At 32.5% G+C, this 72,089-nt stretch overlaps 2 protein-coding genes across 5 annotated transcripts; one reads left to right on the top strand and one right to left on the bottom strand.

Moving 5' to 3' along the window:
- Positions 1-26,339: 26,339 nt before the first annotated feature.
- On the top strand, positions 26,340-32,928 carry LOC148600966 (uncharacterized). 4 transcript variants are annotated; one of them, XM_088555252.1, is made up of 3 exons: positions 26,340-26,467; positions 27,736-28,262; positions 30,317-32,928. In XM_088555252.1, exons 2-3 carry the CDS (start codon positions 27,764-27,766, stop codon positions 30,394-30,396), a joined length of 579 nt encoding a protein of 192 aa, XP_088411378.1. In that variant the 5' UTR covers positions 26,340-26,467; positions 27,736-27,763; the 3' UTR covers positions 30,397-32,928. The 4 variants fall into 4 exon arrangements, with proteins under 4 accessions (XP_088411378.1, XP_088411377.1, XP_088411376.1 ...); XM_088555251.1 differs by having other exon boundaries at positions 26,358-26,499; XM_088555250.1 differs by having other exon boundaries at positions 26,374-26,545.
- Positions 32,929-35,874: 2,946 nt separating this feature from the next.
- Positions 35,875-71,613, bottom strand: LOC148600965 (peroxisomal acyl-coenzyme A oxidase 1-like). Its single transcript, XM_088556634.1, has 14 exons — positions 71,475-71,613; positions 60,023-60,185; positions 59,026-59,186; positions 58,051-58,158; positions 55,319-55,438; positions 52,830-52,945; positions 51,564-51,733; positions 49,181-49,343; positions 45,830-46,020; positions 44,171-44,323; positions 42,565-42,670; positions 39,371-39,517; positions 38,519-38,725; positions 35,875-36,362 (listed from the first exon to the last, which is right to left on the bottom strand). Exons 1-14 carry the CDS (start codon positions 71,590-71,592, stop codon positions 36,282-36,284), a joined length of 2,004 nt encoding a protein of 667 aa, XP_088412760.1. The 5' UTR covers positions 71,593-71,613; the 3' UTR covers positions 35,875-36,281.
- Positions 71,614-72,089: the final 476 nt, after the last annotated feature.

The following is a 72,089-nucleotide window of genomic DNA, read 5'->3' as shown; positions in this document are numbered from 1 at the left end:
ACGATAGCACTTCGGCAGGTGTTTTACTGTGATTCTGATATATTGGAAATATACAGCATAGTATCATGCACCATACATGTACTAAGATGCAATATGCTTTTTTTTATAAAACATTACAATATCAACTTTAACCATTTAAATGTATATTGTACATACAAACTATTGTTGTTAATTAATTTCAATATCATTTTTATACAATTAAAACCCCCTACCCCTATTCAAATTACCCCTATGTACTAATATAGCGTGCGAAGTTCACAAGTGCACATACTTTAGTGTGTCCAAAAGCCACGCTTCCGGTCTATTCCGAACTAATTATTTTTTCCTGGAAAACCGCTATGGTCTATGTTGAAGTTATTCATTTTTTTTCTGCCATAACTCTGTCATGGACGACTATGGAGACATATTCAGGTTACTATAGCCAAACATTGATTCTTCAATCGAGGAAACTCAAGTTGCTTTCACTAGACATGACAACTGTTCTACCGGAAGCGTAGTTGTAACTCACATATTCTTTTAGATTTAAGAAAAGATCTTGTCTTTTTCCTGAAATCATTCTTTTAAGTTTTACACTTGTATTAATGTGCTATAGTTTAAAAAAAACTCAAATCTTATTTGTTTTTACATTTGAAAATTTGCCAGCTTTGCCAGCTTTAAAAATATTTCAGATTTATTTTCGAGATACCGTGATTATAATACATTAAGTATGTGTGTAAATAAAAAAAAATTGAGCCGATAAATGAGCAATAAAATATCTTATTAAAAGTACTCGTTGGCAAAAAGAAAACAAACAAACAAACAAACAAACAAAAACAAAAAACAAAAAACAAAAAAACTGAGAAATATGTGTTAAAGCAGTCTCAGTGATGAAAATTATTTCATAAGAACAATGTCACATTAATCTGATAAACTACTCATTTAAGACTTGGCAGTCACTTTTTTAACAATAATCTGGTAAATGGGATATAGAACGTCGTCCATTTTGCTCAATACCAGAATAATGTGTATTAAAATGACATATTAGAAAACCTCTGCTTATGTGAGCAAAGACATAACGACTCGGCTCAGCGTATGCACCAATACAAAACAGATTTATAAAACGTTCTTTATTGAACTGCATGGAAGATCTGTCATAGGGCGAAAAACCAAAATCAATCGCAATTTTCGCAGAACTGAAACCTCGTTTTACATCTATTCCACAAACTCAGACAAAGTTCCGAATCAAAACCATGATGCATCGTTTTTTACTCAAAAGAAGACAGTACACCTAGATATAAATATGTAGTTCTTGGTAAAAATACTTCATACTTTGTTAAAAAAAACCATTCCAAATCATCTTTCAAATATACAGAAAAAATGTTTTCAAAAGGCTGGAATTTTGTTATCGACAACATATTTGTCCAGTGTGATGAACGCATTTGTCAACCAACGGTCGGCATTCCAATGGGAAAACTGTGCTTTTCTCTTAGCTGACCTATTCCTTCACTCTTATGGGGCTGACTTTAAAGCTGATCTGATCCAAAAGATTGAACATCGTTTAGCTAGATCCTTTGATCTCAGTTTCCGTTTCAGAAGATGACATATTATCGTTAAACAATCTTAGTTTTAGGGATATTGAACATCGCATCAACCCCAAAGTCAGCCTCATATCTTGAAGTACACTTAGAGATCGATGGTAAAGAACAACTGTACGACAATCGCGATTACGTTATTCCATATGGTCAACTTTCCTTTCGTCTGTAGCAACATTCCTTCAACATTTCTTTATGGAATTTGTAAATCAACAAAACTACCGTATACATAATCAAGTCACTTTCAAAATGAAGCTAACACAATAGATATTAGATCACCGGAGTAGCTGATATCGCAGTGGTCATTAAGATAGGAATTTCAAGTATAATGGTGGGTTAAATCTGGTTTTTACAGCGCGCCAAACCTCGCTCTTCTACTCATACATTATGCCAGAGCTTGTCCAGGTTACTAATTGTCTCCATTTTTGTTTTTGTTTTTTTTTGTAAGTGTTGTTTTTGGTTATTTCATGTTGTGTGTGTATATATTCCTTGTTTAGTATTTATCCTTGGAAAACATTCTTTCGATAAAAGATCGAATCTTTATTCCCTTGATTATTCTTATAACCTGTGTTATTAATTTAGTTTTGTCCGATTTTTGGGTATAGTGTTTGTTTATCGAATTATGGAAATCATGCTTCTCTTTTCAAGTTTGGTTTTCTTTGTAAAGGTTCAAAGTAACTAATCATAAATTTGTGATGACTATTACCACAACTGACTCCACAAGTGGAGGAAGAAGACTACAAAGATACAAGAATATGCATAGCTTAGCCTAATTATACAATAAGTTGTACCTAAAATAGTTTAAATTACAAAAAAAAGCTACACATAAGATAACACACTAATTAGATATACAATCACGGATACTAAGTTTGTGACGTCAGTATATAGTTGTTTAAAATGTACCTAATATATATGTTTTTACCTATCTTACATATCCTTACTTAAAAATACCCACATATGACGAATATATTAACAATAATAACAAATGTACAAGAAATATGAAACTTAAATTTTGAAAAAAAGAGTGATTTTGGACTTTTTAAGTTAAGTTTTATAATTAATGTCAGGGGTGTCTATAGAAATCGCAACATTAGTCTCATTCTACATATATCATTTTATTCAAAATGATATATAATGTATACATGGTACACAGTTACCCAAAAAGTCAAAACTGCAAGATAACATTTATCAAAATAGAGCAATTTTGGAAATACAAGCAACTACACCGTATCATTTTGTTTTCCGAGGTTGTGTGGACCGGTAAAACAATGTTAAAATGTGTAATAACGTCATATCTCGCTTATATAAACTAATATGTGTACATTCAGTACTTATTTAGGCTTTAAGTCAAAAATAAAAGGTTTGTGTTTAAATGTCATGCAAAGAAAATAAATGTACCCGTTCAATATTTGTTGACAACGTCATGTCAAGTTATTTTTTTTCCAAAGGAAATACGCATTTGTTGGTCAAAATAGCAAAGCGACCAACTAATGTACATATTACATACCAAAAACAAAGAAGGCAAAATAAACTAATTCTGTGTGGACCATCACTTTCCCTGACCTATTTTGGCTGACGTTATGCGTGTCTTTTCAAAATCCAAACAAATGTGATTCTGAAAAGTGAAGAACAAAACGAACGATGTGACAGTAAATACGTCAATCATATCTATAGGTAATCCTTTTTGATAAAGATTCCTCGACATGTATTAATATATTTTGAATTTTAAAATACCTCAATTGCCTGATGTTTATAGAAATGTCTACTTGATACTTAGTATTTAAGATAGCCTGTACATTGTTTTTATTTTATACCATTTGGAATAAATCACGGTCATTGGGTTGATTAACGTTATTTAATACCCTGGGAAAATAAAATGAATTCCTTAAAGGCAGAATGGATACAAATACAGTTATTATGACAAGCTACAACCTTTGATCTTCTCATTATTTTATCTGAATATATATTTACGAATATCTGTTTTAAATGTACTGTACCTTTGAAGACAATATATTTATGGTGTTAATTATTTTGATTTTATAATTATTAATCCATTGTAATTTCTATACAAAGGATTAAAACATCAAAAACGTTATATTTTTTGTGATAATAAAAACAATCAATGATATGGAAAAGGTGGAAAATGCATTATACCGGTTCATTAAGGGTTAATTAAAAAGAATGCTGTAATTAAAGTCGTAAATATAATATAAACATTAATCATATCATCGTTTATATTCAATCAATGTATCAGATACTAGTCACGATTTGATTACAGATAGTCACTTAACCAAACATTTTGTTTAAATATAAAATATGATGTTGTAGGTCTCTAGTCAGTTACATTAATGTGGTCTTTGTCTTGTTAACTAATGCAGAATAATGTATTCTGTTATGTATGATATTTAAAACATTCAGATGGAATTGATTCCTAGTACGTTGTGAATGAAGGATATACATAATATATTTGTTCCGAATCGATTTTCTGCTAGAACAATGTAAACAGTAGTTATATATTGATAAATTAAATTTCATGTTTAGATTGAATATATTAGCAGTCTTCGATTTTATACAACAAAAATATGCACCTACAGCTGAATAAAAGTCGATGATAAAGTATTTATACTCCAGTTTCAGCTACTATAGCTAGCTTTAGACAAAAATACACGATTATACAAATTTGATTATTTTGATATTATAATCAAACATTGGAATTTGTGAAGTGAAAAATAAAATCCATGGATATAAGAAAGGTTCACAGCACTGGTAAACCGTCCGACAATGGAATGAAAAGTCAACGGGAGACAATGTCGCTTTTTGAAATTAATGAATCATGTGACCGCCTATCTAAACCAGAGACTGAGACGGGGTATACCATAAAGGATCATTCAACTTACGATTGTAAAGAAGCAAAACCCAAACCACACCATGAGAGATTTGAAGGAAAGAAGAGGATGAAAACGAAGGAAGTTAAATCGCTTGTTGATCGCCTTTACGTCACCGATTCGTCAAGATCAATGTTAACGGAACCACTTTCAAAATGTATCAAGACACGTTACACTAAGAATTCATATTCTGACTTAAAAGATAATGTATATAAGGCTATGAGTGGACACTCCTAAATTTAGTGTGATAGAAACATCTTATTTTGATACATGCCATTGTATTTCATTATTTTCCACGTTGTCTTATTGCTTATATATCACAAGCCACAAGATAAGGGTCAAAACCATAACTAGGACATAACTTTTTGTGACATATAGAAATTGAAGATTTCTTATCATGTTATTTTTCTGAGAAACATATGTGATGAATAAAATTTAATGTGAAGTGTAGTTTTATAATGACGGTGGTGAGGATATTAAAGCGGTTAATTCTGTTATTTCATACTACTACTGAATATTTTGATTTTCAATCTACAATTGCAATACAGGAAGTACACATTATGGAATGTTTAGGTCTCGAATAGTTGTCAAATGAAACCGCGTTGTATGCATGCAATGATGCAGATAATGCATGTACTAAATACTATTGATATTAATATGGTTATTTTTGTCATCATTGTGCACATTGTGACTAATTTTGTTACTTTAGAAGTTCAACGGCAAACAATCAATAATCACACCATACCATTAAAAAAGCAGAGGACGCTTACCCTACCGGTGCACCTGGTCCATGCTCCCAGTTTTTAGTGGAGTCCGACTTGATCATTTACTGTTGTTACTTTGTATGTATGATTTTAGTTACTTTATGTTCTTTGTTGTGAATGTCTGTTTTCCATGTTTGGTCTTTGTCCCTGGATTACATTCTCTTGATTATCGCTATAACCTTGGTTCCTTTGATTGCTCTCTCATTAACAAATTGAACAAAAATCTATTTAAAACTGCGAAAAAGTTGAAAGAGGAATGTACAAATGAAATTTAAACAGTCATTAGGGTAGCAGAAACAGGTTTGGAACAGTCCATGGAAGCCTATTCCTAATACCCCGGATCCACACTTGCTACAGAGTTCCATTTTTTGCATCACATTCCAGCACTTTTAAACTTAAACGTGTAGACACTCAATAACATGTAAACAATATTTTTTTCATTCACTTGTTTTCACTTGAAATATTGCTGTTAAGGAAAACTCAAGGAAACCAAGATTCTACCAATTATTCAACTACCAATGGCATCTTTACTGACGTCAAACGGTCGATGAAGAAAATATGGTCCTATTGTCCTCATCAATCCTTTAGATGGTATACTGACAGCTGACTATATAAACGTTCATTTAAGAATAAGGTATATCTTGAACCATCATGAACTCGTGGATCGTTATGGTGTATCCATATGCACCATGAAAACTGATTTATTCAACGGGTCATAGTTTTCCTTTCCTCGTTAGTCTACCCCGGATTTGACTTTTTATGAGCAACTCGGCGGGTGTTTCTAGAAAAGCATAGGACGCTTACCCTACCGGTGCACCTCGTCCATGCTTCCAGTTTTTAGTGGAGTCTTTTGTTACTTTGTATGATTTTAGTTACTTTTATGTTCTTTGTTGTGTATGTCTGTTCTGGTCTTTGTCCCTGGATTACATTCTTTTGATTACCGCTATAACCTTAGTTCCCTTGGTTACTATTACATGTTTTTTTATGTTGCTGAGTTTCGGTATCAGCTTTGTGGATTTAGAAAATCTCCACTTTGCAAATCCAATATGCGCTTTGATAACGTTTAGGAATGGAACTGTTTATGTTATAACTACTACATGTTGTATTGACAAATTATTTTATACAATCCAATAATTGTTTAAAATAATTTTTAATAATTAATTCATAATAAATGAATGATAAATGAATAATGATAAAGCCAAATTCAAATTTTACGGCTAGTTTCGCATCAATTTACACATTCACATTTACACCGTTTTTATAATGACATTACAATCATTTAACGTGGTTTTATTTTGTAGAATCAAATCAATAAATGTATCGGTGTGTTATTGAAATCGTTAAAAAATGTAACCTGCAAGTTTTATTAATAGTAAGTTGATAGTGTCGGATTATTGTAAGTTTCAATTTCCTCGTTTGTCTACCCCGGACTTGACTTTTTATGAGCAACTCGGCGGGTGTTTCTAGAAAAACAGAGGAAGCTTACCCTACCGGTGCACCTGGTCCGTGCTTCCAGTTTTTAGTGGAGTCCGAGTTGCTCATTTACTTTTGTTACTTTGTATGTATGATTTTAGTTACTTTATGTTCTTTGTTGTGAATGTCTGTTTTTCATATCCGGTCTTTGTCCCTGGATTACATTCTTTTGATTACCGCTATAACCTTGGTTCCCTTGATTACTCTTTCAAACAAACAATAGTTGGAAATACGTGTATCAACATCAGCATATAGTCTATACATGTATAAGACAGAACGGTTACAGTTAACATTTTTGAATTGAAAGAATTAATATTGCCTTTTGTGCTGTTTGAAAGCTTAAAAAAACCATAATGTTCGAATAGATGATATTAGAATATTTAAATATTCATTAAACGCTAAAGTAGCTTACAAACGGATAGTTTTCATTAATTCAGAATCGATTGTATTTTGGACATATTTTGTGTTTCTATATAAAGATCAACAAAACGAAAACCGCGAACAAACAAACAAAAATATAAAAACATTAAATATAATAAAAACATTAAACATAACAAAAACAACAAACAAGTAAACAAAACAGAAAAATACCCCAGGAAAAACAGCAAAGGCATATCATTGTCATATTTTATACAAAAAGTTGTGTAATCACTTATTATATTTAAATATAGCCCTCACGTGTCAAATTTTGAAACAATTAATACACGATTACACATATGAATATAATGCCTACGTTATATTTATCTGTATTGAAGCTGCGTAAATCTATACATTGCATTTGTTATACTGGAGTTGTATTTTTCTTTTACAATTCATAGTACAAGTAGTGGCGGATCCAGGGTTTTAGCGAAAAACATTTCTTGACAGGATCACCGGTGAGGATCACGAAGTGATCCTAATTTGCTAGGGGATTGGGTAAAATTTTGAAATATTAAACCTCAAATCCTGCATTCTGTTGGTATCAATTGTTCACCGATTTTTAAAAATTACAATTTTCTAAGGGGGGGGGTGCGCTACCATGATACGCCACTGACAAGTTAACAAATATTAGCAAATATTTAGTCAACAAAAAACTTTCAAAGATTTTCACCGTCACAAATCAAAATATGACAAGGTACTTTTTTCTTGCAAGTATTAACATAGATAAATAGAGATGGAAGTATCATTCACCAATAAATCACAAGACAGTAACGCAATATTCTTTTGGCATTTTTTAATGTGTGTAAACATTTTTACTAACAACAAATACAACAAGTGAGAGTTTCGTTGCTAACGGCCATTATTGAGAAACTAACAAGTTGATTTCCTGTCCAGTTAATAACCTCTACAAACAAATCTAGTCATAGCATAACACTTACTTTCATTATAAAGGTTGGATAATGATAGTTGTACTAATTGTTCATAAACACTCTGTAAAAACAGTTAGCTCCATCCTCAACTTCATTTACTGAACACAGCTTGTATAATTTCTGTGAGGTGTCTATGTACATTCTGTTTTGTATGTCTGTGTCATTTTAGTGATGTACACTGACTTTGAACTTGATTTTAATAAAAGACACAAAATAAATAATTTAAAAGGTATTGACAAGCTATTTTTCTTTTTTGAAATACTTTATAATAAAACAATAAGCATCTATTGATCCCGACATGTTATCTTTTGCACAGAACGTAATTATTATGATAATTGCTTTAATCTATAAAAAAAGGTATTTTAAATTATAACTTGACAACAGAGATGCGTAAAGTGTATGGCTGTTACAGCTTAATTTTGGTAAGTAGAAAATAATGTAAATCGAGATTATTGTTTAGAATAAAAAAACAAAACAAATAAACAAACAAACAAAAAATAAGCACACCCAAAGAAAAAATTGACAACAGTTGTAGTGAAAAATGGTAAAGTTACGTTTTAAACAATTTTGAATGTTAAGTAAGATCAAAACTGTAAATGCAAAATGTAATTACTACAAGTACACATAGAGTACAATAAGTTGTTTCATTGTTGAGGTACGTAATATCGATTTAGGCATTGGTATCCGAGTCCTTATTTAAGAACACATATATTGGGATCAAATGGTTCCCTCGCTAGAATTACTGAATAAGAATAGGAATCTGCAGGAATACATTCCTGTTTAGAGTTCTCCAAAATGATGAGCTGGGACGTTGTGACGTTGTGACGACTACGGAATATAGCCCTATACTAATTGACTGAACACACCTTACATACCAATTTAATCAGCATCTCAAAAACTATTTCTAGTTTGGCAATATCTTTTAGTTATTTTTATATCTTTCAGTTTTTTTTTATTATGATCTTCCTCCATATTTGATTTTAATGCTGCTGATGAGAGGTTACTCCTTGAAATACGTGTACAGCATATCGAAATTTACAATCTATAAAACTGGTATTTTTTTTTTTTTTTTTTTTTTGGCTTTTAAATATGATATAATACTACACAAATATGAGAAGTAATCCATTTAATTACATTTCTAATCGATATTCCATTTAAAGATAGATGAAAAAAAATAGAAAGCAATTCCTGCGTTTCCTTTGTTTAAAGCTCATTTGATATAAACAATGTTAAGATAGATACCAAATCGAGAATTTTCAAGAACAAAAAAAAAATCTTTTAATATTCTTTGCAAAGATTTAAGTTCTGAATTAAATTCAAGTTATTGGAAAATGCTAGTCAACAAACTTTGTATCAAGGCTCATGGCTGTTAGACAACATTAAAATGCCTGCAATATTTCGTATAATCTGAGAAGTAATATTCAACCTGCATTCTATTACAAGTTTCAGAAATGGGTTTCCTTTAATGATTCTTGTCATAACGTAGTTGTACTGCAGGAACACTTTACCTTTTTAGATCCCGTTCATCAGTGAACTTCTAGTTCTGGTTCCTTTATGTTTTATACAATAAGATGACCGTTTGACTATCTTATGTGTTCCTGGTGGTCTTTCTTTACTTTTGTACTTGTGGTATGTAAGTTTTACTTGTTTGCTGTTTCTAATTCTTTTGTAGAAAAATCTCAATATTAACTATTAAGTATCAGTTTTTCTAAAAATCAGACAAAAGGTGATTCATACATGTCAAAAGCCCACTAAATTCTGTTTTATTTCTTGTTAAGAACAGTTTTAGCTCACATAACCAGTCTTAATTTTTCACTTGGTTGTTGTGCTTTTGAGAGATAAAAATTACATAGATTGTACATGAAATTTCACTTTGCAAGCTGTCGTTCTTGATTTGGCTTCATTTGGTTGATTTTAGAAGGAGAGAAATGTATGATTTTCCATAAAGTACAGATCTGCATACAGAAAAGGTTGTTTTATGTGAAAGTATAGCATATGTAGGCTAAACAGCGTCGTTAGTTTGGTGAGCTTTTCTTCACGATGAATCACTTTACCATTGGCAGTGTCTGAATTTTATGTGGATTGTTTCGTAATTATCAATACATTTTTTTTTATCATAATTGTCATTATCAGAGCGTAACCATTTACCCACTAGTGTTCATCTTATTCTTTATTAGCTCACTTGGATCTAAAATATGATTGAGCTTATTTGCAAGGACTTGGTGTCCGTCGGTTGTTATTTTTTTAAAACAAAAATATTCGTAAGAAACCATAAAACTGATGAAGATGAATTGTGTCACAATTTTCTCTAGAGTATCTAGTTTTACAATTTTATAATGCATCAAACAGATTGACCGCCATAGCTATAAATAGAACAGAGGATGAATTGCTATACTTTGTCTATATCTTAAAGTCTTGATTATTTCATGTTCTGTTTTGTGTGTCTATATATGTCTAGTGTTTATTTTTGGAATGTATTTTTTCTGAAATAAGTCAAATGAGAATGGGGTCTCCTTATTGTAGGGTTTTGGCCCTTAAAAGGCAAAAATTTAATCTTCTTCCAGTTTTTTGTCGATATCTTGATAAACATAATGGGTCGAACAAAACAAAACATTGCTTATGAAAAAATCTTTACAATCAGGCCAACAAAATCATTCATTGGTTTAAAATTAGTGTTATTGCTTTTGAAAGGTGAAAATAACGTTTGTTATGAGTTATGACTTAGTTTATTAGCGATTAATCAATTTCGATAAAAAAAAAAAAACTTTTCATTTTGTAAATCCTAAATGTGGAATCTTTTCCTGCACATTTTGCCATATTATTTAGATTTTTTGTTCAAAGTCATTAATGGACTCTGTATAAACTGTTTATAGAACGTTATAAATCTGCAGTTTTTATGATGTATGATTCATTTTTCTGCTAATCTCCAAACCCCGAGGTTTTGCCTGAATGTCCTTCGGAACACCAAATAATACCTTATGTAAACTGGCACTTGATTAAATTCTAAAATAATTCTTTTGAGTGTATATCTTATTCTATTCCTGTGTTTATCAAGCATTACAAAGATTTTAAAGTCCTTAATAGACTTCACACGAAGTAATTAATGTAAATGATATTCCTGCACGACATCTAAGTATCGGTTAAAATCTAGAGTCTATGTAGTACTGCTCCTCTTTTGTTTAACTCGGGTCAAAGTTCATTAGAGGTGTTGGATCAATCATTAAATTTAGTTATCTATCCTGCCTAATGAAAGCGTGGGATGTCTTTACTTTTTCACCAATTGGCATCTGTTTCTGAAAATAAATAAGCAAAATAAGGCATATTTGGTGATGTAATTATATTAGTGCTTTCCTTACATGCCTGATGTGATTAATTCTAAACACATGCCCTGTATATTTTTATCTTTTCTTATTTATTTCCATGCTGATGTTACTTATTATTCAAGTTCGTTCTGTAAATTAAATGTAAGATACTTAATCTGCTCATTTTATTCTTAAACTTTTTCATAATAATTGTCCTTCTACTCCGCGTAGTTTTTATTTTTTATATAGCTTCTATTTTTAGACATATTCAGATTTTTTGCATCCAGATATGGTGTGTTTTTACCAAAATTTTAAGAAATTATGTTGGTTTTCTAACTTCCATTTCTGAATAACCGTTTAATGATTGATATTTCAAATAAGTCCAACACCTCTAATGAACTTTGACCCGAGTTAAACAAAAGAGGAGCAGTACTACATAGACTCTAGATTTTAACCGATACTTAGATGTCGTGCAGGAATATCATTTACATTAATTACTTCGTGTGAAGTCTATTAAGGACTTTAAAATCTTTGTAATGCTTGATAAACACAGGAATAGAATAAGATATACACTCAAAAGAATTATTTTAGAATTTAATCAAGTGCCAGTTTACATAAGGTATTATTTGGTGTTCCGAAGGACATTCAGGCAAAACCTCGGGGTTTGGAGATTAGCAGAAAAATGAATCATACATCATAAAAACTGCAGATTTATAACGTTCTATAAACAGTTTATACAGAGTCCATTAATGACTTTGAACAAAAAATCTAAATAATATGGCAAAATGTGCAGGAAAAGATTCCACATTTAGGATTTACAAAATGAAAAGTTTTTTTTTTTTTATCGAAATTGATTAATCGCTAATAAACTAAGTCATAACTCATAACAAACGTTATTTTCACCTTTCAAAAGCAATAACACTAATTTTAAACCAATGAATGATTTTGTTGGCCTGATTGTAAAGATTTTTTCATAAGCAATGTTTTGTTTTGTTCGACCCATTATGTTTATCAAGATATCGACAAAAAACTGGAAGAAGATTAAATTTTTGCCTTTTAAGGGCCAAAACCCTACAATAAGGAGACCCCATTCTCATTTGACTTATTTCAGAAAAAATACATTCCAAAAATAAACACTAGACATATATAGACACACAAAACAGAACATGAAATAATCAAGACTTTAAGATATAGACAAAGTATAGCAATTCATCCTCTGTTCTATTTATAGCTATGGCGGTCAATCTGTTTGATGCATTATAAAATTGTAAAACTAGATACTCTAGAGAAAATTGTGACACAATTCATCTTCATCAGTTTTATGGTTTCTTACGAATATTTTTGTTTTAAAAAATAACAACCGACGGACACCAAGTCCTTGCAAATAAGCTCAATCATATTTTAGATCCAAGTGAGCTAATAAAGAATAAGATGAACACTAGTGGGTAAATGGTTACGCTCTGATAATGACAATTATGATAAAAAAAAAATGTATTGATAATTACGAAACAATCCACATAAAATTCAGACACTGCCAATGGTAAAGTGATTCATCGTGAAGAAAAGCTCACCAAACTAACGACGCTGTTTAGCCTACATATGCTATACTTTCACATAAAACAACCTTTTCTGTATGCAGATCTGTACTTTATGGAAAATCATACATTTCTCTCCTTCTAAAATCAACCAAATGAAGCCAAATCAAGAACGACAGCTTGCAAAGTGAAATTTCATGTACAATCTATGTAATTTTTATCTCAAAAGCACAACAACCAAGTGAAAAATTAAGACTGGTTATGTGAGCTAAAACTGTTCTTAACAAGAAATAAAACAGAATTTAGTGGGCTTTTGACATGTATGAATCACCTTTTGTCTGATTTTTAGAAAAACTGATACTTAATAGTTAATATTGAGATTTTTCTACAAAAGAATTAGCAAACAAGTAAAACTTACATACCACAAGTACAAAAGTAAAGAAAGACCACCAGGAACACATAAGATAGTCAAACGGTCATCTTATTGTATAAAACATAAAGGAACCAGAACTAGAAGTTCACTGATGAACGGGATCTAAAAAGGTAAAGTGTTCCTGCAGTACAACTACGTTATGACAAGAATCATTAAAGGAAACCCATTTCTGAAACTTGTAATAGAATGCAGGTTGAATATTACTTCTCAGATTATACGAAATATTGCAGGCATTTTAATGTTGTCTAACAGCCATGAGCCTTGATACAATGTTTGTTGACTAGCATTTTCCAATAACTTGAATTTAATTCAGAACTTAAATCTTTGCAAAGAATATTAAAAGATTTTTTTTTTTTGTTCTTGAAAATTCTCGATTTGGTATCTATCTTAACATTGTTTATATCAAATGAGCTTTAAACAAAGGAAACGCAGGAATTGCTTTCTATTTTTTTTTCATCTATCTTTAAATGGAATATCGATTAGAAATGTAATTAAATGGATTACTTCTCATATTTGTGTAGTATTATATCATATTTAAAAGCCAAAAAAAAAAAAAAAAAAATACCAGTTTTATAGATTGTAAATTTCGATATGCTGTACACGTATTTCAAGGAGTAACCTCTCATCAGCAGCATTAAAATCAAATATGGAGGAAGATCATAATAAAAAAAAACTGAAAGATATAAAAATAACTAAAAGATATTGCCAAACTAGAAATAGTTTTTGAGATGCTGATTAAATTGGTATGTAAGGTGTGTTCAGTCAATTAGTATAGGGCTATATTCCGTAGTCGTCACAACGTCACAACGTCCCAGCTCATCATTTTGGAGAACTCTAAACAGGAATGTATTCCTGCAGATTCCTATTCTTATTCAGTAATTCTAGCGAGGGAACCATTTGATCCCAATATATGTGTTCTTAAATAAGGACTCGGATACCAATGCCTAAATCGATATTACGTACCTCAACAATGAAACAACTTATTGTACTCTATGTGTACTTGTAGTAATTACATTTTTACAGTATACTAATAAACCCTTCTTCTATAGAAACAGCTAATGTCAGTTACCACAAAACGGTTGTACAGTATACTAATAAACCCTACTTCTATAGAAACAGCTAATGTCAGTTACCACAAAACACTTGTACAGTATACTAATAAACCCTTCTTCTATAGAAACAGCTGATGTCAGTTACCACAAAACACTTGTACAGTATACTAATAAACCCTACTTCTATAGAAACAGCTAATGTCAGTTACCACAAAACACTTGTACAGTATACTAATAAACCCTTCTTCTATAGAAACAGCTGATGTCAGTTACCACAAAACACTTGTACAGTATACTAATAAACCCTACTTCTATAGAAACAGCTAATGTCAGTTACCACAAAACACTTGTACAGTATACTAATAAACCCTTCTTCTATAGAAACAGCTGATGTCAGTTACCACAAAACAGTTGTACAGTATACTAATAAACCCTACTTCTATAGAAACAGCTAATGTCAGTTACCACAAAACAGTTGTACAGTATACTAATAAACCCTACTTCTATAGAAACAGCTAATGTCAGTTACCACAAAACAGTTGTACAGTATACTAATAAATCCTACTTCTATAGAAACAGCTAATGTCAGTTACCACAAAACACTTGTACAGTATACTAATAAATCCTTCTTCTATAGAAAAAGAGCTTATGTTAGTTACTACAAAACAGTTGTACACTAATACTTGTTTAAAATATCAAAAAGTATTTATAAAGGTTTTTAGTAGCTATGGTTTGATATTTCTGTTCTATTAATTTAAATTTTAAAAAAAAGTAAATCAGCACTCTCACAACATACATTGTGCAGGCTTTGCAACTATATTGTAGTCAGGTACGAATTAAAGGACCAGAAACTATTTTCAAACGACTTTACAAACAATTCACTTTAAATTTCAATGTTACTAGCTGAGAGTTATGGCTTTACACCATTCATAGTTCAAATTTCAAAAGATATATAACAATACGGGCTACCATTCTTCGTTGGTGAATAAAACTCACATGACTATATAATCACCTGTTGATGATAAAATTTCTCCAATAGGTTTCCTGCCATTTTGAATTTTACAATTTTATTGATGAAATGCAAGTGAGAAAACAAGCCAAACTGATGCACCACGGTAGTTTTACCTGCCATGTACCGTCTTCCCCACATGTTCTTTTGTTACCATTCTCAATTGGTAAATTTTAATACACTGGCAAGTCACCGTGTTTCCATAGGTCAGATTGGCACCGATCGCTGTACAATTTGTATAATATAAGATATATTTACATATTCAGAAAAAAATCTAGTAAAGCATTAGTAATCTAAGGTAATTTGTGGAACAGGTAACATTTAAATCAATTATTCACCGCCTAATTTCTTGTAAAAAATTCTTTGGAATGTTACCTTACCTACCAAATAATTGTTTAATTTCAATTTTCAATGAAAAATACATTTATTAGTAAATTGTCAAAAATCGGCACTTTTCATCAAAAATGGCAGAATTACAATTGGATTTATCGTAAGTCATTACAAATCGTAAGGACTGATGTTTTTATAAACTGAGAAACGCATAATCAATTGACATTTGCCTCGATAATAGAACGGCTGAGGAAAATTATGATTAAATAAAAATGGACTTGAAATGACGTTGGGTATAGTAATTTTCAATTAGGAAATATAAATTATCGATTATCGGTTCAATCCACCCGGAATGAGACGTGTTACGTTTTTTTTATAATTATTATTTAGGTGTAGTTCGGTTACCGTTGTTTTATAACCTTGGTTCCCTTGATTACTCTTTAATATTACCGAAAGTTAACAGGCACCTATTTTTCACTATAGACACGAGCAAAATGCAGTGTATGTGGGCTGTGAAATATTCCTGTTTCTTTACATGAAAATAGGTTTAGTTTAAATGTAACTTTATGTAAATATTCTAGTAAAAATCTAACTCGTTTTGTAATACTTTAAAATACTTACAAATAATAAGAATTATTTTTCTTTTGCAGTCTGTCCCAATAAACTCTCGAAAATAGAAAAGAAGTATTTCATTTGATCGTTCTATCGCCAGTCATTTATCATAACGTAATTTTACGTTACTTTTTGGAGACACCAAGAAGATATGTGGTTCTGAAGGATAATGGCAAAGAACAAGCAGATATATTTAACTACAAAATGTATGTTACATTTAAGACCGTAATTACATTACATTAATTGTCTATGTTTTTTTGGTCCATTTAAGGAGGTAGACCTAGGGAAAGGGACACAACTCTTAAAAATCATTGGAACGTTTGTATTCAGCATTTTACATCAATCTTATGTAAGCATCTAATTAACTTGGATTCATTTTATTCTGCTTCAAATGTAAGATTGAGAGGTTTTGGTGAAATTGAATATAATACAAAAATATCACTGATTCAAATAAAAGTAGTTGACATCTAACTTCTTATTAGTATGTTTATTTATATGCGTTAAATAGCTGGATTTGACATACAAAGTAATGGGGACATGGTGCTATTACGCCTTGTTTTATTATGCAGTATGTCGGAGAGTTTATCCATCAAGGTGTTCCATGTAAACCGATGATATCGAACCTTGATATTACGCAAACTGGCGCGCTGCTACGATGCATCATGAATTTCGGTGTGTTTTTTTTTAATGTCCTTCATAGTCAGAGTGGTTAATTTAAAAATAAATCAAAGGATTCAATATATTATTAACAATTTAGAACAAATAAGCTGGTATTATGATACGTTTGAATTCGACCCCGGACTTTCCTTTTATACACTAATTTTGTAATTTGACAATGATTTGAGGTCTCAGAATTCAAACAATCCATATCAATTGATTCAGTACATGAATACTTTGATAAGATCCATACCGGGTCAATTATAACGGTGAACCCCCCCCCCCTCCCCCCATTTTTCTGTCATTACACTGTACTTTTCACCGTCACTCAAAACTTCACATTTATATATATATATATTGTTAATAATATATTGAATCCTTTGATTTATTTTTAAATTAACCATTCTGACTATGAAGGACATTAAAAAAAAACACACCGAAATTCATGATGCATCGTAGCAGCGCGCCAGTTTGCGTAATATCAAGGTTCGATATCATCGGTTTACATGGAACACCTTGATGGATAAACTCTCCGACATACTGCATAATAAAACAAGGCGTAATAGCACCATGTCCCCTTTACTTTGTATGTCAAATCCAGCTATTTAACGCATATAAATAAACATACTAATAAGAAGTTAGATGACAACTACTTTTATTTGAATCAGTGATATTTTTGTATTATATTCAATTTCACCAAAACCTCTCAATCTTACATTTGAAGCAGAATAAAATGAATCCAAGTTAATTAGATGCTTACATAAGATTGATGTAAAATGCTGAATACAAACGTTCCAATGATTTTTAAGAGTTGTGTCCCTTTCCCTAGGTCTACCTCCTTAAATGGACCAAAAAAACATAGACAATTAATGTAATGTAATTACGGTCTTAAATGTAACATACATTTTGTAGTTAAATATATCTGCTTGTTCTTTGCCATTATCCTTCAGAACCACATATCTTCTTGGTGTCTCCAAAAAGTAACGTAAAATTACGTTATGATAAATGACTGGCGATAGAACGATCAAATGAAATACTTCTTTTCTATTTTCGAGAGTTTATTGGGACAGACTGCAAAAGAAAAATAATTCTTATTATTTGTAAGTATTTTAAAGTATTACAAAACGAGTTAGATTTTTACTAGAATATTTACAAAAAGTTACATTTAAACTAAACCTATTTTCATGTAAAGAAACAGGAATATTTCGCAGCCCACATACACTGCATTTTGCTCGTGTCTATAGTGAAAAATAGGTGCCTGTTAACTTTCAGTAATATTAAAGAGTAATCAAGGGAACCAAGGTTATAAAACAACGGTAACCGAACTACACCTAAATAATAATTATAAAAAAAACGTAACACGTCTCATTCCGGGTGGATTGAACCGATAATCGATAATTTATATTTCCTAATTGAAAATTACTATACCCAACGTCATTTCAAGTCCATTTTTATTTAATCATAATTTTCCTCAGCCGTTCTATTATCGAGGCAAATGTCAATTGATTATGCGTTTCTCAGTTTATAAAAACATCAGTCCTTACGATTTGTAATGACTTACGATAAATCCAATTGTAATTCTGCCATTTTTGATGAAAAGTGCCGATTTTTGACAATTTACTAATAAATGTATTTTTCATTGAAAATTGAAATTAAACAATTATTTGGTAGGTAAGGTAACATTCCAAAGAATTTTTTACAAGAAATTAGGCGGTGAATAATTGATTTAAATGTTACCTGTTCCACAAATTACCTTAGATTACTAATGCTTTACTAGATTTTTTTCTGAATATGTAAATATATCTTATATTATACAAATTGTACAGCGATCGGTGCCAATCTGACCTATGGAAACACGGTGACTTGCCAGTGTATTAAAATTTACCAATTGAGAATGGTAACAAAAGAACATGTGGGGAAGACGGTACATGGCAGGTAAAACTACCGTGGTGCATCAGTTTGGCTTGTTTTCTCACTTGCATTTCATCAATAAAATTGTAAAATTCAAAATGGCAGGAAACCTATTGGAGAAATTTTATCATCAACAGGTGATTATATAGTCATGTGAGTTTTATTCACCAACGAAGAATGGCAGCCCGTATTGTTATATATCTTTTGAAATTTGAACTATGAATGGTGTAAAGCCATAACTCTCAGCTAGTAACATTGAAATTTAAAGTGAATTGTTTGTAAAGTCGTTTGAAAATAGTTTCTGGTCCTTTAATTCGTACCTGACTACAATATAGTTGCAAAGCCTGCACAATGTATGTTGTGAGAGTGCTGATTTACTTTTTTTTTAAATTTAAATTAATAGAACAGAAATATCAAACCATAGCTACTAAAAACCTTTATAAATACTTTTTGATATTTTAAACAAGTATTAGTGTACAACTGTTTTGTAGTAACTAACATAAGCTCTTTTTCTATAGAAGAAGGATTTATTAGTATACTGTACAAGTGTTTTGTGGTAACTGACATTAGCTGTTTCTATAGAAGTAGGGTTTATTAGTATACTGTACAACTGTTTTGTGGTAACTGACATTAGCTGTTTCTATAGAAGTAGGGTTTATTAGTATACTGTACAACGGTTTTGTGGTAACTGACATTAGCTGTTTCTATAGAAGTAGGGTTTATTAGTATACTGTACAAGTGTTTTGTGGTAACTGACATTAGCTGTTTCTATAGAAGTAGGGTTTATTAGTATACTGTACAAGTGTTTTGTGGTAACTGACATCAGCTGTTTCTATAGAAGTAGGGTTTATTAGTATACTGTACAAGTGTTTTGTGGTAACTGACATCAGCTGTTTCTATAGAAGAAGGGTTAATTAGTATACTGTACAAGTGTTTTGTGGTAACTGACATCAGCTGTTTCTATAGAAGTAGGGTTTATTAGTATACTGTACAAGTGTTTTGTGGTAACTGACATCAGCTGTTTCTATAGAAGAAGGGTTTATTAGTATACTGTACAACTGTTTTGTGGTAACTGACATCAGCTGTTTCTATAGAAGTAGGGTTTATTAGTATACTGTACAAGTGTTTTGTGGTAACTGACATCAGCTGTTTCTATAGAAGTAGGGTTTATTAGTATACTGTACAACGGTTTTGTGGTAACTGACATTAGCTGTTTCTATAGAAGAAGGGTTTATTAGTATACTGTACAAGTGTTTTGTGGTAACTGACATTAGCTGTTTCTATAGAAGTAGGGTTTATTAGTATACTGTACAAGTGTTTTGTGGTAACTGACATCAGCTGTTTCTATAGAAGAAGGGTTTATTAGTATACTGTACAAGTGTTTTGTGGTAACTGACATTAGCTGTTTCTATAGAAGTAGGGTTTTTGTTCATGCAATTATGTCATTACTGAGCTTCAATTCCATTTTTATTTTTTGCAAACAAGCAAAGATGTGTTTCAAATACACTATTCATGAATCCCATTTATACATGTATGTCTTTAAAATCATAGGAATGAGAAAAGCGTTATGTTGTCCCTTAATTTTATTTGTAATTTAATATTAGTAAAGAACACGCATGAAGAGAAAAAGTGAACTCAGATGTCCAGCATCATATAAACATTTCAGTATCAGTCCATATTATATTCAGACACTGCCTATGGCAGAGGTGTTTTATGATAAACAAAAACCCACTGAACAAATGATGCATTATTTGGTCTACAGTATCATATGTTGACGTAACGATAGCCCTAATGTAATCTCTCACTAAAATCAACCAAATTAAGCCAAAAAAAGAGCAACAACTCTTGCAGTCAATTTCATACACAATCTTTACAATGCAAGAACGAATTGACAAGGACCGCTTTTGGCTCTATAACCATTTATGAATGAGAAATAAAATGATATTTGATGGGTTTTTGACATGCATGAATAACTCCGGTATTTAGTCAAATTACTTACAACCAAAAACCGTCTTGGTAACAAAATCACAGCCGATTTGACAATGTAAACATTGTGATCCTGGATTTAAATATTATCGGATTTTTACGAAGAAATCGTTTTAAGATATGAGTGAGCAAATCATGATGAATTTAAAAAAAAGTAGGTGACAAAATATTAATTCAATACGTAACATTTTGTTATGAATGTGACGCGGGTATATGTACATACACAAAAGTTCAACTTCTAAGAGTAATTTAAAATGACGGAGGTCATTCCATAAATATGCCTTTTTCGGAGAAAAATGTGATACAGTTGTACCAATAAATATTCTCAACATTGTCTCGGAAGCATAATTAAAATAAATCACAATAAACTGCATTTTTATCTAAAAATTCATACGGATCAGTGCGTCACTTGCAAATATTATGTAAACAGTAAGATGATTAAACAATCACAAGACAATATTTTTGTTGACGGAAAATTATATTTTGACGTTTCACATTAATTCAATGATTAAATAAAAATAATTGTTAATAGTCCAGAAGAAACTCAATTTTGCAGATACATTTGTTTTGAATATTGTGAAAAACAAAGAACAATATTAATGTATTACAAGATAGAAAACAAAACAAACCGTAACACGACGATAGGGTCCCCTGCAATGTACCATCTTCACCACACGTTGTATTGTTATTCCATTCTCCAGTTTAGGTTTCTACTCTGCTATGTCACTGTTTTGCCATATGTCATATTGGTACCAATCACTATCCATTTGTTGGGTTATGTTCAGGACAGGTCACATATAAAAAGATTATATTTAATAACCTAGATATTTCAAACACGACAAGCTGAAAAATTTTACACATTCAGAAAACATCTAGTAAACACTAGTAATGTAAAGTAATGTGCGGAACAGGTCACAACTTTTATTAAAAAAAAATTGAAGTTCAGAAAACGAATCGTTAAATAAACTTAATGAATTATTCCGAATTATCCTCTTTAGTTATGTTTACAAATTTCATATCGTTGCAACTTGGCAGATGTTAGAGAATTCCATTATGACCACATTGTCTTGAAGACTGAGCATCAAGTTTAAACCCAGTCTCACATAGACAAGTTTAACAACTGGGTTGGTGAATACGCTCGGGTAAATGTTTAAAACCCGACAAATATTTGCCCTTAGCCCATCGAGACCCTTGTTCCTCCATGGGGAAAGCAAACACTCGCGAAATCAATCCAAACCCAACTTTGGTGGCATGAAAGTTTGTGTTACATACGTATATGTTTAAGTAATATAATTAAATGTAATGAAAGTCTTGCTCTTGGCCTGATTATCTACACAGTAAAGTTAATAATCCTAGAAATCAACTAAAACTTCCTTCTGTGGTATGGTACCTTATAATACAATACTACAGCAATACATACACTTTTACTCATACTTCTCTAATTTTGGCGGTCTCATGAACGCAAATTAAATCGCAATAAATGGAATCATCGAAATAACAATACTATGTTTTAAAACCTGATTACAATTCATACGCAATGGCCGTCATCGATTCTTAGCAAAACAATCTTCAATACCTGTCACTAGATTACACACATTTCTAGAGGAATGAAATAACATTTTGCTTTCCTGTTATTCCTAACATTTTTCAATAATTGATCGTCCACAAAATCACAAAAAGTATTTTTGGAATATTAATAATAAAGGTCTTGATTTTTATCACGATTGCCGGTATTTTGAATGAGCATACAGTGAAGAAATATATCCCTGCTTATTTTGAAAATATTGAACTCCCTTCTATTTGCTCTTTTTCACAAAAGACCAGTGTCTTTGATCAAAATGAATTATGCAAAGATGTTAACATTAAGAAAAATTCACCAATATCTTCAAATTACAGTGCCACGTGCAGGTCCGGGCGTCAAAAGAATAGGCCTACAGCAGCGCTAAGCTTGTCGTAAAAAGCGACTAAATAGTGCCGGGGACTAGGCGCTCTGCCCACAGAGCAACTGGGATGTGTGCCTCAGGTAGTGGAATTGGGTACCCCCGTGTTACATGCCGGGGTTGTCAGGCTATAATACGGAAAACCTGACCGCAAACCATAGTGGTGCACCATGTTGTGACATATGTCACGTTCCTCGCACGTTAAAGAACCCTGCTGTGATATTCTATAGGACTAGGAACCTTTGCGCTCCGCCACAGGAGGCTGAATTGCCCGACCTTACCCACCCCTTCCTTTTTTCTAGTGGCAATGGTCGACCCTGTTATCCTTGTGTCCCATCTCATCATCATTTCATGTTCATTTTATCATCCATTTCATGTTCATCGTCTGAATATAGCTGAAATATTGTTGCTCGGACGTTTAACCCCAACAATCAATCAATTAATCAATCAATCAAATTACTTAATTACAGTACCTCAAAATATATCTATGGTCCCAGTTCCCATTTTATAACAGTTAATTTGTATATCGTTAATGACCACAAGGTGAAAAATTTCTTCAAAAAGGACCTAGTATTGTCCTCCAACCGCTGTCAATAAATATAGTAACATCATCCAGGATTCACTCCATTCGTTAAAATGCAGAAAGCGTTAAAAAGTAGATACGAAAGCTTAAGATTTTTTCTTCAAAACAGTTATGAAACCATTTGATTCTTTTGGATCAGATCAGTTATAAAGTCAGCCTCATAAGAGTAAAAGAATAGTTCAGCGAGTAGATGAGCACTAATTTGTTCCCATTTGAATGCCCACTGTTTGTTGAAATCCGCGTCCATCATACAGAACTAATATGTTGTCGCTGCGCCTTGAAGAGAAAATGTACTTATATTTATAAGGTGATTTGTGAAGTTTGGGAAGCCAGTACATAGAAGGAACTTCATGTTACTAGGCTGAAATTGTAAAGAGGGATCGACTTCTTGTGGTTGTTCACAACTTCACTGTCTGAATATTAAGTCAGCTGGAATGGAGGTGAATTCGTTATTTTCAATGCAAAATTTTAAAAATTCAACAGCATTGTTTGCAGCTTAATCAACAAGAATAATACATTTAAAAAATCGTTGCAGAGTTCATTCAATTTGTATTTTATTCGGGAAATACGGTTTTTAAGTTTTCGTTAGGTTCTTTCTTTAAAATGTAATGCACTATACTCGGCGTCACATAAATAACATACTGTTAAAATTTGAATAAAAATATTTTCTACGACTTTATTGACACCTACCTCGTTTAAATTGTCTTAAATGACTTGCTCATTCGTTTAGCCAAACGACTTCTCCCTAAACATTGAATCGTTAAATTCCGGTCAGATTTTAATTCTCGGTGCCAATATTTACATTGTAAAAAGTCGGCCATGTTTACAGTGATCGGTTTGCTAGGAGATGTTGTTTACGTTTAAATGGTTTGTCCAAAACCGAAGAACCCAGAATGCATTTCGGCGTTATTTCGGATATCTCGGATTTATTTTACGCGAACAACGTACAATACCGAGAAGTTGATCAAGCAGACGATTGTCACATAGTTCGACGGGAACTTACGAACTTCGTTTGTAAACAAATCGTCCCGTAGAAACCAACATGGCGGATATTAGTATGGGATTTTCCCGTAAGGATTTGTTACGCATGATTTAAGCTAATAAGCGACTTGTTTAGGGAGAAGCCGTTTGGCTAAACGAATGAGCAATAATTTGTACCACAATGTGCCTTTTCTCCAGATGAAAGTTCAAATTGATTTGAATTTTTGTAGGGCCAAAAGGGAGCATTGCTATTCTGGTGAATTTTCATCTAGGATCAATGCAATCAAAATTCAAAGCTGTATCGACCTTTAAAAGTGTGTTTTTTTTCAAAAATTTCATCCAGCAGTCATATGAAGATTTTTTTTTTATGGAATTCAACATTTTTATACTAACAAAATGCAAAAATGTCATTATATGACATACACTCGTCCTCCATTAAAGACCCATGGGTGGCCTTGAGCTGACATTTTTCGCCCCGGTGGGGTTGTTGTCTCTTTGACATATTCACCATATCCGTTCTCGTCAAACTATGTGGATTTTTTTTATTTTTTTTGTGCAGTAAATAAGTTGTTTTATTACAAGGTCATTCAAGTACTAGCTAATTCTGACATGGAGCACTACAGAGGTAAGGTCCTTATTATACTATAGAGCAGTTCCATATAAGTACATTTTGATCTGAATCTAACTACATATCATGTATTAATTTCATGATCAAAATAATTTTAATTAATTCCATGCATATTTAATACTACTACTCCAATAGGCAGTAAGAGTATAAGGATTTGGATTTACAAAACTGTCTTAATGTCGATATACAAAACTATAACATACTAAAATGATTGTATGAAACCATTAATGGTCTGCAAGTTTACATATTTATCTGCTATAAAATATCGTCTAATATTAATTTTATTACTTATTTTGCAGTTTCTTTGCATTCAATCACTTCACCTTAAGATATAAAAAATGTCAGGAAAATTCACCAACTTTGATGTTTTACCAAGCATGTTAGAAAAGTTCTTATAAATATAACTTAATGTAATCTATTGGAATTGGCTTCCTTTCCCGATAGTTTTGGTTTTGAGTACTTCTTCCAATTGAATTTGATTCTGCTGTATCAAAATTTGCAATATATACATATAACAGTGGTGGCAGCGGAAAACCCCTTGCATATTTGATTCTCGATTCGCGGCCACACAGATTCGACTCTGGAAAAATCATAAGACCAGCTAAAGACTTTGAATTCAGGTATTGTTTACGGCGAGGAGCAAATGTCAGTGATATTGGCGGAAAACTCTCGTAGAAATTTAATCACCGCCCGATGATTAAAAAATCACATGCATTTTTGATGGGTGAAAAACTGTTTCATGCTTCCCACATCCCCGTAGTTATTCTTGTAGTCTTTGAATTAAAGAACCGTCCTCATTAATGACCTTCAAAAGGTGACTGTCTATAAATTTGTTATCAGACAAAACTGTATGAAGTGTAATAACAAAATACGCGAACTGATATAATCTATGCAGTAAGACTGCAAGATATACAGAAATAAAAGAAATCAATCATTATTGGAATTATATGTACTATTAAATATTTCCGGATGTCTCTAATGATCTCAATCATCAACATATTTGATTAAATACAAATATCCCGGCTCCGGTGGAGTAATATTTATTTTTCCAAATTTATTGTGGACTTGGCTTGATAATGAATCGGATTTGTGTTCGGTAATTTTGTTGTTACCTTATTCATACAAAGCGGTGACATATAGACTATGTCTTCATTCTTAAATACAACATAAAATTAACCATTGTGACACTTAACTTTATCTTCATTCTGCATACGTAGTACAACCCGTATAATTTATCTATATAACACACTATTTAATCATTTGCCAACATTCCACACAATAAATTTCCATGCTTTAATGCGTCATGCAATACAAGTATTAAAAATATGTTTACAGTATAGCGAATCCCTAACTGTACCCGGAAGTTTCATTCGCTGACAGTATAGTATTCACCTAATATACAATGCTTTTTAGTTTACACAGCGACGACGGAACTAGACAACTCTACATATACCGGATATACATACGTAATATCTAAAATATGTGTTTAAAGTTTGCCGTATGTAAAAGTTATAGTTATTCGGATTATGAAGTGCATAGTTGGGGTAAAGTTTTAAATCATTTCAACTTTTGGTTTCAGTTGAATAAATGAATTATACACAGATGATGATCTAACTGATACCTATCCCACCAAAGGCAACGGATGGAAAAGAATAAAATGAAATTTAAGGGAGTTATTGATTTCTGGATAAAATGTTATGTTAAAATCGATGGTAAAGGAAAACTATTGACCAAACTTTACGACAAACGTGATGACTTTTCATTCAGAAATGTCAACTTTCCTTTCATTTGTGGCAACATCCCTTCGACTCCTGCGTATGGAGTATTCATATCACAACTCATACGTTATGCCAGAGCTTACCGAAACTACGCAGACTTTTTGTATCGCGCTAGAACTCTAACAAATAGGCTTCTGGAACAGGGTTATTTTACTACAAGATTGAAGTCATCAATACAGACGTTTTATGGTCGTCATCATGAAATCTAGTTCTCAAAGTTACTTTATGTTCTTTGTTGTTTATGTCTGTTTTCCATGTCGGGTCTTTGTCCTTGGATTACATTCTTTTGATTACCGCTATAACCTGGGTTCCCTTGATTACGCTATCATTTTGGGGATAAAGTAGGTTTGAGAAGTAGTCAGAGTCTAGACGTAAATCTCCCAATTTTTAGTGGAGTCCGAGTTGCTCATTCACATTTGTGACCTTGTATATGTTATTTTGATTATTTTATGTTCTTTGTGTTGTGTGTCTGTTTTCCATGCCGGGTCTTTGCTCCTGGACTGAATTCATTTTATTTCCTCTATAATATTGATTCCTTTGATTAATCTTTATCATGTAACATAACTTGATTCGTCTAAAACACTCTTACATTGGAGGATACAGTTCTCGTAATGCCATTTTCGGTTAGCTATATATCACTTGAGTATCTACAATAAAAATCATGGCTCACACATATAAGTATTGATTTGTACTGTTGTAATATTTTGTAAATACTTTTTTTTTAATTAAGGCAACAATAAGGTCGACAAACAAATCGTATATTTGAGATAATTTCCACAATGATAATTTTTTTCTTGATTACAGAATACGGATTTGTTCAAACTGATTTTTTTTTATTTTTCTCTTTTTATGATTTCTTCAGCAAGATTATGAGGGGAGCCAAGTTATCATACTATTATTTTATTCATAAAATGTTCCTTATTTTCTCAGTGACAAATATTTCTTGCATTTTATAGATTTAATAAGATCTGTCAACCATCAAGGATGACATCTTCTTGTGACCTTTGTAATCAACAGCAGAAAAAATCAACACCATCAGTATGGTGTCTTGAGTGTAACCAAGCGTTATGCTCTTCATGTAATACTCACCATTCTCTGTCACCGGAGTTACATGATCACAATACTGTATCGTTCAATGATTATCAGAAATTACCGAACTTTATTCGCAATTTATCTTTCAAATGTAAAGATCATGGCAAAAAGTACCAATACTACTGCCGACATGATGACAAACCTATTTGTAAAACATGTAAAGAAACATTTCACAAGATATGTCCAGATACTCCAGTAATCGATGACGTGATAAGGAACGTGAAATCGTCGTTTGTGTTTGAGGAGACAAATACAAATTTGACGAAAATCCATAAAATTCTTTTAAATGCAGCAGAAGACCGAAAAGAAACCTTGACCAAGCTTCAAACTAATCGTAGTCATTTGCTCGATGAAATTACGGAATTTCTTATTGATATACTGCATGACAAAAGTAAGTATATCAAAATTTCAAATTGTGTTTACGAAATCTAAAACCATTTGTCAGAATATAAAGGACCTTATTTGTTACAGTGGCAGAACCAGGGGATTGTCCCATGGCACACCGGACCACCCCTTGTGCATGCAACTATATTTGTCCTAGGTGGCTTTTCTTAGTGTACAGCTATTAGACCGTTTTGTGTTGATGAACATGCTCGATATACACTTCAGCAAGGTGGGGCTTGGGTAGTTCAAAAGAATTTTCCTTCCAATCCATAAATATATTGGAATTTCCTGTTCCTAAGTTCCTTATTATGGGCCACCAAGAGAAAATTTCATTATTGCTTTGTCAGAAAGACACGTTGGTCTCATATCTTCCTTCTGAAATTGCTTTTGTAGTAACTGTTTCTTATTTTGATCAAACGAGTACGGTTCGGTGTATTAATTGCCACTAAAATGACGAATAACTATATGTACGCGTGGTCCATGCACGCGATAAGCCGACAAAATGGCAAAGAATAAAGAACAGCATTGTTATTAACTTGGTGGAATATCCCTGACAGTATGCACATTTCCATACAGTTTTATCACATGAATTTGGACGAAAATTATAGAAATGACGGCTGTTGAAGGTGTTTTTAAAAAAAACAAAAACAAAAACTTTGTATCATGCCTTGTCCACAACTCCTGCTCAACTGCTTCAAGTATTATGGTGAAACTGATTGGGGTGTTAGATAGCCATATTGGGAAAGCATATTGTCTGAAATTGATGTTTTAGCAATCATTGCAAAAATGACAGCTTTTTGAACTTAGGAAAACTTGTTTCATTTGTTGTCTGTATTTCCTACTCAACAATTTGAAGGATTGTTATGAAACTAAATGGATTATTTGGATAAACGCATTGTCAGCAATTTATGCTTTAAGTCAATTTGCAATCATATTATGGTATTGTGCTGTACACAAAAACAAAAAAAGGAGTACTGATTTTGGTTTGGAGTTGGGTGTTTTAGAAATGGCCAGCAAAATTGTGCGTCAAAAATGTTAAGTTTATCCCCATAAAAATAATGTCCAATATGAATCGTGTGTCCACATTGGTCCCCAGATTTACCGTGTGTAACATGTACGAGGTATTAGTTCCGTTAGTGGCATTGTCTAGTATTTATTTGATAACTGTTCGAACCCTAGTTTCCTAGCCAAAAACCGCAAATCAGTCAACGTAAGGCCTCGATCCGTCCAATAGTTGCGTGAATCGGTTCCAAGAATATATATATAGGAGATAGAAGTTGTTGTATGATTGCTATTGAGGCAATCATTTACCCAATATCGAGTAATAAAAAAATAAACATCTACAGGTCACCATACGGTCTTCAATGATTAGCAAAACACTACGATAAACTTTAAAAGGCGAGAAATCAAATGAAGTAACTTTGTTGATAAAAGACGGAAATCGATAGTAAAAATGCAAAAACAATGAACATATAACAAAACAACCACTGGACAACAAGTTCCTGGCTTCGGACAGGCACATGATATATATGGCGGAGTTAATATTTGTGAGGGCTTAATCCTTCCCTAATCTGGTAGAGTGGGGATACAACAGTAAAACTAACTATAAAAATCTGTCGACTTGGATAAAAAAAACTATTTAACAAGGTAACGTCGAAGTGTGGAGAAATCATAACTGTCCACACTCTCTACGGATTTATCCCAAGTATATATATGTAATTTATCCCATACTTCCAGTGAGTTTTTCACACCCCAAAAATAGCTAACACCATTTTTTTCACTCGGCGGGTGTTTCTAGAAAAGCAGAGGACGCTTACCCTACCGGTGCACCTGGCCCATGCTCCAAGTTTTTAGTGGAGTCCGAGTTGCTCATTTGCTTTTGTTACTTTGTATGTATGATTTTAGTTACTTTACGTTCTTTAATGTGTATGTCTGTTTTCCATGTCGGGTCTTTGTCCCTGGATTACATTCTTTCGATTACCGCTATAACCTTGGTTCCCTTGATTACTCTTTTACAGGCGGCTGTCTTACAATTATTTATAATTAATTCCTTTATTTTAGTGAGAGCATTGGTTACAACGAGAGAATTTTACGTTGCAGTACACTTACTGGATGCTGAGATGAAACGGATTCTGGTGTAATTTAAGTAGCCGAAATATGGTTGGAATTGAAATTGTTCAGCGGGGGCCTCTAGCTTATCTGTCAGATATGTGATTGTTGTTGCTATTTAACTCCCTCCACTACAACATTATTGGCTGCTTTGACTGCCGGTACAAATAATGATTGAAATCAACCGAGTTTCTGAAGTTTATTTTCAATCTTTGAACATGGATTGGGTTTTGTAGTATTTCTAAGCTGTACTTTTTAGTCATAAAAATATTGATCGTCTAATGACTTGGAAACGTGGACTGGAGACTAATTTTTGTTATTGACGCCACAGACCCAAGATAGATTATATATTTAATAAAAAGACTGATCCAAACAGAATTCAGTGATCATATTGAATTTGTTGTTGAAGTTTTACTATTACAGACTAGGTAACTGGTGAAACATCACTAATATTATCATACTAACATACTAAATGCAACAACGCAAATATTCTTTTTTTTTGTTTTTTTTTTTGGGGGGGGGGGTTTCCTTTTTATGGCTGGATAAAAAAAAAACTTATGCAACTTGTCAGTGTACGACTTTGATTCCAGAAATGTGTTTATATCATGTATGCAGATTGATTGTTACATGCCTTACAATGAATAATAAAACAATTTGTTTCAAAAACCGAGCATTACATCTAAAATTTCTATGATTTTGAGTATCATGAATGGAGTTACATTTCTTCTCTTAATGTATATCATATTTATATTTTTATATATCATATACTTATTAATTCAATGAAAAGAGGGAAAGTATAGTTTCAAAAAAAAAGGAACGACTTTAATTAAAAAAAAAGATGGACAAGTTGTTTCTATAAGGTATTTCAATCATATATATCAAAGAGATAAAATATGTGGATTATTATACATCTATTGAAACACTTATAAGAAATAATGTTTATCTGTTGGGATACTTCTTGTCGTAGTTAAACACGTTGAAATAGTCAAATCTACACAAAGTACATCATCTTTGTATACATAAAATGTATTCAAGTCATGATTTGCTAGAATTTTAACTTTTGACGGCGTGAAAATTGAACATTAACCACAATACTGCAAACGAGATCAATATGCACTCCTTACAGAATATTATAAATCTGAATCTTTGATATAAAACGAGCAACAAGGATAAGCTGCTTGTTATTTGTGTCATAATGTATTGCTGTCGGCCTTAACAAACCATCAGCTTTACCCAGCAGCTGCCTAAAAGTTTTCCCATCACGTGACAAGACAATTAGATTATTAGACGTATAACCAAGAACATAAATGTTCATCTGGTCATCAATTGTAATTCCGTATGGTTGTCTCAATAAACTTTCATCATTGAATTTGAATAAAACCTTGCATTGAGAATCTAATACAGTGACAGTATCAAGACAAGTATAACAGATCCTATTGTTTCCCGTGGCGATGTAGGATCCCCAGTCCACGGTTTTATCATTGATTATATCGCGCACCTTTCCATTTTCTAAATTGAGTTCTTTTATTCCTTGTTTGTTCGCGCAAAACACGATTTTCCGGTCAGATAGAGAAATTCCGTACACACTGCATCCAGTTTTAAATGTTCTTATTACTTTTTTCTGTGGTATATTGATAAGGCATAACATTCCATCCGATGCAGTAGATACTACTACATGGTTGTCATCTACTGTTGCAACATCACATGTTGAACTACCTTTTGATATATTAATCGTTGATTGTATATATCCGTTCTTATCAATAACTTTTAACTTGTCATTATAGAAGTCGGTAATGACAATGTCGTTATTAGGCAATATACAACAACAATAATACATTCCACTGTCAAGATTTATTTCCCTTACCAGTTGAAGATTAAGCTGAGTTGTATTCTCAAACTGAGCAGTAATTGTATCATGCATGTCTAATGATACAGTTTGTTCACTTGTAATCGTTTCAATTGTTCCTATATGTTGTGACAGGATTTCGTCAATGCTTTTATATCGGACAAACTTAAACGATATCCCACAGAACTTTCCTTCCGATGATAATTTGGTCAGTTCCTTCTATTCTTGTTCTATAATTTTCTCTACTTCTTGTATTCCAATGAAACATTGCAAATTAGAAGCACATGTTTTCATTGAATTGTAATGATCAACGATTTCCTTTATTATTTGTTCTGTCGATGATATTCTCTGTAAGGTATCTGTCACATCTTTCTCAACTTCCGAGTATATCTTCTCTAATTCTGCTCTGGCGTTACGTTCTAATGTGTTCAAATGTTCGAGAACCTTTTTCTTTGTTGAACAATAATGTAACAACAAATTTAATGCAATTTGTTAGAAGCCTTTTGATTGGTTAATTCTCTTTGGGTCAATGTTCTTATCTGTGACGTTATGAATGACGTTAATCTCCAGCATGTGCTTAATAATCATAGAACAGTATAAAACATAACTTTAAGCAAACACATGTTATCATTACCTTAATATTATTACTGGATAAATTTGCATTTGAAATATTTATAGAATAAAAATAATCATTTACTCCTAATTTTGAATTCAGGCCAGGAAAATCTAGTTTTAGGTTAGTTTTTGATGTTTGAGAAAATCATACAAAAAAGCTGTGAACATGTTTGAAGTTAGCTTTATCAATAATGACGTTAAAAATTACACTTTTTAGTCAGTCATACTTACGTATCAGCCTGTTTAAAACATTCGCTTAAGTGAATGCTTATCTGTTTCTAGGGTACATTTTACTGTCTTGTTAAATTATGAATATATAAAATCCTAGTTGATGTAAAAGTTATTTGCATGATCATTTCGTAAAATATCAACAAATACATCTTCGCCCTCTGACAGGTTACACCCGTCTGCCTCGTTCTAAGTTTCATAATGAGTGGAAGAGTAATCAAGGGAACCAAGATTCTAGCGGAAATCAAAAGATTGTAATCCAAGAACAACGACAGGACACGGAACACAGACAAGCACAACAAAGAACATATAGCAACTACGATAGTACATACAAAGTAACAACAGTAAATGAGCATCTCGGACTCCACTAAAAACTAGGAACATGGGCCTGGTGCACCGGTAGGGTAAGAGTCCTCTGCTTTTCTAGAAACAGAGTTGCTAATAAAAAGTCAAGTCTGGGGTAAACGAAAGAGGAAAGAAAAACTATGACACGTTGAACAAATCAGTTTTCATGGTGCAGATTGATACACCGTAACGGTCCACGAGTTCATGATGACAACCATAAAACTTCAGTAGTGATGACTTGAATCTTGTAGCAACAAAAATCTGTTCGAGAAGCCTAATTGTAAGAAGTCTAGGGCGATGTAGAAAGTCTGTGAAAGTTGAAAGTTGAATATCCCAAAATATCAACTTAAGTTATTGAATTTCAACATCATAACAAATGAGCCTTAACGAATTAATTACGATGTTGAAATTAAATAAAGCTAGTTGATCAATTATGAAATAACACCATATGCAGGGAATGACGGAATATTGCTGCACAGGTAAGGAAAATTTTATAGTTTTAAAACTTAAGTCGTCTTTTTATCATAAATCTTCGTACCGAGATGACAAATTTTGTGAAATTCGAGATGTAGGCAAAAAAAGGCTGAACAGGTTGTTTCTGCAGTATCCTTTATCCCGAGCTCTGGTGGATACATTGAATATAATCATTTACCAAAAGAAGGGTTGTTAATGGACAACACATCATTAATATATATGTATATGATATTAAAGAATTTAGCCTCTTTTATATTATTATTCTTTACGAGATTCTTAAGTAACTCAGTCTTAGAGAGAAGCACAATAATTGCCCATTGGAACTTGTTGCTGAAAAATAGCTCCTTGAAATGTGACAAATATGTTATCAATGAGGGAATCAAGCATGCTGAAAACCTGTCTTTATGTGTGGCACACTTTACCTTTCTGAAATAATTTGGAAAAATATGTGAATTTGTAGCGTAGAACAGGATAAATGATGTTGAAAAGATAACAGATTAAACACCTTAATGTAACATTAATAGGATTGTTAATTAGATAGAGTGAATAACCGAAATATAATTACGATTGCTAAGGAACGCCTAGATTTAACGAGAGTGTGGAACTTGTTCCGTGCACGAGTGAAATCATCAAGCGTTCTTGCCTACAGTAATCATAGTTTGGTCATTCACGATAACCAATTGATTATCATATTAATCATATAGATTTTCTTCATAATTTATCAATATTTTCAACATGAATTTTAAATTCTGTGCTTGGACTGTGACGTTTTGGCGGGAGAAAGTCCAAGAGGGAAATTACCAAATTTATTTCACAGTGTGAATTATCGAAATTTATTACACTGGGAACATTCGATAAAAAACTGCTATCTATATATTGCATATTGAAAGCTTTACTATAAAAATGTTAATACATAGTGTAAGGTTATTTATGTTTCAGACATCTTGTTTTCAAGGATAGTGAATTTGTTATTTTTAAAATATTTGCTTTTATACTTTAAACAATTATCAAGTTATCATCATTGAAGGATAAAATCATAATTTTGTCTTTTATCTTAACAAGATAGTCGTGCATTATATACATTATTTATAAAAGAAATTATATATAAAATAAGATTCTTTATAGTTATAGCGGTTTTTGATTGGTCCATAACAGCTTTGCCAGACAGTTCATACTTGCATAAACTTCGCCAGATCATTCATACATGCATGAATGCTAGTCAACTTGAAACCAATATGGCGGCCATGTAGTTATAAAGAGTGTAGCAACGAACTAAACGGCATAATATACCCGTAAGAATAGTTTGGGAGCTCCGAGATCTTTTCATACATGCATGAACGACCGAAAATAGCTGTTTAATCCCCTTTTTTCAACTAACCCTAGAGGAAATAACTAACATATAATATTTAGTCTTTGATTTTGGTCTAAAAAGTAGATCTTAAGCACTTTATAGTTATGCTGGAACTTATTTCACCTACATTTGAAATACATTTAAAAAGATCTCTATGCAAAAACCAAGCAGTGGGTGGAACATGACAAATTTTGTTTTCAAAATATTTTCACCCACTACATACCACAAATGCATCCTTTCTCAAAGTTGAATGTTGGAAATTACACAGAAAGCATTGAAATTCACATAAGAAAGGGAGATAATTCTTCCATTTGAGTAAAATGTGGTAGCATTGTTAGGGAACTTTAAATGCATTTTTAGAGCGATCCATAGTCGATTTAAAACAAACTTCATCTTATTTGACATACATATAGTATATACATTACACTGCAACAAAATTCAGTGGGATAAAATTTACCCTGTGCCATGCATAGTATAGGATCTGCCTGAATAATAAATGGACAGCCTCTAAAATACTCTGGTGGTAAGTTGTATATCACTTTATAAGTAAGGACATATTTTCTTTACAAAAAAGTATTCACTTAAAGGCACCCAAGTATGTGAAAGGAAACAAAGAAGTGTTCTTATTCCGTTAATATTCAAAATAATACGTTTCTCTATATTGTCTTTTTAATGCTAATATGATAAAAAATTATCAGTTAATCACATTTAAGAACAAGAAATAAAGCATTGTTTCCACATATGTTGAGTAAATCTTTGGTATTTAGAAAATAAACTTAAATAGTCTGAGAATTAACTTTATGTACCTTATCACATGAAATCAGTATGTAGAAAATATTGTATATCAAACAGAGGTACTGAGTTTACATATAAAATAAAGTAATTGAACATTGTTAACATACAAACTATGAAATAACATAATAATGCTAAATACAAACAAGTTGTTCAAACATTTGAAAGTAGATTTATCAATAAATTCGTTTCAAAATAACCATTTTTCAAAACACAAAATATGAAATAAAATCACAGATTGCTGATCATCTTTTGATTGTTGTTGATTAAAGCTTGGCAATAGCACTTATTTTCTTAGCTCGCTTTTCAACCATTGGTTTAATGTATTTGTGGTATGAAGGATGAACCTGAAAAAGACACATAATAAACTGTAACAGTATATCAAATTAAATGCTCACCTGAGTCTAGAAAAATTAGAATTTTGGTGGAAATAATATATTTTAACCAGACCATTATTAGCCGCTGGTGACCACTGTATCTAACTGGACAGAAAGTAGGTTGTTTAAACAATATCTTACATACATCACTTCTGTGGAGTTTTCTCATTAAAAGAGATATATGCAACAAGAAAATATATGAGCGATGGCTAACTAGTGATATCCCCGCTTTCAATCATGATATAAGGCAAATAAACAAAGTCTTTGTAAATGGGAAGTTTTCCGGAAAATGAATCCCACCATATGGCATACCTACAGGAAAAATGTTTTAAAATTTCAAGCTGCTGTGATGAGTAGTTGCTGAGAAAATATTTATGGGAACACAGGTAAAACAGTATATCCCTTTGGGTATAAAAATCTTATTCTTAATAGTTTTTACAGATTTAAAAACTTTACAAAATATTTTTCAAATATAATGCACACAGGAAATGAAGACCACAAATTTGCATGAAATGACATGCAGTGTCGTGCTAGGTATATCATCACTTCTTCCACAGGGAAAAAGCCACATAACAGAAAGTTTATATCTGAAAAATCCCTTAAAACCTCTCATCGATATCAAGCTGCATAAGCACATCTTAATCATTTTGTCAAGAGGCAACTGAGATATTTGTGGTGAACATTTTCTCTACCAATTCTTAAATAGTTAAAATTGGCCAAGTCTCAAAAACAGAAAGTTGAAATTAATCCATCATTTGGGAGTTAAAATAGTTACAAAGTTTGGACTGGTGGAATGAAGGAAAGGCATAATGTTGAATAGATGGACAGACATGCAACTTATTTCAAATATATCATCAGCTCGTAGAGTAAGAATGTAACTGAAAATACTCTGAGCAAGCTCACAATTCAAATTGTATCCCTTTGCAAGCTTTGCACAATATTGAAATTCCTTCATACACATCCACATTTGATGCAAAATCTTCTTACAAGAGTGGTTTAAGGGAATTGCCACTAAGGTGCTTCATCATGTTAAATACTAAAGTTTGTCCACATATGGAGTTGTCCATCAATACTTATTTTTTCATGCTTATCTCATTCAATAAATGATGCACAATTAATACAGATCTCATAAATGGTTCAGGATGAGTTTGCCTTACCAATTTTGTATACAGACAGACATACAAAATGGTTTTTTCATACGTCTCAAATTTGTTTGTAGACAAAATAATAATATTTTTTCCGAATATGACAGAAATTATCATAAGTATCTCAACAAGGGCTAGTAATGTCAAAGTCAGCATAATAATAAGTCATCAAGAAAAATTTCTATTTATGATTATAAAAGTGTGCACTCAACCGATATTGAAATTTAAGGCAGGAATATTTATATAGCAGGTTTTTATGGAGGGTGTAAAATTTGGCGATTTTGAGCCATAAAAGGGCACGAAAAATGTTGGCAATTCTAATTTTTGGCGGATGCTAAGTTGTGCATTAAGTAATTAAGCCCAGAGCAAATATTTCACGGAATTTATTTTGGCTTTTATAATTCAAACGCTAAAATACGCCACAATTAGCATTCTGCGAAAACTATCTGCTACAAGGTCATTATAAAAATTGATAAAATTCCATTCTACCAGTGCACCAATCGACGACAGTATATCTTAAACAAACATAGAATACAAAATAGATTTCTATATACAAAGAAGTTCATAAGTGGACAAAGATGTATTAACAAGATGTCACATGCCATGTGCTACGAATACTCCTTAACAATATCTGTCTGTGAGGAGATATATGTTACAAGTCATCATACAAAAGCAATATACAAAATATCTAAGCATTCTTTCTAACATATTGACAAATTGTAATGGAAGGACGAACAAACAAGGTGTTTGCAATAGAGTGGCAGGCCGGCCAGCCGAGAGACACTTGACACAGATTTAACAGCTTGCTTCCTGGTATGGGTTTTGTCCATCACTGAAGACCATGTGGTGACCTGTAGAAATTTAATTGTTCGTTGCTTCTCATTGGCAAGCATACCACTTCTCCTATTTTTATACAATTGATGTGATAAAATCTGTCTAAATATTAATGAAATACACAATTATTATTAACACACAATTTACCTCTGTGTCATTGAGAGGAGAAGATTTAGAATAATCCAACAATGCTTGATAAACCTGTCCATCATAACGTCCAAGACAACTCTGTAAGTAGTGATCTGGGTAATCAAAGCCATCAACAAGAGCAACAGCATTCGGTCGTATATCTTCCAGGAGAGATAATACCTTAGTGTTCAGTATAGTAACCTGGTATGGGCTAAAATAACCATCCTGAAAATTTAGGACAGACGCTATTTACACTTACGAGAAAGGTTGAAGAAGAATAAAACATACATATCATTTTATTTACAGGGTAACTGTGGAAATTCCATATGTGAATTTATGAAATTTCTTAAATATTTTTTCACTGGTAAGAGGCAGTTTTAAGGTAAGTGTGGGCTCATCCATGACAACCCAATTTCTACCAACTTGGGACAACTTGTCTGTGGGTAGAGTTGTTCAATATGTTCAGATAACAGACTAGCTAACTATACATTCTGTTTGTTTGTCTATCTGTTTTATTTTCATTCAGAACAATCGGTCAAGTTGGTCATTCAAACCAACAGATGTATTTACACTTATGGACACCATTGGCAAAAATAATATATTTTTCTGTTGTTTTTGTACTGAATTCTCCTTCAACTTAAAGATGAATGAAATCAAGAAAGCAAGTAACAATATATAAAAAGTTCGTGATGACAGATACAAATACAGACATATAGACAGACAGACAGACACCTGGCATTTCCATGTCCCCTCGCAACGCGTCATGAAGGATAACAAAGCTGATGACCACAAAAACATCATTACAAAGTTGAGATTGATAAATATGAATTAATTCAATATAACCATTGAAGTGTATACATATATGTGTACCTGTAAGAATTCTCCCATATTCTCAACTATACCATGAACAGCATACAGCTGACATAATTTTGAGAGTGCAGCATGGGTGCCATGATCCAGATTTGCTCTTGATAATTCATCAACAAAATTCTTTACAACAAACAAATGACAATGAGCCTAAAACAAAGAAAGATATTAACATGTTTTTTGAAGGTCAATATAAATCTATCTAAGGTTGATCAAATGAATAACAGAACATGATAGGGACTTTCCATTTGGCATATCACATCATAAACATTAACTTACCTCAACAGAATAATACTAGAAATACTGTGAGCAAAGCTTATTTGGTGATAACCCATGCTCCCCTCCCCAGAAATGATATAGGTAACCTCATAAGTGATTTTAGCAATCAGATGTAAAAACAAAATAGAATCATGTGATAAAGAATTTTAGAAGGTTTCATCAAATTCTATTCAGCAGTTTCACGGGAGTTGCGGATTAGAAGATAGCCCCCCTCCCCCTGGTCCTCCAAAAACCCCAAAAGTTACTCAGATTAAAAAACAAATTAGGAGGGCACAATGGATCAGTGTAATAAATAATTTGTGAAATTTTAATCAGTCCATTCTGTGATTTCTGAGGAGTTGCAGATTAAAAGATGTTCCCTCCTTGGTACATCCATTGATAAAGTCTATGTTCTGCATTAGGTAACCCCAAAAGTCATTCAGATGGAAAAACAAAATAGAGGGTGCACAATGACATTGTGTAATAATGTATGAAAGTTTCATCAAATTCCATTCAGCGGTTTTAGAGGAGTTGCAGATTAGAAGAACAACCAAAAGACAAAGTCCAATGTTGTGGTAGCCCCAAAAGATGGAAAAACAAAATGGAAGGTGCACAAAGGCATTGTGTAATAAAGAATTTGCAAATGTTTAATCAAATTCTATATTCAATTGTTTTAGAAGATGCTGCCTGACCCTACAAACAAAATAAATCGCTGTAACAGATTTTTGTCAGTCTTACCTTAGCAGGAAATAATTTTATAGGCTGACTTTAGCAGGAAAGATTTTTGAATAACAAATTTATAGTAATAGTAATAGATTTTTTAACAACAAATAATAATATCAATAAAGCTTGTTACAGTTTACGTCAGAAGTCCAAGCACCTTCTGACGCTCCCTGTTTATGATCACTAGTTACCCAGGGTAGTAAAAAGTGTCAAAATAAAATATTTCAAACATAAATTTACTAATACATAAATACATTCAACCTAACATACAATATCACTTCTAAAAGTTGTTTGATACATAATTTTTGATGAATATTAATTTTGAATTACTATTAACTGAGTTAATTGTAGTCTTCAATTCTTTAACAAAGATATCAAAAGTATTAACATGCTTGGTTCTATGTTCAGATACATAGTATGCTTTATAAATAGAAAAACCTATTATAGATAATAAGAGATTTAACCAAAAATATGTTTCATCAAATATTTTATATCCCAAAACAAGATGTTTTAAAGTAATCTCAAAATTCATGTTACATACACGAAGAATTTCTTGTATTTTTGTCCAAAAATTATCTAAGCACGAACAGGATATAAAGTAGTGAAGATAATCTTCGTCTTCATTACAGAAATTGCACTGAATATTTTGAGTTATTTTCCACTTACATAATAGTTTTCTGTTAGGAATTATGAATTGTAGAAGTTTCCATCGAAACATCTTCAATTTGTTTTCTTGTAAATAACCAAAAATAAAATTATAAATGTTTGGCATAAAAAACACGTCTTTTATATCAAAAATTCTTAACCATTTGCTTACTCCAATAGAGGATTCAAATTTTTTAACTATAAATGATTCATACAATATCTTGTTCGAAATATTTTTTACATTTATATCTATATTTTTCCAACAAATTTGAAATCTTTTAAAATGAACCACACTCTTTACAGAATTTTCTGATGATAAAGATAGTTTCCATTCGAAAGGTATGGCTTTTTTCAAAGTTTGAATTTCTGCTATCCAGTTAGATTTGTTTTTCAATTTACTTAAAATGATTTCTTGAGATATGCATCCATTTGCATCTATTATGTCATTTATATAAATTATATTACTTTTAATCCAATTATCAAAAATTACAAGTTTATTTTCAAATTTAATATATTTATTATTCCATAATATTTGTTTTCTTATTTCTGTGAATGTAGTAGGTTTTTCTTGATTGCCCCCACCTGATAAATTCCAACATTTTAATACTTCTTTGTAAAAACCAGGAATATCTTTAAAATATTTATGTTTTATACTATTATCATTATTCGTCATAAAAATTAACCAATTTGTACCAATACCATTAAAATATTTATGAGGAATAACCTTCCAATTTACAATTTCTCCGATAGCTAATCTTTGCACCCACGCGGCTTTCAATGAACAAAAATAACTCCTTATGTCTACCATTTGCAATCCCCCTACTTCATATCTACCAATAATTGTGTTTCGTTTTACTTTATCGGGTTTATTATCCCATACAAATTTAAAACATCTACTTTCTATTTCTTTAATGTACACTTCTGGTACGATACAAGTGGACCCTATGTATGTAAAAATTGGCAAGACAAGTGTTTTTGTTATCAAAATTTTTCCTAAAATTGTTAGGTTTCTCTTTCCCCATGTATCAAAAAGTCTATTCATCTAATTTATTCTATTTTCCCAATTTAATTTTTCACATTCTTCCCTACAATAGCCAAAATACACCCCCAGAGCTTTTACTGGATTTATAGTCCAACTAATTCCTGCAACTTTATCTTTACAAGATTTTAACTTTAACTACCCATATTCCCTCCGTCTTGTTTCGATTTATAGTAATAGATTTTAGTAGACTGACCTTATCATGAAAAGATTCTATTTCATCCTGACCTTCGCAGTACACCATTCCCATCAGACTATTTTTGGTACCAAATATTAATGCCAGAGTGCCTTTCACAGCTTAAAATTTCATTCTGCCTGACCTTAACAGTAAATGCTTTCTGTCTGATTATCAAATGTCTGTTAGACTGACCTTAATAGCAAAAGGTTTCACTAATGCTTGGCCTTAACAGTATTAAATTCCTGTATGACTGACCTTAAATAAAATAGAAAAAGACTTCTATTGCATTGACTTTTACATCAAATGATGTTCGTCACACATACCTTAGCAGCAAATAACTTCTGAAGTACTGACCTTAGCAGCAGCTGTGAAAGGTACTGTAGCTTTATTCCAAGCATGGGGTCCTGACATTCCAAGTTGACTGTTCTGTTGTTGCAACTTACAAGCAGTAGCTACCAGGCTGAGCATTATATTAAAAAAAACATATGGCATTTAAAGCAAGGTGCAAATCAGGGACTGAACACAGGATTTGAAGAACAAAAGGGCACACTGACTGACCAAAGGGGAGGTGCACATTGACTGACCAAAGTGGTTGTGTGCACTGACTGACCAAAGGGGAGGCATGCTCTGACTGACCAAATGGTAGGCAAGCACTGACAAATGGGGAGACAAGCACTGTCTGACCAAAGGGGAGGTGAGCACAAACTGACCAAACGGGAGGTGAGCACAGAATGACCAAAGAGAAGTGGGCACTGGCTGACCAAAGGAGAGGTGTGCACTGACTGACCAAAGGGGAGGTGCACACTGACTGACCATAGGAGAGGTGCACACTGACTTACCATAGGGGAGGTGCACACTGACCACTGGGGAGGTGTGCACTGACTGACTGAAGGGGAGGTGAGCACTGACTGACCAATAAGGAAGTGGGCACTGACTGAACAAATGGGAGATGCACACTTACTGACCAAAGGAGAGGTCTGCACGGAATGACCAAAGGAGAGGTGTGCACTGACTGACCAAAGGGGAGGTGCATACTGACTGACCAAAGGAGAGGTGGGTATTGACTGACCAAAGGGGAGGTGAGCACTGTCACCCGTAAGTGATTTTTTTACATTTCAACCAATTTTGTCAGGAAAACAAAAGGCTATGCACCCAGCCAGTCTGACTTGGAACTGCCTTTGTGAATACAAATGTACTGATGTCAAACAAGAGGGAAAATCGGTGAACAAAACATTAAGACAGAAACATTTAAAAGACAACAGGGATAGAACAAATGCTACTAAACAAAAAAAACATACTGAGTAATTTTCACAAGCTTACAAACAATGACAAAGACTACCAACTGTGAGCATTAACTTGAAACATTAAGTACCTCATTTCATAACATCCAAAATGATTTCGATAAAAATCTAAACTTGGAGGTGCACAATGGAAATATGTAATGAGGATTCTGTGAAAGTTTTATCAAATTCCATTCAGTGTTTTAGAAGGAGTACCAGATAGGAAATGGGTACCCCTTTTCATAATGGAAGGAAGGAAGGAAGGAAATATGGACAGAAGGAAGGACAGACACTCAAAATATCAAAATAGGGCATCTAATGGGATATTAAATGATACCCAACAACATTATGTAGTATTTAATATCCACTGACACAAGCTAAGTTATGAAACATCACATAAACAAGACAGATCAACCAAATCTGACTTACCAGACTTACACGAGTCATGTGACAAGACTTACACAAGTCATGTGACAAGACTTACATGAGTCATGTGACAAGACTTACACGAGTCATGTGACAAGACTTACAAGTCCTGTTTGTAAAATTTATATGACAAATTATTCTTTTATTTATATCTGAATTAAATTTTTGACCAAAAGTTCATGCATGCAATAATTCAAATTTACACTATTTTAATCTATAATTATAAGATGAATTTTGCACTTAAATCACTGTACCTGGCAGCCCTATGGGAATAAGCAGCAACAAGACTATCTAATGAGCATGTATCTGTTAGGTCAGATTTCATGTTTAAATCTAAGGCAAGATACTGGACTAGTTCAGGTAACCTTTCACCTTTCTGTGATTTGCCATAACATTTCCTCAAATATCTTGAAAAAAGGAATAAATACAGATATTGGTTAAAACAGTGGTGTCATCAAGACTGATGCTGGATGAATAGTATCAAGGCATTGGGATCTACAGCATGCTTCAACAATTGCCATATGATCATCTGATGCCTAATGAAACTACAAGTACAATATATCATAATAAGGTTAAATATAAATAAAATCAGTTTTTAGACCCTTGCTTGTCTTTTTGTCAAGAACCTAATTTCCTGTTTAAATCAGCTTATCAATAAAACAAAAACAAACATTCACCTTATCTGGCAGGAAAAAAGCATCATCACTTTTTTGGGGCAATAAAACAGTGAAAAATCTGTCATCCTCCCTTTTTTTATGATAACTGAAAATTGTCAAAGAAGGAAATTGAAATCGCCTAAAAGTTATCAATTTTAAATTACAGATAATGGAAAGAAAGACAGAGTGATTTGTGTTTCCATGGAGTATATAGCTGCAGTTTGAATAACATTAGATCAGTAGAGTTTGGGTAGTCTGGAAAGTGTTTGAATGGTGGTAAGTTAATGCAGTATAACAATACTGTTCAGACACTACCTGAAACTTGAGACCAAGATAATCTAAATGTATTAAATGATTTGGTGTCATTGTCCCACTTTATTTGTTGTATGGTCACAACATGGAGAGTTGAATAATGCTATGGTGTTGTTTACTTTATCAATGTCATCCACAGACATTTGATGTCTGAGCAATAACTTTTAAATACTCCAGCTAAGAATCATGCACATTCTGTAATATGTGACGCATCTCAAAAAAAGCTACATACTTTTATTTTTGTTAATAAGTTGCTTTGTAGGTCTATATGATGAAATGTATAATTATTCATTCCAATATGTCTGCTCTTAGGAGATAATCAACAATAAAAATCCAACTGATTCTATTGTATTTTAGTGTTATTTACAGAGTTACCTCCCTTACTTTTGAATTCTACAGTACATTCTATATAATTTTTATCTCCTATGAAAAAGGGTTATATGAAAAGCCACATGTTACTTTCTGTTTACTGTGACATTTTACACAAAATATCAAAAATAAAAATATGTAGGCTTTCCAACCACAAATCAAATTTTGCATGATTCATATATAGAGTGCTACTTTTAAGTATCAAAGTTACTCCAAAAATGAAGAAGCTGGTGAATTACAAAATGTATAGATGACTTGAACAGGATTTGTATAAAGAAGGAAATATATAAATATATTGTTTCTATCCACAAGAAAGTGGTTTAATACTCCTGCAATATATATAGCTGAATGATCAGTATACTCCGAAAATATTTTGATTTACCGTATGTGTGTCATGGCATATCATAAGTTTTTAGTCCATAGAATATTTAATTTGATGATTCACTTACAGCACCTAAAATTTCAATTGAAATCTCACATTTTATTAGGAATTAGTAGCTTGACTAAACAAGGAGGACCACAAACAATGTCACACAACAGAATGATATTTTCACAAAAGTAAATTTTCTTTAATACCTTGCTGTTTGTAACATCATAACTGTGTTCTCTCCTTCATATGTCACACTTCCTACAATGTTAGCATACAGATTTGGAAAACCACTAGCGTGTGAGTATCCATGGCCACCACATGCCATTCTGCATACCTCTATCCCATCACAGCCAATCCATGTACAGAATGCTTTCATACCAGCAGCTAGAGAATGAAGCTGAAAGAAATATCCTTTTTCATAAGCTTTGTAGAATTCATGGAAAGGGAAATAAGTAGAGTCCTGTTTTTTTTCTTTTTTTTTTTCTTTTTGTCTTGTTTATATGTTGGAAGTGTGAATAAAAGAAAGGGCTGGTAGGTTTAAAGAAAAATTTCAATTTTTGATTCAAACCGATAAATGTAATTAGTTACTCCACGAACAGTCAGACATACAGACAGACAGACAGATGGACACTTACTGGTAACTAACATTTTGCAGTCATTAACAAAGGCAGTCAATTCTATAAAATGTTGTAAGTGTAAAGTTTCATATCACAACTCTTATGATATGCCAGAGCTCGTCGTAACTACGCAGACTTTTTGTATCACGCTAGACTTCTTACAATTAGGCTTCTGGAACAGGTTATGTTGCTACAAGATTGAAGTCATTACTACAGACGTTTTATGGTCTTCATCATCAACTCATGGATCATTACAGTATATTATACTTCATTCAAAAATCTTGAATTCTGATTGGGTAATGGGTGATTAGTTATTTTAGTCTAATCCCTGAGCATCCTCACATGCTCCACCCCCACTGCAAAGTTATTGGTGGATTGATATATCACCCTGACGTCAACGATATATCACCCTCTTGTAGGATATATCACCCTCTTGTAGGATATATCACCCCTGACGTCACAATATATCACCCTCCTCTAGCATATATCCCCCCTCTACAATATATCACCGGGACATCACGATATATCATCCTCTTTCCTCTCAATACATCACACTCTCGTATTAAGTATAATATAACACATAGAGAGGGTGTTACGCCTCATATCACATTCTGTAAATAAATCACCCTTGACTACGTTTTGTGTGATATATTTACTTCGTGTGATACTCCAACATAACACCCTCTACTACAGGCAGTATGTGTATAGTATTCATCTGCACCATAAAAACTTATTTGTTCAATGTGTCATAGTTTTGTTTTCTTTTTTTTCGTCTAACCTGGACTTGACTTTCTATGAGCAGCTTGGCTGGTGTTTCTAGAGAAGCAGATGATTACCCTACCAGTGCAACGGGGATTTGATACATCATATCTACCACAAAGAACTTGAGATGAAGGATACTACAGACACTGTGAAGTCAGTGCCATATCTTGGCAGATTTTTCTAGAAAAGCAGAGGACAATTGGCCTACCCGTGCAGCTGGTCCATGCTCCCAGTTTTTAGTGGAGTCCTAGTTGCTCATTTGCTTTTGTTACTTTGTATGTCTTGTTTTAGTCAACAGTGTTCTTTGTTGTGTATGTCTGTTTTCCATGTCAGGTCTTTGTCCCTAGATTTGATTTCTGCTAGAATATTGGTTCCCTTGATTAATCTTTAACAATATCATAATGCTATTTTCTATTATATCACCAATTTTAAGAATCCAACATGTCCTGAATTTGAGGCTGATTGGTGACAACAAAGAATGACCTATTTAATGACTGAACTTGAATTATGAAGTTCAAAGTATTTTATGTTACCAATCATGGGCCCACAGGGACAGTGACTTAACAATATTTATGATTAAATACACATAAGCACATATAAAGACATACAATAAGAGTTTTTTTTGTACTATCAGTACAATTATAATAGCAAGTATCATTCATATGACATTGACCAGGGAAGTTACATATTGTCATCGAACATAGGAGGATTGATTGATTGCGGGGGTTTAATGCCGCTTCGGCGACCAAGGCCATATAACATAGGAGGAGCTTATTAAATGATTAGTATTGAGATTCATCATATTGACACTATTTTTTACCCCAACATCATCTTGAATTATTAATATATAGACTTGGTCTGATTTACCTACAAACTTTGATTACAATAGGTATACAATTATTGAACAGTCTAAAACTGAGTACAAATTTTGACTTCTGCTAGAATCTTGGTTACCTTGATATGATTACTCTTTCGTAATCCTTATGACCCAAATATTTATCAATCAAAACAGCTGGGTACCAGGAAGTGTGGGTAATGTTTTCCTTCCACAAGTGTCTCTCAAGTTTTTTGCGATCTTGGGGTCACTTATGATATTGACCTGGGAACCAGATATATATATCGGGGCCCTGATAATGTTTATGACCTATATAATCAATTTTGACAATCCCCAGTGTCTGAATCAGGGACTGACAATCCCCAGTGTCTGAATCAGGACTGAGTAATAGTAACATTAAGTTCAATATTAACAAATCATTTCATCTTTTAATATAAATTTCCCGTCCTCATATAAGCACATAGAACACATGTGTATGAAATTTATGAGGTACATTTCAATCTCATATGAAGCTAGAATTGACAGTTTAATGGCATTGATCAGCAGCATAAGGTAGTAACATATAATTAAGCAAATCATATTCGAATGTAAAGTACTGAAAGAAAAAGTGCAAGAAGTTGCTAACAATATTAGCGACTTAAAAATCACCATTAAACATATGCCATTATCAATTATTTTTTTAAAAACCACCTGAATTTGATCTTGAACTTGATATCACAAAGCAATAAATGGTGCAATAAAAATTAATACACAAGTCTAAGTGTAAATAATTCTATCTACTAAACCGAACTTTTTCTAACATTTTCATTTTTTTCGAAATCATTGCTTTTTAAACTTTCTGAGGAATTTTAAGCCTAAATATCAGCATGCAAAAGACATTCATAATTCACTTGTTTTCCAATTTTGCATGGTTTTTAAATGGAATTATACTTAAGTACCAGTCCATATAAAACTCAGATACTGACTATGGCAGAGGTGATTCCTGGCGTAGAAAAACCCACCAAATAAATGATGTTTTTCAGTCTGTATATTCTATATTTTTACATAACAAAAGTCCCATTCTGTATTTTAATCTGCAATTTTAAGAAAACAATACATTCATCTCCCACTAAAATAAATCATAAAATCAAAACAAGAACGATAACTCCTGCAAATTGCCTATTTTATACAAAATCTATATGGTTTTTATCTGAAATTGCAAAAGCCAATTGCAAATGACAAACTGAGACTGGTTATTTGGTCTGTAAATATAAAAGTGAGTTTGGTTTGTTTTTGACATCTATGAATCACCTTCTGTCTGATTTTTGTAACTTAGGAATACATGTACATGTAGTAGGAAATACCTGTGGTAAAGCTTCTAAGTTGCCACTTTCTATTTCCTGTGATATCTGTCCATAGATTCTGTCGATTCCAGAACTGACCAACATAAAGGCGTAAGTTGTAGCTAACAAGGGAAATAACTTGTACTGCTGAGTTTGGTAATCTATCACTTGGGGTTCCTTTTCACTGTAAAAATAAATAACAAGACAAAAATACATTACAAAGGTAAATTACAAAGGCCCATAACTCAAAAAAAGCCAAATAAGAAAATGATGGTAAATAAAATGTAATGCTCTCAAAAGCCTGAATCACTAACCTAGTTTAATAGCTTTAAAAAGTTGAAGGCATGCAAAACCTAAAAATGGTCAAACACCTCTGAACAAATTTGCACAGATAATATTTGTCATGATATTGAACATTTAAACAATAATCAACATTCTACTTACATACCAACAAAAAGTGAAAAAAAAAACATAAAAAAATACAACCAACAGATTTTTGCCAAATTTGCACGTCATACACCTTTACACACTTTCACATACTTTTTTTTCTATTTTACATTAATCATCAATCCGCTATTGTTTTGTAAACAACAAGCAAAAACAAAGGAAAATGGTTAAAATGACATTTTCTGGGGCCATAATTCCAAGAAACATCAACAGATTTTTCTGAAATTTGCACCAAAAATAGACATTGAAATAATGAACATTTTATCATATACAGTTATCATCAATCTGCTTTCATTTTCTAAATAATGGTCAAAAATTGCCCAAAAAATGTAAAATTCCATCCATCAGTTATAGTGATTCATTTTTCCAAGTCTGGAATAAGTCAAATATAACATAAGGAGAGATAACTCTAAATTTACGGGGAAATTATTCATTATTAGGTGTCCTATCATCTACCATGATTTTATGAGTTTCACAAATATGGTGAAATTAAATCCCTCTCCCCAAACCCAAACACTAATGTGAGTCATAGGTCCACTTTATTACAACCATAAATAGTCATTATATTACAAAAAAAAACCAATGTATTTAACAGATGAAGAGCAATAACTACATTATCACTACTATCCTTTTTTGGGGATGACCAGTGGCTTATGGATAGCATGCTGAATTATATGTAGAAAGTCATGTGCTGCCATAAGGGAATAGGTTTAAATCTTATAAATATTGAAGGTCATAACCAAGACTAATTTATAAGGGTGGACAATTTTTTATGTCCAATATTGGAAAATGGTTGTCATTCATTTGCAAAATTTGTCAGTCAATGACTGGCACTTTTGACCATTTTCGGACCCTTGGTCATAACTATTTTCACGGTAATTTTGCAAAGATGTTGTGAATCCCTTATTTGCAACAGAAAACTCAATGTACATGAAATATAAAGAACAACATAAACTTTACTATGTTTCATTTACAATAATAATATTCTGCTGAACATATGGCTATGATAAACTCCCACATTTTGAAAAATGAACTATATTAAAAAAGTAAAATTTATCATGATTATTATTTCAAGTATATCTAAAAAAGCATTTCTTTAAATAGTTTGTGTTGTCACTGAATAACTGCACTAAATCTAATATGAAATATTGAAGGGCATCTTGTCTCTGTGATGCGGGTGAGCAGTTGTCAGTTTTCCTTTCAATACTTTTTGCCACTGTTGAAGGCCTTAAGGCCGAAAATTTTGGCCTATATTCTTTCAATTTTTTACATTTTATTTATATATAATTTGTATGTAGTTCCTATTTACCTTTTAACTTGGCTATTGTTAACTTATTCATTATTCTTATATCTAATACCACCTCCAACCTAGCCAGGTACAAAACTCAATCTGTCTCCTTAATGCACTTAAATATGACCATCAACCTTCTCTGGTACAAGCCCATTCTGTCTCCTTACTTACCTATATCTTACATGACATTTAACGTACCCTGGTACAAGCTCACTCTGTCTCTGTACAACACTGTATCTTACATGACCTTTAGCCTACTCAGGTACAAGCATACTCTGTCACCTTACTGCACTATATCTTACATAACTTTTAACCTATCCAGTACAACTCTGTCTCTATCCTGCACTATATCTAATATGACTATTCACACACTCAAGTACAAACTCACTCTGTCTCTGTACTGCACTGTATCTTATCAGACATTTAACCTTCCTTTGTATGAGCTCAATCTGTCTCTTTACTGCACTAAGTATAATTGGACCTTTACTCTACCCAGGTACAGGTTCACTGTCTCCTTACTGTGCTATATCTAATATGACCTTTAACCTACCCAGGTACAGGCTCACTGTCTCCTTACTGTGCTATATCTAACATGACCTTTAACCTACCCAGGTACAAGCTCAGTGTCTCCTTACTGTGCTATATCTAACATGACCTTTAACCTACCCAGGTACAAGTTCACTCTGTCTCCTTACTGCACTATATCTAATTGCTATCACCACAGCTATAGACAGACATTTGAAAGCATCATTGACTATCCCAACTCTAATCATTAACATGGCACCATAGGTTAGCTTTGGGTTGTTCAATCTTTTATATTCTCCATCTTTGCTTACCTATTTATATAGAAATATACAGTTCTACATCCACATAAACAAGAAATACTGTGTGCAATTCAAAATATGGATAATCCCTGCTTGATTATTTCCTTTTGTGCAAGCATCAGGCATTTGGCAACTTGATTCATGTGCAACTCTGTGCGTAATAACAACACTGAATCATCATGAGGTGTCAATTTGCAAAAAAAATATAGAAAGATCAGAATCATTGCCATACATTATTTATGATAGACAACAATCAGATGTGATTATTGGCCAAACGTAATAACTTATCTAATGGGTGTATGGTTAAAGAAGTTATTGATTAAAAAAACAGTTTCATTATTTTTTTCAACAATGCATAGTTTCCCACAGGAGGCAGGTGAAGCCTTCCCTACTAAAAGTTAAATAAACAAATCATGCAAACAGTCCATGACCAGGTCTTATAAAATCAGGAAGGGAGATAACAAGAGAGAAAATAGTGTCTCACTTACTGCTTCAAGGTCAACATGTAAAGTAACGGAAGCATTAGAAGTGGTGAATGAGACCATGGGTCTTGCTAACCACTTCTAATATTTACTTCACTTAATGTTAACATTATTTTTTCAAATTTCACAATGAATTCCCTGTACAAATGGTGTCTAAGAGGTACATACTATTGAACAGTTTGGAAAACAAGAGTTTCAAAATTATCATACTAATGGTATAATGAGTACAATGATAATAGAAGTTTGTCACAAAGTTGAATAAATGGTAGTGAAAATGCTAATTGTTTTGCTTACTGACAGCATGGTGACATATTACTCACACATTTTAACAATATTCATACACTTCTAAAGTAAACAGATACGATTTTAAAGCTTTATTTTTGCCTACTTTCAATCAACATACAAACAGACTAAACACTTATAATGCATGGATCCAGATTCAAAGTGTGTTTAGTACATCATACATGGATGACCTTTTGAAGGTCATTTGGAAGTAGTAACTTATACATTGTCATGTCCATTCATATCTGTTACCCTCTTGCATGTAGTGGGAGATTCTTGAATTTGAACCCTGTCTCGAACAAAGAATGTGCTGACAACCAGATATTTTTTTAATTTAACTTTACCTGAGCATATCTCATCAGCATGTTTGTTCTAGGAATTCTATACTTGTTAAGTTTCATGAAAGCATTATCTACCCCAACAAATCCAAATTTTGGTCCAATGTCTCCAATTTCTAGCCCTAAAATAACAAAATAGTGTACCTTATCAAAAATTGGTGTTTCTCATTCATGATAGTCTTAAATTTTGATGGATTTAACAGTAATTAATAAGTCATGCCATCTGTAAAAATTCAGTACGACCATTCAATGTTACTCGAAATGAGCTGGGCAGAGGAACAGGCATGGTTCCTCACAGTACGACCATTCGTTGTTACTTGAAATGAGCTGGGCAGAGGAACAGGCATGGTTCCTCACAGTACGACCATTCGTTGTTACTCGAAATGAGCTGGGCAGAGGAACAGGCATGGTTCATCACAGTGAATAGAAACAACCCGACCATTCGTCGTTACTCGAAATGAGCTGGGCAGAGGAACAGGCATGGTTCATCACAGTGAATAGAAACAACCCGACCATTCGTCGTTACTCGAAATGAGCTGGGCAGAGGAACAGGCATGGTTCATCACAGTGAATAGAAACAACCCGACCATTCGTCGTTACTCGAAATGAGCTGGGCAGAGGAACAGGCATGGTTCATCACAGTGAATAGAAACAACCCGACCATTCGTCGTTACTCGAAATGAGCTGGGCAGAGGAACAGGCATGGTTCATCACAGTGAATAGAAACAACCCGACCATTCGTCGTTACTCGAAATGAGCTGGGCAGAGGAACAGGCATGGTTCATCACAGTGAATAGAAACAACCCGACCATTCGTCGTTACTCGAAATGAGCTGGGCAGAGGAACAGGCATGGTTCATCACAGTGAATAGAAACAACCCGACCATTCGTCGTTACTCGAAATGAGCTGGGCAGAGGAACAGGCATGGTTCATCACAGTGAATAGAAACAACCCGACCATTCGTTGTTACTTGAAATGAGCTGGGCAGAGGAACAGGCATGGTTCCTCACAGTGAATAGAAACAACCAAAGATCAACTGATATATGTAACAACATAGTAAATTCACTGCATTAAATAGCGACCTTTGTTTGTTATATGTTGTCAGGTATATCTTTCATATTTGATCTTTAGATGGTTCCATTTATCATGAGGTACAATCTACACAGCCCACTTCAGTCATGCTGAATTTTTCTAGGTTATACTGCAAAAGTAGATTTGTTCTTGCAATATCAATGTTCCTGGACAAAGTGAATCAAAAAAGTTTCAAGCTGCTTAATGTTAATGCATACTTAAACATTAAAAATACCAACTTATTTCCATCAAACCAGAAAAAGGTTTTCTATGACCATCCATAAAATTATTAAACAAAAAAATAACCCATTTCACTTTGACATGCTGAATTATTTCTCTTGGTAAGACTTCATTCAAAGTTTTGTTGGAATCCAATGAACAGCTGATGAGTTTTCATTGTTCTAGATGAATGAGAGGACAGGCATGTAAAGTAATACCATGTTAACTACAAAATATATCCTTTAATAGTGCTAGACCTGACATGAGCAAATCAGTTGGTATTTTTTGACAGGCAGAGGACACTAAACCCTAACCCTCACTATTCCATGTATCCATGTTAGCTGGAGACAAAATAACTAATCCATTTTGTTTTTTGAGTGCTTGATTATATTTGTTGTATGTTTTTTGTTTTATCCTGCAACCAAGCTTTATACTATACAAATAAAGGGCATCAAATAACGCAAAGCTTTATTCCTCCACTGCATAATATCGTCTCCTGGTTACCTTTTCAGTTATGAGAAATGTCAAAAAACAGAAAAAAGGTAACAAGTTTAAAGATGCCATCGCTGACCTCCACACTCTAAAGATTGATGAAAAAAGAAACTATTTTTTACCAATTTTGCATGTTTTATTTATAGAATGTGGTTGCAGGATAAAACCAATACATGAACATTGACGAAAATATCAACATATTTATTTGTTCTCGCTTCAACACAGTTTAGCTTGGGCAATCTGACTGTTCCTGAAGCTGGTCAAATAAATTTGATATTTTCTGGCAATATACATGTATTGTATATGAAACCATGTTTGTTTGGTTTACATCAAGTGAACCTCAAGATTATAATACTGTAAATCTGGAAATTTTTGTATTATATTTTTCAAGTTTTTTTTTTTCAGCTAATACTTTTCCATACATTTGAATTTAAAATAATCGCTAAATGGGTTGTTTCAGAAAAGAACAAAAAAAAAAGGCCCACAGAAGCAGCAGTCTATGACAGGTAGGCATGTCATCCAAATCGTTATTCCCACTCTGGGTCTATTAGGCATCAGCGTATTCCTTGAATATTGAATACGTGGCAGAGAAGACTATCAACTTTTAAATCTTTGGTGTGAATCAGTGGAAGATCAAACCCACAACCTCCCTCATTCAAGTCGAGCAAGGCAGTCAGTTGTCTATTATATATCGTATACATTATATTACACACCTGGCATTACAGTATGGTCCTCCATACTTCTGACCTGCACCAAAAATAGATGTGTACCATAACACTTCCCCTTCGTGTACAACTGGGCCATCACAAGGCAATGGTTTACAGTTTTAGCCACTAAGAAAATAAATATGAAAACATTTCAACCTTAAAACTGTCGAATAATCATATTTTAGTTTTTACATTGCACTACTGAGTATCCTGATATGATAAATTATTGATCTCCTGATTGGCTGGGTTGCTATGGGCAACATAGGTTATTTTTTAACTTTGATTGGCTCAATGTTCATGGTTCAAAGAATCCCAGCCAAACTTATGACAATTAACAGCTTTGGGAAGCAGAAGTTTGTTAAATTGCAAAACTTAGTCAAAGACAAAAAAAAAAAATTCAGAAATATTCTAGAAGCTTGCCTTGGCTCTCAATTTCTCATTCTAACTCATTGTACACGAAGGATGACTACTAAATGGTATTAAAAAATTGCATGTATTTTTAAACAAGTTACACCTCCTAAAACATGTAACATTCCCATTTTAGCGTGCTTAGTGTGTGTGTAAAATGTGCGTGTTTCGTGGGATTATGTATCGTGCAGCATGGGATTCGTGTGCATATGCCTTTTGTGTGCGCACTTCGTGCTTCATATTTTGTGTATCATGCAACGGTTCTGTATTCTGATTGGATGATAAACATAGCTCTTATGGTAGATCAATTTTATGGAATATTGTTATAATTTCATTTTCTATGTCAAAATCAACATTCCTTTTTACATTGAAAAGACAATATTTTGTCAGAAATCAATACTTGTAGTAATTAATTGGTTTCAAACATTCGAACATCATTTGTACATAAAATAAAATACCTTAAATATTTGAATGGCATTACGGAATGTTCTGGAAAAATTTTCCCGAACTATGACTGTTAATGATTTCATGGCGATCATTCCCTAGTGGTAATAGTTTGTCTTTTGAGAATAAAAATTGAGTATATATTACCCCAATTTTATGAAATATCAATATTTTCATACTCCCAGACCAGTGAAAATGTTTCTGCAATGTACCATATATAATACAATGGACACTTTTCATATCAACAATTCAACATTTTATTATTTAGACAAATAAGATGGTATCCCTTTAGTTAAAATAGATAAATCATTTCAAAATAGAGTGCTTTTTATCAATACTTTATGAAATGTTGGTACTTTTATTCTCCAGGGACAAGGAAAATGCGTTCACAATGATCTATATACACCAAAATATGGATATTTTTTTACAAAAAAATTACTTTCTTTTCATATTCAGAGCAATTAGAAGGTATCGCATAAGTCAATAGTACTCTTTTGTCTAAAAATTGAGTATATTTTACCCCAATTTTATGAAATTTTAGTATTTTCATATTCAAAGACCAGACAAAATGTTTTTGAAATGTACAATGTATAATAAAAATGGACACTTTTCATATGAACAATGCAATGTTTTCTTTTTTAGATAAATAAGATAGTATCACATTAGCCAAAATAGCTAAATTATTTTAAAAAAGGTTATTTTTTACCAATACTTAATGAATTTTGGGTATTTTTATTTCACCTGGACCAAAGAAAAATGTGTTCCCAATGATCCATATACAACAAATATGGACATTTTTCATATGAAATTTACTTTCTTTTCATATTCAGAGCAAATAGATGGTATTGCATTAGCCAAAAACACTGTATTGTCCAAAAATTGAGTATATCTTACCCTAATTTTATGAAATTTCAATATTTATATACTGAGAAACTAATGAAAATGTTTTCGCAATGTACCATGTATATCAAATGGACACTTTTCATATCAAAAATGCAATATTTTCTTTTTTGGATAAATAAAATGGTATCATATTAGTTGAAATAGCTAAATTATTAAAAAAAGGAGTATTTTTTACCAATACTTTATGAAATTTTGGTATTTTTGTCCTCCTGGAACAAGGAAAATGTGTTCTAGTGATTTCATTTTCAATGCAACATGATTGTATGGCAAAAACACTTTATCAGCTAATTTTTTTTAGAATTTTCCTTCAATTAAAAAAAAAAAAAACTTTCAACATTTTCATACTTCCAGACCAATGACAAAGTTTTCACAATATACGATCTAAAACAAAAATTAACATGATTTTATATCAAAACATTTATAGACATTTAGAAATTATGAATATGGAATGTGTTTATTAAAGCATAATACACATTAATGTAAAATTACACGTAAGATGATGGTAAACAACAAAATACCACAAACACATACACTGTATATCATGAATTATTATTAGTTTCATTTTGCAAGTTAATTTTCGAAATATACCAATTACAGAAAAGAATACGTCCGGGGAACACGATCATTCATTTATCGTGCTTCGTGCAACGTGTTTCATGTGGCTTTCCTGTATAATGTGCTTCGTGTGTGTGTTTAGTGGGATCGTGTTTCATGTTTCGTGGGATCGTATTTCATATTTCATGTGCTTCGTGTGCGTGGGATTGATCACGTTACACGTTTCAGGAGGTGTACATGTCATAGATAATAGGACAAAAAAATCAGTGCATTCCAAATGCATGCATTCTTTTCACAATTAAGGTTTCCAAAAATGGAAAGCAACAAGTAATGTAATGAAATTGCAGATATTTTTAAGAACTGATCATGACAATTTCTTCTGCTTTCACAATCTTACAAAACTGCAATATGTATCAAATATCCCTTACAATTTCCTGGCCAGTACTTGATAGAGCTCAGTGTTGGACTGTCCATAATAAACTCCTCTGTCTTTGGATCATATGTGGCTGTTGTTTCCAATCCTCGTATAAAGGTTCCTACAAAAAGTGCATGAAAAGTTTCACATGGAACTTAAGATAAGTTCATGAAAGAATCAGGTAAAATGTGATACAACATGAAGTGACACAAGTTGTTGTGCTATATATGATTTTCATATATATATTTATTTATATCATCCCATAAGACAAAGTCCTACAAAATGGGAAGATGGTATTGGACAGCAAAAATGCTTACAAAGTATGCCCTATCCATAAAGACAAATAAACAATGGAAACAGTAATAAACCTCATTAAGCATTTTACTTAGAAATAATTTTTAAATCTTTGGCCTTATATATATTTTCCAAAGTTGAAAATTTCATGATCTTTTTCCCAATTGTAATGGGCCTTGGGCCCTTCTAAAACCAGCAGGAAAATCACTGTTAGTATGCATTCTTTGAATATAAAAAGTCATCTGTATTGTAAGCATGCTCACAGTATTTCTAGTTTCGTGTACAAAAATATTTTATCAGCTGTCCATTAGCATAACTTCAAAATCACTTATGTTTTGTTTTGCACAATTGTAATTAAACAGACTAGTACATTCAATTTATTCATGTTCAATCAGTTTAAAAAAGTGTGTCATTATGCTAGCTATACCATTGTAAATGAAAAACTAAAAAAAAGCTGTTATTCATGTGAACATTTAAGCTCGTTAAGTAAGCATAAACAATCATATAGGAAACCCCAAAAGACATTCAGATCGATGAACATAAAAGGTGCACAAAGGAATCAGATAATCAAAACTGGAAACTGACAGACAAGTGGACAAACCAAAGAACAGACAGAGAGTATGACCACTATATACTCTACTTTGAAAAGCTCCCTGCTTTGCAGGGGCATAATAATCTTCTAAGAAATCATTACCATGTCCAAGTTCAGTCTGTGCATAAGTGCCAATCATTTTGAATGCCTTAGCAAGTGGTACCCATTTCTCTTTCTGCTCCTTTGTTCCTTGTTTCTCGAGAGTGGGTACAAACATTCCCGAATGTAAACTAAAGGGACTTAACTCATATGGTGCTGATGACCTGAAAGATTTTATTCAAATTTGAAGTCAATTTACTAAGGAATCAAAGTGATAGAAAAGTAATACAGTGTAACTATTGGCATCTTTTCAAAACTACCTCTTCTTCTACATTATTGGAAAGTTTGAAAATTAAGAAAATATGGAAAACATGGAAAAAAGAGGCAAAAATTTCTGATTTGATAGATCCTATACCTCTAATTGAACTTACCATGAAGTCTATCAATCCACTTCTAATTTAATGCCAAGTTCCCATACCTCTAATTTACTTTGTCCCTGAATGTCTCTATCAACTTCTCATTTGATGACCAGTTCTGACACCTCTAATTTACTTACTCCCGGAATGTCTCTATTAACTTCTCATTTGATGACCAGTCTACATACCTCTAATTTACTTACTCCCGGAATGTCTCTATTAACTTCTCATTTGATGACCAGTCTAAATACCTCTAATTTACTTACTCCCGGAATGTCTCTATTAACTTCTCATTTGATGACCAGTCTACATACCTCTAATTTACTTACTCCCGGAATGTCTCTATTAACTTCTCATTTGATGACCAGTCTACATACCTCTAATTTACCTACTCCCTGAATGTCTCTATCAACTTTTCATTTGATGACCAGTTTCCATACCTCTAATTTACCTACTCCCTGAATGTCTCCATTAACTTCTCATTTGATGACCAGTTTCCATACCTCTAATTTACTTAATCCCTGAATGTCTCTATCAACTTCTCATTTGAAGACCAGTTTCCATACCTCTAATTTACCTACTCCCCGAATGTCACAATCCACTTCTAATTTGTCGACCAGTTCTGATACCTCTAATTTACTTACTCCCTGAAAGTCTGCCTATCAAATTCAGATTTGATGCCAAATTCTTCCATCTTTTCCATGATGTAGATTTGTCTCCTGACTGCATTATCATACACAGTATTTCTATCCAAAAATTCTGATGGCTTAAAACTCTGCAGATATTTATCCTGAAGAGCTAAATTTTCTGGAAAAATAATGTGTTGATAATGAGTCTTAGTACATTACTATATTCTCTCAGTAAGATTGTATAAATAACAGCAAAAATAGATGTGCATGTACTGTAGTACAATATAACAATTTCATACATGTATGTAGTGCACATACAAAAACAAATGCAGATACTTTATTGGATGAAACATAACTTTGTGATAACAACATTTATAACAGTATAATGTTACTTAGAATGTAGATCTAGGTTGACCTGTTTGTACTAAAATGTTAACTTGTAGTTCTAGTCAACTTTTCCATCTTTTCTTTTAATTTTAATTTTTGTCTCAAAGCAGGTATAAATTTCCTGTTTTCATCAATTTAGATTGAAGATCAGAATTGATATAGCAGTCGCCAGAACCTTCAGATTTGTAAAACCTGTTAGCATCTGAAATTATATTACACTACCGCAGGACAATAGTTCCACTTCCATACCCTATTAAGATTTAAATGCAGATAGTTAGGTCTACTTCATATGTATTTTTAATATATCATATTTAATTCTATGCTATTTACGCCAAAAAACAAATCCACTAAACAACTTCTACTGTGAAATAAATATGCTAATTAATTTGGTTTGTATTAACAATGATGCAATTAAAAATAATTGACCCCTAACCTCTTACCCGTACCTGTTTATTTCAATGCATTTACTCAAATAAACCAATCGTTCATTATATTATATTCAATATGTCGATATATTTAAGTTGCCTACAAATGCAATATTCTTAGACGCATAATAAACCATTTAATGTTTAGCTAGAAATGGAAAGCCTTCGAAATTATATATAGTCACTGTCCATAGAAATGACTAAGAGCAATGCTGAGTGCCAATTGGAAGAGTTGTCTTCAGATATTTCATACAGGGCCTGGCGAATCCATATACATGTACTTACAAAACTTATATAAAGAAAGAGGTTCCAGGCAGTGACTACACTCATTGTTCCAGGCTAATATTTGCCGCTCACTTTTTGCTAAACTTGTAACAAAAGGGCAGTATAACCCCCGAAACTACCCTGATCTATCACCCATTGTATCGTGTCTTTTGTTATGGTTACCACCTCTGGGAGATGACAAATAAAAATGGAACTTTGTTAATAGATGATGGCAAGCCATGGGAATTTCCATAATGCATTTTTTAGGAATGGTGTCAGTCCGGTCTGGTAATATTGCTTTTTGTAATAATAATTATATTTTGATATTTGGCTATTTGGCCATGTGTTATAATGATAGATAATAAAAAGCATGGCCAGTGTTCACTGCGCCGGACATAATTGAATTGAATGAAATAAAACATTTTATGTAAACCAAATAATGATTTTGTTTGTATTTTTTTCACCATCATATATATGGCTAATCCAAAATCTCTTTAAAGATTTGATTCATTTTCAGTTTGCAGACGACTTCCCCTGTCATTTCAGTCTTATCGGACTCAGAGCCAGAGTGTCCGTCACAATTTAACATAAACTGGTCCCCACTTAAAGAAATTGAAGCATTACAATATGATAAAACTCTTGAAGAGACAAATGACCAGGAAACTGTTATGCTCTTGGATTCATTACTGCCTAAACCCCAAAGATAATGAATCAGAGGAACACTACATTATAGATCTGCCCAGACTACTGCCTCCTCTTCTTCAAAAATCTCGAACAAATATTTCAAATCCCAAAGAAACTACTGCACAAATTTCACCCCTGAAACCTACTGCCATATACCAAACAGAAACAAGTCAGCTTCTACCTTCCTCGCAAAATTCAAAACCTTAATGTTCATAAAATCGACTTTACAACATTTAAAATATTTGTATTTATTGTTCATTTCACTTATTTGTCTCTTGGAATTAAAAAAATTTTGATACATTGCTTATTTCCTTCAAACAGCTTTGACGGATTATATGGTGCGGATTAAATTTCAATGTTTACTGAGTCATGCACCATGCGTATTAATTTTTTTCTTCCGGTTTAACGATTGGGGCTCCTCAGGGGATATGCATTTTAAAATTTTATTTTAAAAACGTACACATGCACAAAACTATTAATATAACAGGATAAAAACAATATAGGTACATTGTCGAAAATCATTGAAGATATGTGCATTCGGCTTGGAACGGGGGAAATAGCTCAGCGAGCCTCGCATTTCCTACCTGTTCCATCGCCTCATCACATATCTTCAATAATTTTCGACAATGTACCTATATTGTATATGTACGTGTCTCAGGAACTAGGTGCCCTGAAACTAAGCAATTTTACATGACACACAGGTATCTTTTGCGATAACTTGTAGGACTTGAGCTACATAGCTTTTCAACTGAGAAATGTAGCTAGTTGAGATTGACGTGTATCTAAGGGTATGTTTTATTTTGGTAACTGAGGCTAAAGTTTGAATGATTTGACCGACAGTTTCAACCTGGAGATCTTTAAATTGAATTTCAACTTAAATTTAGAAACTGGGAAAGGACAACTAGTAGTTTGTAGTTCAATCATGCAGTATGTTGGATGTTTTGTGTTAATTCATCTAGTTATTCCATGTAAACCAACATCGTACCTAAATTTTTCGCAAACTGGCACACTGCATGCTTCAATGCATTGCGAAATTTGTTGTGCATTATTAAATGCACTTCATAATCAGAATGATGAATTTAGAAATGAAATCAATGAGTTCAATATTAACCATTTAGCTTGCGTTTAGATATGTTTTAATTCCATCCCATCCTTTCCTTTTATCCCTGCTTTTATCCCATATTCTTGCAATTTGACGATTATTTAAGGAGGTAGGGTAAGGGACACAACTCTTACAAATCATTGGAACGTTTGTATTCAGCAATTTACATCAATCTCATGTAAGTATCAAAGAAACATGCATTGATTTCATTCGGATTCAAATGATAGCTTGATAGGCTTTGGTGAATTGAATATGATTCAAACATATCATTGATTTTAATATTTATGTCCCCTACCCTAGGTCTACCTCCTTAAGGCGTACAAATTCAAATGTTCGATATAGATTGATTCAGTACATGAGTACTTTGATTTAACTTATTCATGCTGTTTATTACATGTAGCAAAGATGCAAGGAGTGCTGTAAAGTACATGTTCACTGTCTATTTTAACCAAAATGACCTTTTGATTGAGATCCTGCTTAAAATATGGAAAATTTGTAGTCCAGAAAGAATGTGATAAAAGCTGGTTTACAGTGAAAACTGTAAAATTTAATATTTTTGTCAGATTTTTAATCTAAAACACTGTCAAAACATCCTTATTTATCATTTTATTTACACATTTCATACCTTGAAGCTAACTACCAAAAGATTTACCCTCTAGCACCCATAATTCTGTTTTTTTTTTTCTTGCATTTTGGTCAAAGAAGGAGGTAGGGCTTGCTAATTTTGGGTTAAAATTTATAGTTTTTATCAATTTAGATTGAAGATCAGAATTGATATAACAGTCACCAGAGCCTATAGATTTGTAAAACCTGATAGCGACTGCAGTTATCTTACACTACCACAGGAAAATAGTCCCATTGGCATTACCCATTAAGGTTCAAATGCAGATAGTAAGGTCCACTTTGTAGATATTTCTAATATATCTTATTAAATTCTGTTATTCACACCAATAACCAAATCCAATAAACAGCTTTTACTGCTAGAAATTAAAACCTTGCGAGATTATAAAAAGTCATCAATCTTAATTAATGTTGAAATATAAGGAGAAATGCTGAGTACCAATTGGAAGAGCTGTCTTCAAGTATTTTATGCAGGCCCTGGTGGTTCTGCGATCAAAAAACTAGTAAGAAGAAAGGGGTTTCAGGCTATTGCTTGCCCTCATCGTTTTGCCATTTTTTTTTACAAAAGGTAGCTTAACCCCTGAAACCTTCCTGACAGCGTCATCCACAGTATTGTGTATTTTTTATTAAGGTTACCGCCTCGTGATATCAGTAGCCTGCAGATGACAAAGTGAAACTTCACATAGGCGATGGCATATAATTTCGATAATGTATTTCTCGGGAAATGTGTCATTTTTGGGTCTGGTGTTATTGCTATTTGCTATAATCAATCTATTTGGTTATTCTGGCCATTTGTATGTTATTATGATAGAGCTGTAGGTGGTCAAGGGCTTAAAGAGTAATCAAAGGGACCAAGGTTAATGCTGTAATCAAAAGAATGTAATCCAGGGACAAAGACCAGACAGGGAAAACATATACACAACAAACAACATAAAGTTACTAATATCATACAAACAAAGTAACAAAAGCAAATGAGCAACTGCGGCTCCACTAAAAACTGGGAGCATGGATCAGGTGCACCAGTCGGGTAAGCATCCTCTACTTTTCTAGAAACACCCTCGAGTTGCTCATAAAAAGTCAAGTGCATGGCTATAATGTTTCCTGCGCCAGACACGATTGGTGAAATTATATTATAAGACGTTGTACGTGTTTCTGGAGCTAGGTGTCCAGAAACTAAGCGCTTTTACATAGATGTCTATGGAATAACTTGTAACACTTGAGCTATAAATCTTACCAACTGAGAAATGTAGTTAGTTGAGAGAACATGTATCTTAGGAAATGATTAATTTCAATGATTGTGGACTAAGTTTGAATGATTTAATAGAATATTTCAACTTGGATGTCGATAAATTGAATTTCAACCTAGCTGAAAATTAGAAAAACTGGGAATGCCCAGCTAGTAGTTTGTAGCTCAATCATGCACTATGTTTGAGAGTTTTGTATTGATTCATCTAGATGTTCCATATAAACCGATATCGAATCTGAATATTACCCAAAATGGTGTATTACTACGATACACAACACATTTGTGTGTGTGTGTGTGTACTCAGAATAGTGAATTAAAATATTAAACAAGATAGTTCAATATTTAACATTTATAGTAATATTAAGCTTGTGTTAAGATTCATTTGAATTTGATCCCTTCCTTTCCTTTTATCCCAAATCTTTGCAATTTGACAATTATTTTAGGCATAAAAAAATCAAACAATCAATGTAAATTGATTCAGTACATGAGTACTTTGATTTACATTTATCTGGTATTTGTTTTGCTGTTTTTGATTGATACTTGATTTTAAATTTTTATAGCTGAACCCATATTCAGAGTAAAACACTATATATTTGCCTACCAGAGATAAAAAAAATGCCATTTAGTTTTTGTTCATATTTCCCATAGAGTTGTATTAGGAATAGGCATTGTTTTTTTTTCCCGCAGAGTGACCTAAAACGCCAAAAGATAACACTTTTTATATACCGTTGTGATCGCAATACCCTATCCTACTAGAAAAAAAACAAGAAAAACAGAGAGCTGGAAAATTTATTTCTGTAATAGGTGTAATACCACAATTTCGAGAACCAGTCGCCTGCATATACAAGAAAGTTGTTTGGAATTACACAAAGTAGTCCCAAAATTGCATGCTACATACACAGCTATCATTCATAGTTTATGAGAGGTATACAAGTAGCAGTGATTTTTCTGTTATTTATATTATATCTTTTTTCAATGTAATAATATTGTATTATGATCGTAAAATATGAATAAAGAGTAACAGTTTAGCTGTTTGTTCTCCAAAAATTCTAGTAGCAATTAGGAATATTCATGAATAAATAGAGCTATTCAATTTTGTAATTGAGTACACCTGGCTTGAAGATATACAGTTCATCTGAGTAAACATGATACTGGTGGACAGGCCTGGACGGGTAGAACACATTTGTAAGTTGCATCTTGTTCAGGGTGAACATAATCATAATGTAAATTAGTTCTTTTAAATGATTTCTATCTTCTCTAATCAATTTTAGTTTTCCTTGCATGAACTGGGTTAAACTATAATGGTTGCAGTCTAGTGGATTACACTTTAGTGTCACAAGATCTATTAAGTTCTGTTGGATATCTAGACATTTTTGATCTGGTACCATTTTCTGATCATCGCCCAATTAGTTGTACATTTTTTATTATAGATTATCTGTCACAGTGCCATAGAACTGTTAAATTAGATGCCCTCCCTGGTAAATTTATATGGTCTAAGGAAGCTAAATGCTTATTTAATGAAAAAATCAATAATAATGAATTTAAAAGTAAATTTTTGGATTATATGAGTTCTGAATTTGAAATCACTAACTCTTTCAATTCTATATTAATAGAATGTGCTAAGCAATCTGCTAAATATGTCAACCAGTCACCCAACAGAATGAAAAAAGGTACAAAACCTACTAGACAACCTTGGTTTGCACAATCATGTGCAGATTTAAAGAAGTTGGTTAAATGTTATGAGAAACGTGTGAACAAAAATCCTAGTAATGGATATTACAGGAGAATGTATTATACTTATAAGTCAAAATATAAAAGGATTTGTAAATATGAAGAAAAACAATATAAACAGAAATTATATGCTGAAATGAATAATAGCATTGATAATGATCCAAAATCATTCTGGAACCTAGTAAATAAACTAGACCGGTAGAACTTGAATCATGATTCCGAATTTCCGATGATACTTTACCAAAAGAAGAATTTGTAAATTTCTTCAAAAACTTAAATAAAACTGATAATAATAATTCAGCTTTTCATGATAACATAAACCAAAAATTTGAACAAGCTATGAAAAATATTAATGAAGGGCCAGCTCAAAATATATTTGATAACAAGATAACTGTAGAGGAAATAGCTAAGGCTATTAAACTATTGAAACTTGGAAAAAGTACTTCCACAGATATGATCTCTAACAAAATGTTAAAATATTGTGGGAATACTATTCTCAAACCTCTTGAAAAATTATATAACTTTATTTTCCTCAAAGGAACATTTCCTAAACTATGGAATGAGAGCTTTGTGGTTCTTATTCATAAATCAGGTAATAAGACTGACCCCTGTAATTATAGGGGAATTTAAATAACTACTATGGAATGAGAGCTTTTTGGTTCTCCTTCATAAATCAGGTAATAAGACTGACCTCTGTAATTGTAGGGGAATTTCTATAACTACTATGGAATGAGAGCTTTTTGGTTCTCCTTCATAAATCAGGTAATAAGACTGACCCCTGTAATTATAGGGGAATTTCTATAACTAGTATGGAATGAGAGCTTTTTGGTTCTCCTTCATAAATCAGGTAGTAAGACTGACCCCTGTAATTATAGGGGAATTTCTATAACTACTATGGAATGAGAGCTTTGTGGTTCTTCTACATAAATCAGGTAATAAGACTGACTCCAGTAATTATAGGGGAATTTCTATAACTACTATGGAATGAGAGCTTTGTGGTTCTTCTTCATAAATCAGGTAATAAGACTGACCTCTGTAATTATAGGGGAATTTCTATAACTACTATGGAATGAGAGCTTTGTGGTTCTTCTTCATAAATCAGGTAATAAGACTGACCTCTGTAATTATAGGGGAATTTCTATAACTACTATGGAATGAGAGCTTTGTGGTTCTCCTTCATAAATCAGGTAATAAGACTGACCCCTGTAATTATAGGGGAATTTCTATAACTACTATGGAATGAGAGCTTTTTGGTTCTTCTTCATAAATCAGGTAATAAGACTGACCCCTGTAATTATAGGAGAATTTCTATAACTTCTATGGAATGAGAGCTTTTTGGTTCTTCTTCATAAATCAGGTAATAAGACTGACCCCTGTAATTATTGGGGAATTTCTATAACTACTATGGAATGAGAGCTTTGTGGTTCTTCTTCATAAATCAGGTAATAAGACTGACCCCTGTAATTATAGGGGAATTTCTATAACTACTATGGAATGAGAGCTTTGTGGTTCTTCTTCATAAATCAGGTAATAAGACTGACCTCTGTAATTATAGGGGAATTTCTATAACTACTATGGAATGAGAGCTTTTTGGTTCTTCTACATAAATCAGGTAATAAGACTGACTCCAGTAATTATAGGGGAATTTCTATAACTACTATGGAATGAGAGCTTTGTGGTTCTTCTTCATAAATCAGGTAATAAGACTGACCCCTGTAATTATAGGAGAATTTCTATAACTACTATGGAATGAGAGCTTTTTGGTTCTTCTTCATAAATCAGGTAATAAGACTGACCCCTGTAATTATAGGAGAATTTCTATAACTACTATGGAATGAGAGCTTTTTGGTTCTTCTACATAAATCAGGTAATAAGACTGACCCCTGTAATTATAGGAGAATTTCTATAACTACTATGGAATGAGAGCTTTTTGGTTCTTCTTCATAAATCAGGTAATAAGACTGACTCCAGTAATTATAGGAGAATTTCTATAACTTCTATGGAATGAGAGCTTTTTGGTTCTTCTTCATAAATCAGGTAATAAGACTGACCTTAGTAATTATCGGAGAATTTCTATAACTTCTATGGAATGAGAGCTTTTTGGTTCTCCTTCATAAATCAGGTAATAAGACTGACCCCTGTAATTATAGGAGAATTTCTATAACTTCTATGGAATGAGAGCTTTTTGGTTCTTCTACATAAATCAGGTAATAAGACTGACCCCTGTAATTATAGGAGAATTTCTATAACTTCTATGGAATGAGAGCTTTTTGGTTCTTCTACATAAATCAGGTAATAAGACTGACCCCTGTAATTATAGGAGAATTTCTATAACTTCTATGGAATGAGAGCTTTTTGGTTCTTCTACATAAATCAGGTAATAAGACTGACCCCTGTAATTATAGGAGAATTTCTATAACTTCTATGGAATGAGAGCTTTTTGGTTCTTCTACATAAATCAGGTAATAAGACTGACCCCTGTAATTATAGGGGAATTTCTATAACTTCTACGGAATGAGAGCTTTTTGGTTCTTCTACATAAATCAGGTAATAAGACTGACCCCTGTAATTATAGGAGAATTTCTATAATTTAGGAAAACTGTTTAATAGAATAATTTATGCTGGAATTTACAAACAGCAAATCTCTCCTAAGTGAAAACCAAATTGGTTTCAGAGAAAACAGCAGAACTGCTGATCATCTATTTTCAATCAAATCCATTATTGACCACTAAAAAATTAAGAAAAGAAAAGTTTTTGCTGCTTTTATTGACCTACGTAAGGCTTTTGATAACATTTGGCGGGTTGGTCTTTTTTACAAACTTGCGTCAGCAAATGTTCCTCCAAAACTATTTCAAATAATATTTTCTATGTATCATAATACAACAAATAGAACCAAATTTTCAAATGGATAAGTTCCACATTCAAATCAGAATGTGGTGTCAAACAAGGTGATGTTTAGAGTCCTTTATTATTTAATATTTTTTTAGATGACATTGTAAAGGTGTTAAAGTCAAATAATTGCAAACCTGTAAAAATTGGGAATATATCGGTAAATTGTCTTTTATATGCTGATAACTTAGTTATATTATCTGAAAGTAAACAAGGTTTACAAACTAGTTTAAATATTGTTCATGAATATAGCTGTAATTGGAAATTATATGTTAATGTGTCCAAATCTGAAGTTATTGTATTTAATTCAAATGGTAGATCTTATATTAATGAGTTTACATACAATAATGATATCATTCAAACAGTACCAAAATATTGTTATCTTGGTGTCATGTTACATTATAATGGTAAATTTAATTTAGCTACATATCTTTGCTGATGGAAAAGGCTAGAAAAGCTTTGTTCAAGATAAAAAAGTCAGTAGGGCTAGATAATTCATGTCATGTATTAGAAAAGCTGTTTGATACTTTAATTAGCCCCATTCATTTGTACTGTAGTGAAGTCTGCGGTATATATATTGATACATGTACTTTTAATAACTCAGTTGTAGAAAAATTTCATTTAAAATTCATCAAGGAAATTCTTGGTGTACATTGCAAAGCTACAAATGCTGCATGTCGTTCTGAACTTGGACGACTCCCACTTCACTCAAAAATTATGTTTTCCTGTGTTAAATTTTTAAATCATCTTCTTTCCTAAGAAAACACTTTGGCTTTCAAAATATTTCAAGCTACAGAAAACAATAACACTTGGACAAAGAGAATGTATTCTATTATCAATAAACTTGGTTTTTCACACATAATCTATCAAAAATGTAGCTTTAAACCTATTTTATCAAATATAAAACAACAAATAACCAATCAATTTATGCAAGAGCAACATTCCCAAATCCAAAATTCAAATAAACTAACATTTTATCGAAATTTACACAATGAATACAAACGAGCAAGCTTCGTTGATATTTTACAAAAAAAGATCAGAAAGATCCTCTCTTTGCAATATTAGAATCAGTAGCCATAATTTGGAAATAGAAAAAGGCCGTCATCTATCAATTCCTGCAAACAAGAGATTATGTAAAGTTTGCAACTCTGGGGAGGTTGAAGATGAATTACATTTTTTGCTAAAATGTGAAAAATACTCCAAAGTTAGGTCAATTTATGTCCAAATTATCAAATATCCTCAAAAAAGATATTGATTCAATTAAGTACTACACACTGGAACAATGTATATTCAGTGATTCGTATACTATACTAAAGATTATCACTAATTTTTTAGATATTATTTTTTCTATCAGAAAAAAATTTATTTCATAACAAATATCTCATCTCATAACAATTGATTAATATTCTAGTTACATGTATACCGCTACTATATATGTTACACTTTTATATATCAATTATATGGGCCTTTGCCAATTATTGTAATTGTGTTTGTGCCAATAAAGAATATATTTAATATGTGAAGAATCAAATTCATAGAGATAGATTGTTTCCATGGTAGCTAGGAGATTTTATTGTTCAGGATATATGTTAATTACATGTATTTATTGAAAGGTTATGGCCATCACATTGTATTACATTTGTATTTTGGTTTCAGGACAAATTCCTGCATATGCACTGTTTAAACTGGCCAGAACCATTAATTTCTCAAGATACACTCCAAAAGTACTTTTTTAGTAGGATTTGGTTTTTGATCATATAGATCTAGACTAATTTTGATAGATCGATGGTATTCACATCCAATAAATATCTGCCATGTTAGAATTATCCACAAATTTGCTTATTTCGACTAACGCAGTAGTTTTTAATCAAGACAAGACAGGATTATTTTTATAATAATAAACCTCAGAAGTAATCTTTTCTAGTATAATTCAAGACCACTTTTCGTGGACTTACCCTACTTTTTTTGCGGAGAAACAAATTTCAAATGTCCTTAGAAATGATACATAAGTGTAAGTTTTATTGAATGAATTTACATATTTTGTTAGGTCAATATTTAGGTCATCGCACTTTAACACTTCTACTTCTAGTGAATGTAGGATGTTTTGCTTTTACTTACGAATGTGTCTTTTCCGTTTGACCCTGGCAGGACCTTTGTAGATAAATTCTGTCAACTTCTCTACATCAAATAAAGCCCCAGATCGTTCCTTTATTAAATCTGGATTCACTTCAGCCATCTCCACTGTTACGTACTACGGCTATTATTAGAAAGATTTGCGATAAGCTCCTGTCATTTCGTACTTATTTCAATTCGCCTCACTTGCACGAATTTTTCTAACCTACGAATCCTTAGGAATAAGCAGACTTCAAACACCAATTTTTAATCAACCACAAACGGTCAGCATTCCAATGGAAACAAATTGTGCTCCTCTTCTCGCTGACTTATTCCTTCACTCTTAAAGACTGACTTTATCTGATCTGATCCAAAAGAAGCACAGGCGCTTGGGTGCAGGATGTTTTTTATCTAAAAAAATGTCATCAAATCATTTATTTCCAGATTTGAGTTTCAGATATCTGAAAACTGGGAATAGTATAAACAGCAATAAATAGCAAGCAGACATGTCAGGGAACACATATAATAACTCAAATCTCGAAACAAAATGATTTGATGATATTTTTTTAGATAAAAAAAATTCCTGGTCCCAAGAGCTTGTGAAAAGAAGGAACATCGTTT

Source organism: Perna viridis, chromosome 12 (genome assembly GCF_037379345.1).
Source record: "Perna viridis isolate PV_CMFRI_1.1 ecotype Kerala chromosome 12, ASM3737934v1, whole genome shotgun sequence".
In the NCBI taxonomy this organism is placed as follows: domain Eukaryota; kingdom Metazoa; phylum Mollusca; class Bivalvia; order Mytilida; family Mytilidae; genus Perna; species Perna viridis.
Note: the sequence above shows the minus strand (reverse complement) of the source record. Positions and strands in the feature narration are given on the sequence as shown.

Bases quoted from the DNA above. Each gene is read 5' to 3' on its own strand.
- LOC148600965 (XM_088556634.1), bottom strand. From the start codon at position 71,592: ATGGCTGAAGTGAATCCAGATTTAATAAAGGAACGATCTGGGGCTTTA. The intron at 49,344-51,563 runs GTAGGTTAAAGG...TTATTTTTACAG, and splicing joins CAGAGTGAACTTGTACCTGG to TGAAAAGGAACCCCAAGTGA. The intron at 39,518-42,564 runs GTCAGTACTTCA...TCTTTGTTTTAG, and splicing joins CTTTCACAGCTGCTGCTAAG to GCTCATTGTCATTTGTTTGT.
- LOC148600966 (XM_088555252.1), top strand. From the start codon at position 27,764: ATGACATCTTCTTGTGACCTTTGTAATCAACAGCAGAAAAAATCAACA. The intron at 28,263-30,316 runs GTAAGTATATCA...CCTTTATTTTAG, and splicing joins TGATATACTGCATGACAAAA to TGAGAGCATTGGTTACAACG.